This window comes from Oncorhynchus clarkii, chromosome 9, assembly GCF_045791955.1.
Source record: "Oncorhynchus clarkii lewisi isolate Uvic-CL-2024 chromosome 9, UVic_Ocla_1.0, whole genome shotgun sequence".
In the NCBI taxonomy this organism is placed as follows: domain Eukaryota; kingdom Metazoa; phylum Chordata; class Actinopteri; order Salmoniformes; family Salmonidae; genus Oncorhynchus; species Oncorhynchus clarkii.
The window spans coordinates 15,874,644-15,946,732 of record NC_092155.1 but is presented as its reverse complement, the minus strand read 5'-3'; the positions used below and the strand labels follow the sequence as shown (position 1 = coordinate 15,946,732).

General features: G+C 41.1%; 2 protein-coding genes across 2 annotated transcripts; one reads left to right on the top strand and one right to left on the bottom strand.

Moving 5' to 3' along the window:
• Positions 1-3,534: 3,534 nt before the first annotated feature.
• Positions 3,535-11,862, bottom strand: LOC139417113 (uncharacterized). Its single transcript, XM_071166356.1, has 5 exons — positions 11,584-11,862; positions 5,716-6,012; positions 5,333-5,578; positions 4,992-5,137; positions 3,535-4,142 (listed from the first exon to the last, which is right to left on the bottom strand). Exons 1-5 carry the CDS (start codon positions 11,648-11,650, stop codon positions 3,780-3,782), a joined length of 1,119 nt encoding a protein of 372 aa, XP_071022457.1. The 5' UTR covers positions 11,651-11,862; the 3' UTR covers positions 3,535-3,779.
• Positions 11,863-27,702: 15,840 nt separating this feature from the next.
• Positions 27,703-44,594, top strand: LOC139415974 (asialoglycoprotein receptor 1-like). The gene is made up of 9 exons (XM_071164179.1): positions 27,703-27,929; positions 29,554-29,640; positions 30,207-30,353; positions 35,398-35,466; positions 35,734-35,796; positions 37,544-37,627; positions 39,439-39,605; positions 40,356-40,489; positions 41,877-44,594. Exons 1-9 carry the CDS (start codon positions 27,842-27,844, stop codon positions 42,055-42,057), a joined length of 1,020 nt encoding a protein of 339 aa, XP_071020280.1. The 5' UTR covers positions 27,703-27,841; the 3' UTR covers positions 42,058-44,594.
• Positions 44,595-72,089: the final 27,495 nt, after the last annotated feature.

Sequence of the window (72,089 nt, the reverse complement as noted above, 5' to 3'; positions counted from 1 at the left end):
AGGTGTATTTAATGTTGGTTCAACTCTGATGAAAATAAGGCGTGTGGTGATTGGCCCCGCTTGCAGATAAGGGGAGATCGCGAACGTCAGATCTTCCCTGTATGAAAATGTGATGCAAGGGGTAGGTCACGTTCTGAATACTGTTTTCTATTTTCTATTTTACAATGTGTACAAGGTTCAGTACATTACTGATTTATACATGTGTGGGTATATGGTACCTGTTAGGGATTGAGGGGCTATCTGGGATGTGCTTTGGCAAATGATTGTATGATTGCTCTCTAGCAAACTTCAGACGGGCCTGGACATGTACTGGCTTAAGCAGGGGGACACGTCTGGCACTGCAGGATTTGAGTCCCTGGCAGCGTAGTGTGTTACTGATGGTAGGCTTTGTTACTTTGGTCCCAGCTCTCTGCAGGTCATTCACTAGGTCCCCCCGTGTGGTTCTGGGATTTTTGCTCACCGTTCTTGTGATCATTTTGACCCCACGGGGTGAGATCTTGCGAGCCCCAGATCGAGGGAGATTATCAGTGGTCTTGTATGTCTTCCATTTCCTAATAATTGCTCCCACAGTTGATTTCTTCAAACCAAGCTGCTTACCTATTGCAGATTCAGTCTTCCCAGCCTGGTGCAGGTCTACAATTTTGTTTCTGGTGTCCTTTGACAGCTCTTTGGTCTTGGCCATAGTGGAGTTTGGAGTGTGACTGTTTGAGGTTGTGGACAGGTGTCTTTTATACTGATAACAAGTTCAAACAGGTGCCATTAATACAGGTAACGAGTGGAGGACAGAGGAGCCTCTTAAAGAAGAAGTTACAGGTCTGTGAGAGCCAGAAATCTTGCTTGTTTGTAGGAGACCAAATACTTATTTTCCAACATAATTTGCAAATAAATTCATTCAAAATCCTACAATGTGATTTTCTGGATTTTTTTTCTCATTTTGTCTGTCATAGTTGAAGTGTACCTATGATGAAAATTACAGGCCTCTCTCATCTTTTTAAGTGGGAGAACTTGCACAATTGGTGGCTGACTAAATATTTTTTGGCCCCACTGTACATATAGCTTGGTACTGACACTGACCCTGTATATAGCTTACATATAGCTTGGTACTGACATGGACCCTGTATATAGCTTACATATAGCTTGGTACAGACACGGATCCTGTATATAGCTTACATATAGCTTGGTACTGACATGGACCCTGTATATAGCTTACATATAGCTTGGTACAGACACGGATCCTGTATATAGCTTACATATAGCTTGGTACTCACACGGACCCTGTATATAGCTTGCATATAGCTTGGTACTCACACAGACCCTGTATATAGCTTACACTCTCCTGTATTAATTTCTTATTTTTTCTTTCTTATTTCTCTTGTTTTTGTAAAAAAAAAATTGTTCTACTATTTTGATATTGAATAATGCATTGTTGGGAAGGGCTCGCAAGTTAAGCATTTTACTGTACTTGTGCATGTGAGAAATACATCTTGGGTTATTCTCCCAATTGGGTGTATTTTGAGTAGTGTTACTTGGTAATAAAAAATAAAAATAAAAAAAAGATTTCAGCTAATTTTAACATATCTGTATTTCCTGTCCTATGAAATTCATAGATTAGGGCCTAATGAGTTTATTTCAATTGGCTGATTTCATTCATATGAATTTTAACTGAGTAAAATCTTTGAAATTGTTGCATGTTGCGTTTTATATTTTTGTTCAGTAAACATATGAACCTACATATGTTAAATCACACCTACATGCAGACACACAATCACATTGACTGAAACATAAAGATGCATAGCACACTCACACACGCACACACAGGTACACACAAACCCATGAATGAACACAGGCACGCACACACAAACACGCAGCCACATGACTTTACACATTCATCTCCATGGTGTAAAGTACCATTTTATATCAAGTTAAAGTTATTTTAGTATTATTAACATACATCTCCAATACATATATTCCAATGTAAAAGGAAAAAAGCTAAACTAACACTAAGCAACTGGGTTGGTTTGTAATCCATTTAATTCCGTTCTGGACTAAGAAGCATATTCAAGGACGATTCTCCATTTAACATAGTTTATAGTCTGGGACTAGACTTAATCTATGTCCAGGAAAACTAACCCATAATGTATGATGTGGATGTTAACGCAGAGTACTAGCTATATTTCACTGTATTTGAGGACCACCGCTCTGGAAACCTCTTCTTAAAGCTACGGATCTGGATCACGTTCTGTTTTCACACACACACACATTATTTCTACGTAGCTGCTGTTCACACTCAACCTCCCTTCACGTTTCTCTCTTTACTCACCATCCTCTGAAACATGGAGATGTAGCCTAAGCCTAAGTCTCTGCCTCATTTAAAACGAACAGGTTACAACCTTCTCTGTCTGTTTTAAAGGCAATTGTAGTTGCACCGGTAGGATGCAGTCTCCACACATTGCATTGGAGCAAATAGAATCTGCGTTTTGTGTGATGATGTAGGCTAATCTTTGTAGTTGCTGCCATATCGCAGCCAGAGTTGCTGAAAAATAACACGACTACTTTGACTGCCTGTCTGCAAGACCTGTCAACCATGTCCGTTTTGTACAACATTTAGTTTGTAGGCTACACCCATAGACATAGTCAGAGAAAGCAACATTGTATCTATCCCATTATGGCGTCTGAGAGAGCATCTCCATTTTGAAGTAGTAAAGTTCTTCTTCTACTACTTTTATGAGTTGGTAAACAAAATGAATGTGTTATTTGAAGAGGTATAAACCCTGGTTGGCTTTTTACTGCCACCTGCAGTTATGGAATGTTTGCTCACAAGTATAATTCATTTTCTGATCACTCCTGATGACCTGGATGGAATTATGTGATCCTTCCTTAACCCATAGAAGTCCCACCCAGTTGACTTCTTCAAAATCGTGAAAGCCCTCAACGGCGCTGACCATGCTAAAATTATATTTTGGGCACTAAAGTTCTCTATCTCTCTATGGCTACACGAGCCAAAGGCGATCATCTCCAATCAAGGAGGGGAAGCGGCAGTGGAGCGCTGCGTCAAATCAGGATTTCAGAAAATCCAGAACTGCATCCACTCCGATATGTGAGCTTTTGTCCACAGGACAAACGCTTTTAGTCAGAATTGACTGACATATCTGTAGTTCCTCCACATAACCAGCTGGATGTGACAGATACCTTTTATAGTTATATTTGTAAATATGATTTCTCATCCTATAAAATAATTAGACATTATGTATAAAAAAAAAGAAACATTATTACATACTAGGTTGGTTGTTGCTTGATTAATTTATTCATTGAATGATTGGTTTATGTATTTATTTATTGATTGGTCAATTTGATTGATTGGATGGGTTTCCCATTTTCAATTCAGCTGTTTTGTGTATAAAAGTTATTTTAAAGCATGTATGGTGATACTGTAGTCATCTGCATGTTTTAGTTTTCATTTACAGAAATAAGACAGTATGCAGAACAATCTATCGTTAAAGGGGAAAACTGCAGTTCAAATAATAATAACACGGGTACCCTGCCACCAATTTAATTACAATTTTTACAAACAATGGAGTTAAACAAGCATATGTTGTATTCTGCAGGAATCAATAGTTATATACAATTCATGTAAAAGTACGTAGCAATCGCAGATTGCCACTTTGAATTTGGATGAATTTAGATAGAAACAAACAAATGTTTTTGTCAGAATTCTCTCTCTCCTTCATAATTTCCCCTGTGTTTGCATTCGGTACCTGAGTCTATGGGTTAAATCTTTATCAAAGTAACATCAGTGGGTCTCTGAGAAGGATGGAGGGGTAATATCCTATTGTGCAGTACACCGTGTCTGGTTTCTTTAGATTATTTCCTTTGCCCACTGGGTGGCGCTGTACTGCAGCTTGTATCTGTAGGGTGCTGTAGAATGTCTCTGCCTGTGGGGGGGACTGTGGTTCTATCCTCTCTTCTGGTGAAGTGTACTCCTTGTCCCCTGGATGCCCCTCTTCTCCTTCTGCTGATGCTGGTACTGCTCCTGGTCTGCCTGCAGTAACGTAGATAGATGTCACCTCAGATCCAGGGGTGTTCTGGGGTTCTGGTCTTCCTGGTATAGTGCTCACTGGGTTGTCAACTTCTGGAACAACGGCCTGTTAGGAGATAAGTAATCATAACATGCAAATGTTGAATACATTTCTCAAGAGTCTAAGACGTTGGGAGGTTGGGGAATTGCTTTACGATGGTCATACCATGGGTCATTTAGCTATTTGATTTTATAAATGTTTTGATAAAACATTGAATTTGGCCTTGACACATATTTAACACATTTTTGTTGGAGGCACAAGAATACCTCCATACTTTCATAATTTTTTTAAACCAGTACCGATAATTATTATTTGACCCTGCTGGTCATCTTTGAACATTTGAACATCTTGGCCATGTTCTGTTATAATCTCCACCCGGCACAGCCAGAAGAGGACTGGCCGCCCCTCAAAGCCTGGTTCCTCTTTAGGTTTCTTCCTAGGTTTTGGCCTTTCTAGGGAGTTTTTTTCTGTACAGCACTTTGTGACATCAGCTGATGTAAAAAGGGATTTATAAATACATTTGATTGATTGATACTGGCTACCTTCAAACAGGTCGTAGAGCAAAATGGAGAACAACAAAATCTCCCCTTTCCTCAGTGGGGTCACACTAGTTTGTACCCTAAACCGTTCAGACACTACAAACGTTTTCCTGAGACAACCAATTTTAGGAATGTATTTTGGTTTGACAAACACTGCTGTAGCATGGGCTGCATCTCAATCTACCACATCCGCCTATGGCGCCATTCCACATCTGCTGTTGATTGAGATGCAGCCCATGCAAAAAAAAAACTGATTCTCTAGCTTAACCTGACAGATTTATATGTGGATTTTATTATTATGTTACTTAAATGTATGCACCGGTGCATCAATAGCCTCTACGGTTGTTTAAACATAGATTCATCATAGAGAGGGTACCTTCAGTGGCAGTTTCTCTTTAGGGGATCGCCATCTTCTGGTTGATATGATGCATCCTACACCAACTAAGAATAATCCACCGGTAGCAATGCCCACAATGATGCCAACTAGTGATGCTGCAGCGATCCCCTTCTTCTCACCAATACCTGAGATGTCACACACACACACATAAACACATACACATTTACATGACATACACAAACACACATATACACACAAAAACAGCATGATCCACATTTTGGCTGGAGAAAAATATATCTGGAATGGTGTTAAAACTTTGTTGATTTTTTTATAATGATAGGCGAATGCACAGGAAGTGGAAGGGAGTTCATTAAACCTACATGTGTCCTTCATTCGTTGTGATTTGGTCTCTGCACTGACATGATTGTTGACGATACACTGGATGAATCCATTACCACTGGAAACAGTGATGTTGACCTCAGAGACTGACAGAGAATCCTGGTACAGTGGGCACTGACCTCCATCACAGACAGAAAACATCCAGCCTGAACAATTCACTGTGATGTTACAAAGTCCTGTACTTGAGTTGTAGTATGTCACCTGCATGGCTGGAATGGGAACAGCTTCTACAACAACCAACACAGTTCAGAAATATACATTTTACATGTATGACTGGTGAAGACACTTTAAAGGAGATTAGCTTTTTGAAACAAAGCAGAAACACATAGCAGGCTACCAAAACACATCAAATCACAAAACTCACCCAACACCTTAAGTTTGTGTGAAGACGTTGAATCTGTCCAATCTTTTTTCTTTGCATTTGCAATGTAAATTCCACTGTCTGTGTCTGTCAGATTCTTAATGCACAGAGTGTGGTTCACTGGGTTATAATCCACCTTCTCCTTGTATTTAGGAGAGATCTCTTTATCATCAACTATTACAGTACTATTGACCTTCCAGCTAAATCCTTTAATTTCCTCATGTGGTTTTGCAACAGCCAGACACACGAAACCTCCCTTCAAGCCATACTGGTCCTTTGGAGGGACATCAGCCCAGGTCCCTAAAGAGAGAGGAAGAGGTTCACTGGGCTCTGAGTTTGCACCTGTTTATTCAGATTGGGATAATCTTAATAAGTGTTCATCTAGAAATACATGTTTTTACTGAGTTACAGTTAATTTAAGGAAATCAGTCAATTGAAATACATTTTATTACAGTCAGAAATAGTCCTCAGCACCGGATGTGGAGGACTTGGGCTGCGGTTGTGAGGCCGTTTGGACGTGCAGCCAAATTCTCTAAAATTATATTTGAGGTGGCTTATGGTAGAGAAATGAACATTAAAGTATCTGGCAACAGCTTTGGTGGACATCCCTGCAGTCAGCATGCCAATTGCATGCTCCCTCAAAACGTAAGTCATCTGTGGCATTGTGTTGTGAGACAAAACTGCACATTTTAAAGTCACCTTTTATTACCCCCAGCACAAGGTGCACCTGTGTAATGATCATGCGGTTTAATCAGCTTCTTGATATGCCACACCTGTCAGGTGGATGGATTATGTTGGCAAAGGAGAAATGCTCACTAACAGGGATGTAAACAAATTTGTGCAGAACATTTGAGAGAAATAAGCTTTTTGTTCGCATGGAACATTTCTGGGATCTTTTATTTCAGGACCAACACTTTACATTTTGTAGTTCTATTTTTGATCAGTATAAAAGCTTTCCACAACGCAATTCTCACATTACTTTTAATATGATTGTCTTTTCTTTTCTTTTTCTTACTGTTACTGAATCCAACTACTCTTACTTAATGTCTCATAAGGATCAGTCCCTTTTTTTCAATTTTAGTCTAAAATGACAATCCCAAATCTAACTGCCTGTAGCTCAGGACCTGAAGCAAGGATATGCATATTCTTGATACCATTTGAAAGGAAACACTTAGAAGTTTGTGGAAATGTGAAAATAATGTAGGAGAATATAACATATTAGATCTGGTAGAAGATAATACAAAGAGAAAACAGTATTTCTTTGTATTTCTTTTGTGCCATCATCTTTGCAATGCTTAAAAGGTAGGTACAAAAGGCAGAAAGGCCATTTTAGGTTAAAATTTTAAAAAAGGGGCAGATCCTTATTATTTTATTTTTATTTTGCCTTTATTTAACCAGGTAGGCTAGTTGAGAACAAGTTCTCATTTACAACTGCGACCTGGCCAAGATAAAGCATAGCAGTGTGAACAGACAACACAGAGTTACACATGGAGTAAACAATTAACAAGTCAATAACACTGTAGAAAAAAAAGAGTCTATATACATTGTGTGCAAAAGGCATGAGGAGGTAGGCGAATAATTACAATTTTGCAGATTAACACTGGAGTGATACATGATCAGATGGTCATGTACAGGTAGAGATACTGGTGTGCAAAAGAGCAGAAAAGTAAATAAATATAAACAGTATGGCGATGAGGTAGGTAAATTGGGTGGGCTATTTACCGATAGACTATGTACAGCTGCAGCGATTGGTTAGCTGCTCAGATAGCAGATGTTTGAAGTTGGTGAGGGAGATAAGTCTCCAACTTCAGCGATTTTTGCAATTCGTTCCAGTCACAGGCAGCAGAGAACTGTAACGAAAGGCGGCCAAATGAGGTGTTAGCTTTAGGGATGATCGGTGAGAGACACCTGCTGGAGCGCGTGCCAGGGGTGGGTGTTGCCATCGTGACCAGTAAACTTAGATAAGGCGGAGCTTTACCTAGCATGGACTTGTAGATGACCTTCGTAACAAAACAAATGGCACTGTGATAAACTGCATCCAGTTTGCTGAGTAGAGTGTTGGAAGCTATTTTGTAGATGACATCGCCGAAGTCGAGGAATGGTAGGATAGTCAGTTTTACTAGGGTAAGTTTGGCGGCGTGAGTGAAGGAGGCTTTGTTGCGGAATAGAAAGCCTTCTCTAAATTTGATTTTAGATTGGAGATGTTTGATATGAGTCTGGAAGGAGAGTTTACAGTCTAGCCAGACACCTAGGTACTTATAGATGTCCACATATTCTAGGTCGGAACCATCCAGGGTGGTGATGCTAGTCGGGCGTGCGGGTGCAGGCAGCGAACAGTTGAAAAGCATGCATTTGGTTTTACTAGCGTTTAAGAGCAGTTGGAGGCCACAGAAGGAGTGTTGTATGGCATTGAAGCTCGTTTGGAGGTTAGATAGCACAGTGTCCAAGGAAGGGCCGGAAGTATACAGAATGTTGTCGTCTGCGTAGAGGTGGATCAGGGAATCGCCCGCAGCAAGAGCAACATCATTGATATATACAGAGAAAAGAGTCGGCCGAGAATTGTACCCTGTGGCACCCCCATAGAGACTGCCAGAGGACCTGACAACATGCCCTCCGATTTGACACACTGAACTCTGTCTGCAAAGTAGTTGGTGAACCAGGCAAGGCAGTCATTAGAAAAACCGAGGCTACTGAGTCTGCCGATAAGAATATGGTGATTGACAGAGTTGAAAGCCTTGGCCAGGTCGATGAAGACGGCTGCACAGTACTGTCTTTTATCGATGGCGGTTATGATATCTTTTAGTACCTTGAGAGTGGCTGAGTTGCACCCGTGACCGGCTCGGAAACCAGATTGCACAGTGGAGAAGGTACGGTGGGATTCGAGATGGTCAGTGACCTGTTTGTTGACTTGGCTTTCGAAGACCTTAGATAGGCAGGGCAGGATGGATATAGGTCTGTAACAGTTTGGGTCCATGGACTTTACAGTGTCCCAGAACTTTTGGGAGTTAGAGCTACAGGATGCAAATTTCTGCCTGAAAAAGCTGGCCTTTGCTTTCTTGACTGAATGCGTGTATTGGTTCCTGACTTCCCTGAACAGTTGCATATCGCGGGGACTATTCGATGCTATTGCAGATCCTTAAGAGATACTAAGTAAGAGCGGATCCTTAAGAACTCAATGTCAATAGTGAGATCTGTCATGAGATTATAGAATACATGAGATGTATACTAAACAATCATAAAATGAATGTTATGGTTGGATTACCTCAGAGGAGCTGGTGAAACATTCTAACACTTACACACCAAGTATACACATACTTGAACTATCTTTAAGATGTAGGATAGCAATACATATAAGAGAGCAATACGACAGCAGAGGACAGATTTGAAATCAAGCAATGATTATGAGGTTAACTTCCAGACTGTAAAGCTTTAATTTCAATGTATTTTCATCCACATCGTGTGAACCATTTAGAAATAACAACACTTTTTTTTGTGCATAGTCCCCCTATTTTAGGAGACCAAAAGTATTCAGACAAATTCACGTATGTGTATTAAAAAAGTACAAAGTTAATTGGTCCCATATTCATAGCATGCAATGACTACAACAAGTGTGTAACTCTACAAATCTGTTGGATGCATTTGCTATTCGTTTTGGTTGTGTTTCAGATTATTTTGTGCAAAACAGAAATTTATGGTATATAATGTATTGTGTTATTTTGGGGTCACTTTTATTGCAAATAAGAATACAATACGTTTCTAAACACGTCTACATTAATGAAGATGCTGCAATGATTATGGATAATCCTGAATGAATCGTGAATAATGATGAGTGAGAAATTTACAGACACACAAAAAGCTTACCCCCAGCTATTGAAAGGTTAAATTGTCTTGGGGGTATTTATTTAACTAGGCAAGTTAGTTAAGAACAAATTATTTATTTACAATGACAGCCTAGGAACTACATTGTTCAGGAGCAGAACGACTGATTTTTACCTTGTCAGCTCAGGGATTTGATCTAGCACTCTTTCGGTTGCTGGCCCAACGCTCTAACCACTAGGCTACCTGCTGCCCACAGTTCACTTATAACTATTCGCAATTCAACTTCCATGTAGTTCACATAATCTGTTGTAAACAAACCAGTTTAAAGTCTATAGGTTTACCAAACAGTTAAGTGATTATTAAATAAGTCTATCCTTTAAATCAACATTAACAACAAACTCAATGAGAGAATTAAATACTATCTTTGCCTCTCTTTAAAAGGTGTAAGACCATTCTCAAGAGCCAGGATCAAATTCTCAAGATGGCTAGCTTAGCTTCAAATGTCTGTCAAGAGATTAGTCTTGTGTAATTCTGACTTTGTGATGAGAATGCCATTTTAGAGGCACATTTTCAAAATCCTTACCGCTGAAGAGACGCTTTATAGCGCAATGGAAATGTCAAGGTTTCATCAGACCAGAGAATATTGTTTCTAATGGTCTGAGAGTCATTTAGCTACTTTTTGGCAAACTCCAACCGGGCTCTCATGTGCCTTTTACTGAGGAGTGGCTTCCATCTGGCCACTCTACCATAAAGGCCTGATTGGTGGAGTACTGCTAAGATGGTTGTCCTTCCAGAAGATTCTCCAATCTTCACATAGGAACTCTGGAGCTCTGTCAGAGTGACCATCGGGTTCTTGGTCACCTCCCCGACCAAGCCCTTCTCCCCCTATTGCTCAGTTTGGCTTGGCGACCCGCTCTAGGAAGAGTCTTGGTGGTTCCAAACTTCTTCCATTTCAGAAGGATGGACGCCACTGTGTTCTTGGGGACCTTCAATGCTGCAGATATGTTTTGGTACCCTTCCCCAGATCAGTGCCTCAACACACTCCTGTCTCGGAGGTATATAGACAATTCCTTCAACCTCATGGCTTGGTTTTTACTCTGACATGCACTGTCAACTGTGGGACCTTATATAGACAGGTGTGTGGTTTTCCAAAGCATGTCAAATCAATTGAATTTACCACAGGTGAACTCCAATCAAGTTGTAGAAACATCTCAAGGATGATCAATGGAAACAGGATGCACCTGAGTTCAATTTCGAGTCTCATAGCAAAGGGTCTGAAAACACATGTACATTAGGTATTTATGTTTTTTATAATAAGGCTGTAATGTAACAACATTTGGAAAAAGTCAAGGGGTCTGAATACTTTCCCAATGCACTGTATGTACACACATGGGAAATGGGGATTATTACATGGCAGTCTACAACCATATACTGTATTATAAATTGTTATTAATAAGATGCAGAAGGTTTGATTGGCCTGCAGGGGTAAGTTTACAATCATATATTGTTAAACTTTAGAAAGAAATAACTCTGTCATGAAGTAAGAAATAAAATATCTGTACTTGTCCTTGTCTTATTATTTACCTATTTTTTTTGTTGTTGTAAGTGACAACTTATAAACAATAATTGGATACAATCCAGTATCGCCTTAAATTAAACGAATCACATGCATCTAGCACAGGATCATAAGATCTTGCTGTCTGGAAGCACTACAAGAGCTGCTGACCCAACCACACCAATGACACTCGCATCAAATATATGTGAATGTGTTTCATTAAAAAAATACAGCATCAATATACGATATCACACACCACGAGAAAACGAACAAGAAGTTAGAGAAAGCTAACGGTATTCCTAACTTTATCATGCAAGTATCACTTTAACACACAATCACTGATGACTAGTCATACTACAGTACATTCAACACACCATGTAAAAACCAACAAAGAAGTTAATTGTTTAACTGTATTCCTAACATTATCATGCAAGCAAGCACATTTAATAGATACAAAACATGAGCAGGAGAAAGTAAATAATCCATACAAAACGTACCATAGTGGAGGATAGAGAGTAGGAGTATTCCCTGTTTGGAGAAGCAGGAGAGGGGACCACCAGACATCTCTGTTAGGAGTTGTAAGTCTGTTTTCTCTATGACTGACAAGTAGCTTGCTAGACTCACCAAAACACACAGAGAAGAGAGATTAGAGAAGATATTTATTTTGATGAGACAGGTAGCTAGTAGAAGGGGCCTTTGTCGTGTTAGTTGAAGGGGGGCTTTGTATGTTAGCTGAAAAGGAAGTCACACTCTATAGTCATTCTCTGAAAATCCCCTTTCACTCAGCTTGAGAGTTAGACCAAGAGGAGTGGGTGTGTTGTCGTGGTAATTTCCTGTATTACTAAACATTGAGAGAGCAAACCACACACAAGTCAGTGTTATATTATAAAGTCCATCTTTAATTATATGAGCTTCACCATGGCCCTGTTTGACTCTCAGATCAATTCAGTGTCTATAAATGAATTATCTGAGAGTGTTTACAAAATGGCAACTGAGATCTTTTATAGCAAAGATCCACCCCCTAGTCAACATGACAAACCACAGATAATAGGAACTTCACAAAGTGCCTTTTACTTGAAAGAGGAGTATCCCATAGCCAGATAGCATTAGCTATAAATTATCGTTCCGTTTGGTCTCCTAAACTAAGTTCTTATCTCGTTCTTGGTACAACATAATACCAAACCATTACCTCATCCAATGGCATATATCAATTGTCAATTCTAGATACTCCCATCTCAAATACACCTCCACCTGGACAAGATCAGAAATGACAGTGAGCCTCTTAGGTCATATACTAGGTCAAGATAAGGGCAACAGAGGGGACATACAATAGTTCCAGACACTGCCATACTCTTCCCCCAAATGGGAAAAGTAGGGAGTGACTAGCACACAGACATTGTGGAGCCAAGAGATAATTGATTCCCTCTCAAACATCCCTTCATGTGGTTTAAAAGATACATTCACATATGAAGACAAGCCTGACATCTTCCCTCTCTGGGGCCCAATGGACTTTTCCCACATAAGCATACTTATGAAAATTGATAAAACATCTTATTTATCAATGCTACCTAACTAATTCTGATTCAGCCACGACAGTGTTTGAGGTCTGTTACTGTGCTGATCAGGCTGATGGTATCAGAACTGTGTGTGTGTGAATTTTCATGTAGGTGTTGCATGCCTGCAGAAGAGTTTGCATGAGTTATCTTCGATGCTCATTGCTCAGTGTGGCTGAGGTACATGAAAAACCCGCCCACTTGTGCGTTTTCAGGAGGAAATGGGTCCTAACTTACTGACAAAGTCCCCCTTATTTTTAATACATTTGCAAACATTCTAAAAACCTAATTTTATTAATGAGGAAATTAATGAGGAAAAAAATATATTTAATCCATTTCAGAATAAGGCTGTAATTTAACAACGTGGAAAAAGGAATACCTTCCAAATCCACTGTATATATTTAGGCTATTAGAACAAGGCATATGCCATCATTGTAGGCCTTCTGCCTCTGCCCAGATGAATACTAGGCTTTGATGGCAATAGCTGTTAGAGCTCACTTTGCTGTGTATGAGCCCTGGTTAGAGCCCCTGTTGCAGCTTTAACTTTCTTCAGTTACTATGGTGGCAGCATTGGATCCACGTCCAGCTCACGTCTAGTTATGTGGTCTAGTGGTGGGAAGCATTATTTTGTTCCACTTTGAGTTGGGTGTAATTCCATTGATACTTCTAGTGAACAATGGATAAGCAACAATGAGCATGACAGACAGACTTAGTCACTCCAGCTGTGATCAAAGTTGCCTGAAGCTGAATGGAAAGTGCTAAGCGCTGACCAGTTATTCAGTAGAAAATCCTCTGTGACTGTCTCATTTAAATAAGTTGACTTACCAGTGTTGACCCAAAACAAACACATTCTACACATTTACAAACTACCTGTTTAAAGTGTTATTACAACCATGTTGTTAGCTTGTTACTGAAGCTTATATATCTAATAACCCGACAATATCCACATCATATGGATAGACAAATGATGGAAGTGTGTTATGAAGCAACAAACAAAAAAACTATCCTTTTTTTGGATGCAAACCAGAATTATGAGTCACTGTTGATCCATCCTGTTCTGATTTGATGTGATGGATTTAGGATTTTCTATGAAAGAAATGGTGTAACATACATGAAAAAGTGGAGACTTGTACTCAATGCATTTAAGAAAATTGTGTAATGTAAGCTCCACGGAATATGAAATGCGTTATGAAGAAAATCGCGTAGGCCGAATGTTGACTACAAAAGAAGGGCCTTCCTTACTACAAGTGCACCAGAATCCCAAAGTTAAGTGAAAACAACCATAGAAAACAGTATTGGCATTAATAAAATAAAAAATAACGCAAGGATACTATTATATTACAATTATATCGGTGTGTTAACACGTTTGTTTTTGTGGGACACAAAAAAAAGCAGTGTAGAACACCATTTCCCATCATGCATTGATCTAATAACTTTCAAAAGACTGTTCCGAAGTTTGCCCCCCAAACAAAAGTTTTTTCCTACGAATGAAGTTGCACGAAAATATGTGTCTTTTTCTACGAATTACAATACCACACAAAAACCTGACAAATACAGTTTTTTTTACTCCAATCTGGCAACCCTCATAAAATATTACGCGAAAACAAGCATAGAAAACAGTATTGATATTAATAATGAAACATTTAAAAACATAAGTCTACTATTATAAGTATTTTGGTGACAACCTGGTTGATTAACAATATTGGGTTGTTAACACATTTGTTTTTTAATATAAATTAATATGGGACACAAAAAAAGGCAGTGTAGAACATAATTTTCCAAAATGCATTGCTCCCAAAACTTTCGAAAGACTGTTCCGAAGATTGTCCCACAAAAAAATGTATTTTTCTATGAATCAAGTCGCACAAAATTTATTTTCACACGAATTGCGCCACACAAAAATGCACAAAAACACATCTGCTGAAATACTTTTAGTACATATTTGCACTAATTTAGTGTGCGATTGTGTTGGATATAAACACAGACACAGAAATCCCCTAACAGGAACAGTGGCCTTACCAACCATGAAGGGACACTGTCATTAATCACGGTGACCTCGTCTGTAGGATGATGAGGCTATTAGCAAGACCTGGTCAGGTAATTTATACATGGAATGTAACACAGTAATAATATTGATACTATTTCCATGTAGATACCACACCCAATCTTATGAGTCTGACCTTGCGTTTGTTGGTTCCACTTCTCTGGGCATCGTTATTTACTTAACAAATGAGGAATGTTCAAAATGTGCACTTATAAATCATAACAATTTCAATCAAAATACAGCTGTAGACAGAAGTCAAAGATCAAACATACAACTGATGTCTCTCCTGAGTTCTGCAAAATAGGAAAAGTCCAAGTTGCTTTTAATATGCTTGCAGTCAACCCCTAGTGATGTAACTGCCTACGTCAAAACATTCTACACATGAAACCAAGACCATGCATATACAGTTTTACAAACTTGCAGGAGAGAACAATAGTTCGTGTTTTCTAAGGACTCAGCAATAATCTTCCATTCTCCTAGTTGCTTTATAGTGGTATGTCTGACTAGTATTTTATCTCTTTCACTCCCCTGCAGGGTTCTGTGTCTATGAATCTCTTTTAGCCTTGAGGCGCTTTCTCACCCTGTTTTGACTGCAATAACTCACATCTCTCAGACTGGTTCTTAAAAGACGCAAAGACTATAAATGAACTGGGGAACAATATTAAACCTTATAATGAATATGTATATTGCTAATCTGTAGTCCAGGACCCTAGAAATGTAGTAAGGGAGGGGTCAAATAGCCCTTCCCCATCTATTAATACAACATAAGCATAATCAATTATTATAATACATCAAACATTTGGTGCAGCCCCTATCATGACCCCAAGTTGACCCCATCATGTTCTTGGAAGACCCCTTTGCAATCATAGGCGTGCATGTCCACATTTCAAAATTAAAAAACACAAGGCATTTGTGTGTGATGGTTTTTAGAACAACAGTAGTTTAATGTTAAAGTATAGTGTAAGGTCCTTTAATTGCCATGATGGCACCACTATAGCAGCCATGGATGATCGCGCCCATAATTTTTTATTTGTTTTATTTTTACATATAATCATATTTAGTTGTTTTTTAACGGTCCAATGTCACTGATTTTATCTTAATACCAAATAATTTATGGGTAACAATTAAGTACCTTATAGTTTCTTAGCAAAGAGTGATTTCCCAAGCAACAATGTTGCTAGGACTGACTGTTAGTCGTCTGAGTGGGGAGGGTGAAACTAAATTGGTGATGTCACCAGGTAGGCCATAACGTCATACCACCAAAACAGGCTCAAATATCAGGCAGTCCTTTCAAACATCTAACACTAAAAGGGTATTATCATTTTCACAATTTCACAGTATTAGTCCAACCTCATAGGGTGGATATACAGTAATAACACGTACTGTATATATAAATATTACAGGAAATCACGTTTTCGAGTGCGCTGGGCCTTCAAGTAATTTCGTATTGCAATTTTTCTATCAGCTTTTTGTTTTTTGATTGCTTTTTCAGAATCCGTGAATAATAATTTAATTTTAAGTTCGACTGTGCCAGTTTTTTGGCTTACTAGCTAGCTTGGAGACTTTTGAGTTGTATGGATTAGAAAGCCACAACACTGGTTTGGAGAGAAGCAGAAGAAGTGAGAGGACTGCATGAGGAGATGGCTGGGACTAGTGGATAAGCTACTCTGACTGCTAATGTTATTCTTCTAGTGCCTTTATGGCAGCAAAATAGCATCACCCAAGTGGGAGTTACATAGAGTTAGTGGAGAGGAGTGGCTAGTCAGCTAAGCTAACTAACACCAGCCCAGACCACGGAGGACATGAGGGGACAGCATGGTGCCCTGCTGAGGCTACAGACACTGACTGTCTTTCTATTCTGACCGGCTCCCTCCTCTGCTCATAGAATCATTAGACAATCAAATCTGCTTCCCTGATCATTCATCATCTCTTCCAGTTCCATTACTCTCACAATTTATAGATGTGTTGATGTTTTTTGTTTGTACTTCTATAAGCAACTCAGTTTTTAGCTGCTATTTATTGCAATAAAATATATAAATGAATCTAGGGCAACAGCTAGCCTCGTGGTTAGGAGCAACCAAAATGTTGCTGGTTTGAATCCCCAAACTGAATAAGTGAAGAAATGTGTCTGTACCTCAAGGCATGTAACCCTAATTGCTCGTGTAAATCCCTCAGGATAAGAGCATCTGCTAAATTACTCAAATTTAAAAAGCAACAAACACTTTAAATAGGTACAGCATACTTTGATATCAGAGCATTAGTTCCATAAGTTTAATACAGGTGTAGGATCTTAATTTGATCACACTGTATTAAAGAGGATTCTAGAATTTTAGACTTGATTTTCCCTAACTACCAATGTATCAAGCCCTACAAAAATGTCCATTATACACATTATACATTACACACACAATAGTTCAGATTTCCTTTTGCTGCAGGATTACTTTCCTTCTGTGATCAAATTGGTCAAATTAAGATCCTACACATGTACAACTGTCAATAGCATATGGCTATTAGTCTTACAGGGGGCTGTGTGTGGCTTCACCTTAGAATAGACTGAATCTACTTCTGGTGGGGTTGTTGTTTCTGTAGTCGGATAAACATCAGCATAATATAGTAGTCATATCCAGAATAATATCCATGTCACGTTCGTCGTATTGATGAGACCAAGGTGATATGAATACATACTTCTTTTAATAAAGAAAGAACAAAACGACCGTGACGCTATATAAACCGATTGCTGACAGGCAATTACACAGAGACAATAACCCACAAAACCAAAATGGAAAATGGCAACCTAAATAGGATCCCAATCAGAGACAACGATAAACAGCTGTCTGATTGGGAACCAATTCAGGCCACCATAGACCTATAAACCTAGACTAACAAACACCCCTAGATATACAAAAACCCTAGACAGGAAAAAAACACCTAGACAATATACAAATAAACCAACCACCCTCGTCACACCCTGCCCTAACCAAAATAATAAAGAAATCAAAAGATAACTACGGTCAGGGTATGACATTACCCCCCCACCCCCCCAAAAGGTGCGGATGCCTTTTATAGTTAAGAAAACAGTGCATGCTTAGTGGTGGGCTATGTTAAAAGATGGGAGAAGTGACATGCCTCAATGATAAGAACTCGCAGGAGGATGGTTAACTGGCGCTGCCTAGCAACCATCAAGGGGTTTACAGAAAGTAGTCATACCCCTTCACTTATTCCACATTTTGCTGTGTTATCTTCAAAATGGATTTGATTTATTTTTTCTCACCCATCTACACCCATCTCACCCATCTACAGTACCCCATAATGACAAAGTGAAAATATGTTTTTCGAAATGTTTACACAGTTAATGAAAAAGAAGTACAGAAATATCTCATTTACATAAATATTCGCACCCTTGAGGCAATTTTTTTTTTTGAATTACGTTTTACTTTCTAGGTAAATACCTAATAGTTTCCACACCTGGATTATGCACCTGGATTGTTGTTAGACAACCATTTGAAGGTCTTGCCATAGATTTCTAAGTAGATTTATGTAAAAACTGTTACTCGGCCACTCAGGAACATTCACTGTCTTCTTGGTAAGCAACTTAAGTGTAGATTAGCATTGTATTTTAGGTTATTGTCCTACTGAAAGGTGAATTAATCTCTGGAAAGCAGACTGAACCAGGTTTTCCTCTAGGATTTAGCCTGTGCTTAGCGCCATTCCGTTTCTTTTTTATCCTGAAAAACTCCCAGTCATTATTAACATGTTAAGGATACCCATAACATTTTTATTTCATTTTTTTATTTCACCTTTATTTAACCAGGTAGGCAAGTTGAGAACAAGTTTTCATTTGCAACTGCGACCTGGCCAAGATAAAGCAAAGCAGTTCCACACATACAACACAGTTACACATGGAATAAACAAACATATAATCAATAATACAGTAGAAAAATCGATATACAGCATGTGCTGTATAGGAGGTAGGAAAACATGATGCAGCCACCACTATGCTTGGAAATACGGAGAGTGGTACTCAGTAATGTGGACAAAAAGTCAATTGCTTTGCCACATGTTTTACAGTATTACTTTAGTGCCTTGTTGCAAATAGGATGCATGTTTTGGAATATTTGTTATTCCGTACAGGCTTTCTTCTTTTCACTTTGTCACTTAGGTTAGTATTGTGGAGTAACAACAATGTTGTTGATCCATCCTGAGTTTTCTCCTGTCACAGCCATTAAACTCTGTAACTGTTTTAAAGTCACCATTGGTCTCATGGTGAAATCGCTGAGCAGTTATCTTCCTGTATGGCAACTGAGACAGTAAGGAAGCTTGTGTCTTTGTAGTGACTGGGTGTATAGATACACCATCCAAAGTGTAGCTTCACCATGCTCAAAGGGATATTCAATGTCTGCTTTTTTTTACCCATCTACCAATAGGTACCCTTCTTTGCTAGGCATTGGAAAACCTCCCTTACAGATAATTGCATGTATCAGAACTCAGGATAAGACCGAGATGCAGACAGTTACAGTCACAGATGTTTATTGGCCATGAACAGGGGTTAGGCAAAAGACAGGTCAAAGGCAGGCAGAGGTCTGTAATCCAGGGCAGAATCAATAAGGTACAGAACAGCAGGCAGGCTCGGGGTCTGGACAGGCAGAGGTTGTTAAATGGGTTAGAGTCAGGCAGGTACAGAACAGCAGGCAGGCTCGGGGTCTGGACAGGCAGAGGTTGTTAAACGGGTCAGAGTCAGGCAGGTACAGAACGGCAGGCAGGCTCGGGGTCTGGACAGGCAGAGGTTGTTAAATGGGTCAGAGTCAGGCAGGTACAGAACGGCAGGCAGGCTCGGGGTCAGGGCAGGCAGAGGTTGTTAAATGGGTCAGAGTCAGGCAGGTACAGAACAGCAGGCAGGCTTGGGGTCTGGACAGGCAGAGGTTGTTAAATGGGTCAGAGTCAGGCAGGTACAGAACGGCAGGCAGGCTCGGGGTCTGGGCAGGCAGAATGGTCGTAACTGGGGAAACTAGGAAACAGAACTTGAGAAATCAGGTAGACGGGTAAACACGCTGGAAAGACCTGGCAAGTGAAGACGAACTGGCAACAGACAAACAGAGAAACATGGGGATAATGAGGAAGATGGGCAACACCTGGAGAGGGGTGGAGACAAGCACAAAGACAGGTGAAACAGATCAGGGCGTGACAGTATGTGTGGGTTACAGAGAGGAGGTAGACATTAAAAGTCATTGATAAGCACATTTACGCCATTGTTTATTTAGGCTTGCAATAAAAAAGGGGTTGAATACTTATTGGCATATATAAGACACTTATAAGACATTTCAGATTTCATTTTTATTAATTTGTAAATCTTTAGAAAAACGTAATTTCACTTTGGCATTTTAAGGATTGTGTGTAGGCCAATGACAAAAAATACCAATTGAATCCATTTTAAATTCAGGCTGTAACACAACAAAATGTGGAAAAAGTCAAGGGGTGTGAATATATTCTGATGGCACTGTATATTGTGTGCTCCCCCCAAAATTTGGAAATTGTTTTATAAATGATTGCTCAGAGAAGAGATTGTGTTTAGGCAACCGGTGAGACTGGAGGGAGCGCAATTCAAATAAATAATCATACAAATTATGGATATTAAGCATTTAGGAACATACAACTGTCTTATATTGGTTAAAAGCTTACATTATTGTTAATCCAACTGCATTGTCCAATTTACAATAGGCTTTACAGCGAAAGCTTTCCATGCGATTGTTTGAGGATGGAGCCCCACATTAAAATATTTTTCCATCAGCACAGGTTTCATAATTTCACAAATAGTGATTAAAATATTCACTTACTTTTTGAAAACCTTCCTCTGATTTGTCATCCAAAGGGTCCCAGCTACATCATGTAGTGTCGTTTTGTTAGATAAAATCCTTCTTTATATCCCAAAAAGTCAGTTTAGTTGGCGCCATTGATTTGAGTAATCCACTCATTCAAATGCAGAGAAAGGAATCTACCGCTAAACTTTGTTAAAACAAGTCAAAATATGTTTCTATTTAACCCTCAGGTATCCTAAAATGTAATTAAACTATAACATTTCATACGTCAAGAAGTATGTTCAATAGGAAAATAATATTAGCAGGTGCGCATCCTCTTCATCATGCGCGCACAGACTGATTTCCAAGTCTGTATCCCAGTACGAAAGCTCATCATTCCTCCTTGTTTGGGAAGAAACAAGACTGAAACCTTGAATAAAGACTACTGACATCCAGTGGAAACCATAGGAATTGCATACTGGGATCTAGATTATTTCTATTCCCTGTAATTTCTAATGAAAAAGCATGGGCTCTCAAAAAAAGGTTTGTTTTTCATTAGATTTTCTCCTACCATATCTACCATATCTATTGTGTTATACAGTGCCTTGCGAAAGTATTCGGCCCCCTTGAACTTTGTGACCTTTTGCCACAATTCAGGCTTCAAACATAAAGATATAAAACTGTATTTTTTTGTGAAGAATCAACAACAAGTGGGACACAATCATGAAATGGAACGACATTTATTGGATATTTCAAACTTTTTTAACAAATCAAAAACTGAAAAATTGGGCGTGCAAAATTATTCAGCCCCCTTAAGTTAATACTTTGTAGCGCCACCTTTTGCTGCGATTACAGCTGTAAGTCGCTTGGGGTATGTCTCTATCAGTTTTGCACATCGAGAGACTGACATTTTTCCCATTCCTCCTTGCAAAACAGCTCGAGCTCAGTGAGGTTGGAGAGCATTTGTGAACAGCAGTTTTCAGTTCTTTCCACAGATTCTCGATTAGATTCAGGTCTGGACTTTGACTTGGCCATTCTAACACCTGGATATGTTTACTTTTGAACCATTCCATTGTAGATTTTGCATAATGTTTTGGATCATTGTCTTGTTGGAAGACAAATCTCCGTCCCAGCCTCAGGTTTTCTTCCAGAATGGTCCTGTATTTGGCTCCATCCATCTTCCCATCAATTTTAACCATCTTCCCTGTCCCTGCTGAAGAAAAGCAGGCCCAAACCATGATGCTGCCACCACCATGTTTGACAGTGGGGATGGTGTGTTCAGCTGTGTTGCTTTTACGCCAAACATAACGTTTTGCATTGTTGCCAAAAAGTTCAATTTTGGTTTCATCTGACCAGAGCACCTTCTTCCACATGTTTGGTGTGTCTCCCAGGTGGCCTGTGGCAAACTTTAAACAACACTTTTTATGGATATCTTTAAGAAATGGCTTTCTTCTTGCCACTCTTCCATAAAGGCAAGATTTGTGCAATATACGACTGATTGTTGTCCTATGGACAGAGTCTCCCACCTCAGCTGTAGATCTCTGCAGTTCATCCAGAGTGATCATGGGCCTCTTGGCTGCATCTCTGATCAGTCTTCTCCTTGTATGAGCTGAAAGTTTAGAGGGACGGCCAGGTCTTGGTAGATTTGCAGTGGTCTGATACTCCTTCCATTTCAATATTATCGCTTGCACAGTGCTCCTTGGGATGTTTAAAGCTTGGGAAATCTTTTTGTATCCAAATCCGGCTTTAAACTTCTTCACAACAGTATCTCGGACCTGCCTGGTGTGTTCCTTGTTCTTCATGATGCTCTCTGCGCTTTTAACGGACCTCTGAGACTATCACAGTGCAGGTGCATTTATACGGAGACTTGATTACACACAGGTGGATTGTATTTATCATCATTAGTCATTTAGGTCAACATTGGATCATTCAGAGATCCTCACTGAACTTCTGGAGAGAGTTTGCTGCACTGAAAGTAAAGGGGCTGAATAATTTTGCACACCCAATTTTTCAGTTTTTGATTTGTTAAAAAAGTTTGAAATATCCAATGAATGTCGTTCCACTTCATGATTGTGTCCCACTTGTTGTTGATTCTTCACAAAAAAATACAGTTTTATATCTTTATGTTTGAAGCCTGAAATGTGGCAAAAGGTCGCAAAGTTCAAGGGGGCCGAATACTTTCGCAAGGCACTGTATCTTTTTCTTCACGTTCTTTTTTATATTTTTCCTAACCCTCAACTTCAAAATAATCTCCTGCAACCCGCCTCACCCAAAGTGATGTGGGTCTTTTTTTCCCTAAAGTATTTCTATTTACCTCCAAACTGGAATACCTCAACTGAAGCTAGCTAACTAGCTACCAGCTATCAGTCAGCTAACGACTGCTAGCGGTCATCAGCTAACCTATAGCTCGGAAAGCTCTCCCCAGTTTGTACAACACGTTTCAAACCAGAGCATAAGGGACCTATTTTCTCTCCATTTCCCCGAATTCCTACCACAAACTCTGAACCTTTTCATATGGATCATCACAGCTAGCTAACCGTAACCCGGGTTGACTACTCCTGGCTAACGTTTCCGTCCCGGAGCTAGCACCAATTAGCCTGGAGCTAGCCCATGCTAGACCCATCTCCCAGCTCACTCCTGGGCTACAATATCCGGACCCCTTCTACTTCCGGTACGGAGCACTGAACCCCGCCGATCCTCTACGACTGGAATACCGACAGGCCCTTAGGCGCAACGCCCGCTGAAGGCCCATTCTGCTAACCTGCTAGCTACTTAGAGCAACTTGGAACCTTACTAACTCCACGACTGGTCTAGCGACGTCACCGCACGAAGAGGAAAAAACAGACCTACCCCCATCGTGATGTCCCCCAAAGGCTAACTTGCTAGCCCCGGTCTACTAACTGCAAGCTTGCCTGCCCCAGTCTGCTAACTGCTAGCCCCTGGTAACTGCTTGCGTGCTAACCCGGTCTGCTAACTGCTAGCTTGTTTAGCCCCGGCCTACTAACTGTTAGCGTGTTAGCACTGACCGTCTGAATCGCCATGGACCCATATGTTCACTTGGCTAAGCATGTCTGTCTCTAATATCAATATGCCTCGTCCATTACTGTCCTGGTTAGTGATTACTGTCCTGGTTAGTGATTACTGTCTTATTTCACTGTAGAGCCTCTAGCCCTGCTCAATATGCCTTAACCAACCATGTTATCCCACCTCCTACATATGCGATGACATTACCTGGTTTAAACGTCTCTAGAGACTATATCTTTCTCATCATTACCCAATGCTTAGGTTTACCTCCAATGTACTCACATCCTACCTTACCTTTGTCTGTACACTATGCCTTGAATCTATGCTATCGTGCCCAGAAACCTGCTCCTTTTACTCTCTGTTCCGAACGTACTAGATGGCCAGTTCGTATAGTCTTTAGCCGTACCCTTATCCTACTTCTCCTCTGTTCCTCTGGTGATGTAGAGGTGAATCCAGGCCCTGCAGTGCCTAGCCCACTCCCACTCCCCAGCTGCTCTCATTTGTTGACTTCTGTAACCGTAAAAGCCTTAGTTTCATGTATGTTAACATTAGAAGCCAACCCCCTAAGTTTGTTTTACTCACTGCTTTAGCACACTCTGATAACCCGGATGTCTTAGCCGTGTCTGAATCGTGGCTTAGGAAAACCACCAAAAACCTTGAAAACTCCATTGCTAACTATAACATTTTCCGCCAAGATAGAACTGTCAAATGGGGGTGGTTTTGCGATCTACTGCAAAGATAGCCTGCAGAGTTCTGTATTACTATCCAAGTCTGTACCCAAACAATTCGAGCTTCTACTTCTAAAAATGCACCTTTCCAGAAACAAGTCTCTCACTGTTGCCGCTTGCTATAGACGTACTTCTGCCCACAGCTGTGCCCTCGATACCATATGTGAATTGATTGCCCCCATCTATCTTCTGAGCTCGTGCTACTAGGTGACCTAAACTGGGATATGCTTAACACCCCGGCCATCCTACAATCCAAGCTTGATGCCCTCAATCTCACACAAATTATCAATGAACCTACCAGGTACAATTTAAAATCCGTAAACACGGGCACCCTCAAAGATGTCATCCTAACTAACTTGCGCTCCAAATACACCTCTGCTGTTTTCAATCAAGATCTCAGTGATCACTGCCTCATTGCCTACATCCGTAATGGGTCTGCGACCAAACGACCATACCTCATCACTGTCAAACGCTCCCTAAAACACTTCTGCGAGCAGGCCTTTCTAATTGACCTGGCCGGTGTATCCTGGAATGACATTGACCTCATCCCTTCAGTAGATGATGCCTGGCTATTCTTTAAAAGTGCCTTCCTCACCATCTTAAATAAGCATGCCCCATTCAAAAAATGTAGAACTGGAATAGATATAGTCCTTGGTTCACTCCAGACCTGTCTGCCCTTGACCAGCACAAAAACATCCAAAAACAAACGTTCTGCATTAGCATCGAATAGCCCCTGTGATATGCATCTTTTCAGGGAAGTTAGGAACAAATATACAAAGGCAGTTAGGATAGCTAAGGCTGGCTTTTTCAAACAGAAATTGGCATCCTATAGTACTAACTCAAAAAAGTTCTGGGACACTGTAAAGTCCATGGAGAATAAGAGCACCTCCTCCCAGCTGCCCACTGCTCCGAGGCTAGGAAACACTGTCACCACCGATAAATCCACTATAATTGAGAATTTCAATAAGCATTTCTGTACGGCTGGCCATGCTTTCCACCTGGCTACTCCTACCCCGGTCAACTGCCCGGCACCCTCCACAGCAACCCGTCAAAGCCCCCACCATTTCTCCTTCACCCAAATCCAGATAGCTGATGTTCTGTAAGAGCTGCAAAATCTGGACCCCTACAAATCATCCGGGCTAGACAATCTGGACCCTGTCTTTCTAAAATTATCTGCCAAAATTCTTGCAGCCCCTATTACTTGCCTGTTCAACCTCTCTTTCGTATCGTCTGAGATTCCCAAAGATTGGAAAGCTGCCGCGGTCATCCTACTCTTCAAAGGGGGAGACACTCTAGATCCAAACTGCTACAGACCTATATCTACCCTACCCTGTCTTTCTAAGGTCTTCGAAAGCCAAGTTAACAAACAGATTACCGACCATTTCGAATCCCACCGTACCTTCTCCACTATGCAATCTGGTTTCAGAGCTGGTCATGGGTGCACCTCAGCCACGCTCAAGGTCCTAAACGACATCATAACCGCCATCAATATGAGACATTACTGTGCAGCCATATTCATCGACCTGGCCAAGGCTTTCGACTCTGTCAATCACCACATTCTTATTGGCAGACTCGACAGCCTTGGTTTCTCAAATGATTGCCTTGCCTGGTTTACCAACTACTTCTCTGATAGAAATCAGTGTGTCAAATCGGAGGGCCTGTTGTTCGGACCTCTGGCAGTCTCTATGGGGGTGCCACAGGGTTCAATCCTCGGGCCGACTCTCTTCTCTGTATACATCAATGATATTGCTCTTGCTGCTGGTGAGTCTCTAGTCTCCTCTACGCAGACAACACCATTCTGTATACTTCTGGCCCTTCTTTGGAAACTGTGTTAACAACCCTCCAGACGAGCTTCAATGCCATACAACTCTCTTTCCGTGGCCTCCAACTGCTCTTAAATGCAGGGAAAACTAAATGCATGCTATTCAACCGATCCCTGCCCACACCTGCTAACCCGTCCAGCATCACTACTCTGGACGGATTCTGACTTAGAATATGTGGACAACTACAAATACCTAGGTGTCTGGTTAGACTGTAAACTCTCCTTCCAGACTCACATTAAACATCTCCAATCCAAAAATAAATCTAGAATTGGCTTACTATATCGCAACAAAGCATCCTTCACTCAAGCTGCCATAACTCTATGTGAATGTGGTCGGGTTGCCCAAAAAGTTACATATTGCAGCTTTAAGGAGTGGCTCTCCCATAGACACCAATGTGATTGCAGCTGGGTCTGATCTGATCTGTATATGAAGCACAAAAAAGGAGCGAGTGAGATATCTCGCTTGTTCTTAAGTCTCTGCTTCTACCACTGTTGATGATGTACGTAATTATTGTAAATAATGGGACTGATGAGACACCTAGTGGAATGTAGGGGATTGGATGTACACTACAGTATACACAGACAGTATCATATCAGTGTAATGTGGACAACTGATGACAGTATATTTTCAGTTAGATGGTTCTAGAGCTCAACATGTCTTCTCCATGTAACACATCACAGTTCTTTCATCTGACAACAGTAACATGACATTGGTGCACTGACAGGCATCTCTCTTTTTGTTGAGTCATGCTAGAATAACACAGTGGGAAACAGTAATATTTGTAAAATATATTGTAGGACATGCTTGGTAGTAGTAGTAGTAGTGGTAGTGGTGGCGGTGGTGGTGGTATTGGTGGTAGTAGCAGTAGTAGTAGTAGAAGTAATTTCGTTTGTCAGACACATAGGTTCATAGTTGGTCATTTTAAAACCTTGAAAGAGTATCAAATGACATAATACCTCATCTGAATACACCTCACCACATCATTTACCTGCCTTGGACAACAGGCTGCAGAGACAGTATGTAAATATGAGAATAGTGTCACTGTCACCAGTTATACAAAAAGATTTACAGAAAACAACCGTTGTTTCCACAGCTGTCAGTATGGAGTTCCAAGAGAGCCCTCAAAAAGAGTCAAATTGAAAGGAGCTGTCATTATGAAATGATTATTGTAACACATAATTTGATGATATCTGATGTTCTATGATATATTAGGATTATAGAAATAATGTATTATCTGCTGGCTTTCTTTAACCATCTATCATGAATGATACTTATCTGAAAGATAACATTTTATATCGCTATATACTTACAGCTAGCTAGAATCCTACCTACAGTAAATTCTACAGGCCATGTTTGTATGAGTATGACAAGCCAACTGTCTTGGAACTGCCATTATAAATGATATCAGTAATACAGATCAATGACAGGGTTGCTAGTTTACAACATACTCAAATGACGTTTTAGTTTATCACATATTCAAATGAAGCCCAGCGGTAAATAGGAACTGAATATGAGTTTTTTACTGCACCTCCTTACCCCACTGCAGTTCCTCATCATTCCCCTGGGACGTGTGAGTGTGTGTGCGGGCATTCGTGCGTACATGTTTGTGTGTGTGTGTCTGAATGTTATTTGCATAACATCCTGTGTATTCCATAACAGTTGTTGTTGTGCACTGCCAGTGTGTGTGTGGTTTAGTGTGTGAGTGTTTGTGGGATTTAAATGAGTGAGTGTGTGTGATGAGGGCCTTCTTCCTCTTCTGGTCCCCACTCTGAAAGAGAACTTAGAGCTGTGATGATGTCTGGTGAAATCATCTACTCCGATGTTACATTCACTCGGCATCAGAACCAAGATACTGTAGCAGAAAGTGCAGTTTCTAATGGTGAGTTCTCTCTCATTTATATCGCTTTATTCGTTTTCAACATTTCATCACATTGGGGGGCGAGGGTGGAGATGTCATAATTCAACAAGGAGTTAGTAACAGAAGGCGGCTGTATAGACTGTTGTTAACTGGTTATAATTATAGTGATGATGATTTACTGTATGGTTGTGTCATGAACATTAACTGTGTAAACCCAGGGGCTATAGGAAAAAGACAGTATTTTGGTTGGGATCAACATGAACTTTTCTGAAGTGTTTTTGTAATTGTACTTATTAATATGAATTAGTACTATATGTTTAACATGTGGTAGTGTATGGGTCACTGCGCATCTCTTTTAGAATGTACTATAGCATAGTTATGTATAGTGCAATGTTTGTGTTTTATTTATGACTTTCAGACACGTTCATTTCCTTTTGAATACATTCCACACGGCCTCAACAATGGTTCTCCACAGACAATCCTATTTTGAAGGATATGTAAAGTATTAGTGCAATATAAAGGGCATGAGAATATGACAGTTCCATCTAAATGAGTTTTCACACTCTGGACGTATCTGTTGGATTTCAAACTGTCAACCATCTTCCAGACAGACAGACAGACAGACAGACAGACAGACAGACAGACAGACAGACAGACAGACAGACAGACAGAGTATCAACCTGTAACATTTGGTAACATTTGGTTTATGGCCTAAAGTGTTTCCTCATTTCTCATAACAATATGTCAGCTTTTCTTCAGATATGTTGAATTAGAATATTAGACATTGTATAGTTTGGTTAGTGACCCTAACAGTTAATAAAGTGATTTGCATGTTGGGACTGTCAAGGGACTGTAACTTAGTAGAGCTCAAAGGAAATAATGCGGAGATAGTGGGTTGTTAAAGAAGAACTAGAGTGATATCTTTCTAATATAATGTTGATATAGTGGATTGTAAGAGAGGTACTAGAATGGTATATTTCTAAAATAATATTGAGATAGCGGATTGTGAGAGCGGAATGAGTACGGTATCTTTCTAATAGAATGCTGAGATCGTTGACTGAGAGAGAGGAATGAGAACAGTTTAGAGTTGATTGTGAAAGGGGAAATAGAACACTGCATTTCTAATAGAATGTTGAAATAGTAAATTGTGAGAGAGGAACTAGAATGGTACAATTCTAATAGAATGTTGAGATAGTGGATTGTGAAAGAGGAACTAGAATGGCATATTTCTAATAGAATGTTGAGATAGTGGATTGTGAGAGAGGAACTAGAATGGTACAATTCTAATAGAATGTTGAGATAGTGGATTGTGAGAGAGGAACTAGAATGGTACAATTCTAATAGAATGTTGAGATAGTGGATTGTGAGAGAGGAGCTAGAATGGTACAATTCTAATAGAATGTTGAGATAGTGGATTGTGAGAGAGGAACTAGAATGGTACAATTCTAATAGAATGTTGAGGTAGTGGATTCATAGAGAGGAACTAGAATGGTACAATTCTAATAGGTGGTAATCACCATGGGGTTGGTTTTAGGGAAACAATATAATCACGCATGGGGTGCAATATGTATAATATGTATAAGAATGTGTATAAAATAAGTGAAAAAAATGATCGCTTTCTTCATCTCTCTCTCTGTAACCATAGGAGTAGCCGAACGTGAAGAGGATATCACATACTCTGAGGTTAAAAGACCGGGAGGTAGAGCTAGTGAGCAGAAGGATCCTGGGAAAGGTGAGATGTATTTGTGTTACAGTTAGCTAAGGGTTACATTAAGTACCCCTTAATTAACCTGTTAGGTTCTAATTTTCAGAGTAAATAACTCACAGACACCAGAGAAGCTTTAACCAAGTTTAATTCTTCCCAAAGGGTCGTTACAGCTGTAATTCAGACAAGTCACACAAGTATATATACTCCACTTTGGACACTCCTCCTTCTCTCCAATCCTTACATCTTATGGTTCCACGGGAAGAGGGTACTAGGATAATAAACCCTTATTACTTCCTTCAGGGGATCTGACCTGACCTCCTGACCTCAACTCCTCCTTCGCCTAATACACATATGTCCATCCGCTTCCCCTATAGCAATCCAGTGGTCTCCTCCCGTCCACCCAACACATTCCAAAGCCTTCTGTCTTTCTGCAGAGACCCACCACCTCCTGACATAAAACCCAGTCTCTTCCATTTCGTATTCACTATGCGTCTGATCTATCATGTCTTTAATGTCTCAATGTTCAATGTTTACCCCGAATATAACAAACCTTATGACTTTTTAATCTCTGACACCCACTCCTTTTACAGGAAGGGACCATGGCAATAGTGACCCCACTCCCCCAGTGGGGTCAAAGGCTACAATCCCTGAGGGAGGGTATGGGAGAGTTCCCGTGGTGACCCTGATGTGTCTCTGTGTTCTACTGCTGGGCCTGGCGATCACTCTGGGAATCCTCTGTGAGTATATAACCATTATACGGAACCCTGACCCTTTTACACTACTGAACCCTTTTACACTACTGAACCCTTTTACACTACTGAACCTTTTATACTGCTGAACCCTTTTACACTACTGAACCCTTTTATTCTACTGAACCATTTTACACTACTGAACCCTTTAACACTACTGAGCCCTTTTACACTACTGAACCCTTTTATTCTACTGAACCCTTTTACACTACTGAACCCTTTTACACTACTGAACCCTTTTACACTACTGAACCTTTTATACTGCTGAACCCTTTTACACTACTGAACCCTTTTATTCTACTGAACCATTTTACACTACTGAACCCCTTTACACTACTGAACCCTTTCACACTTCTGAACCCTTGTACACTACTGAACCCTTTTACACTACTGAACCATTTTACACTAGTGAACCCTTTTACACTACTGAACCCTTTTACACTACTGAAACCTTTTACACTGCTGAACCCTTTTACACCACTGAACCCTTTTACACTACTGAACCCTTTAACACTACTGAGCCCTTTTACACTACTGAACCATTTTACACTACTGAACCCTTTTACACTACTGAACCCTTTTACACTACTGAACCCTTTTACACTACTGAACCCTTTTACACTACTGAACCCTTTTACACTACTGAACCCTTTTACACTGCTGAGCCCTTTTACACTACTGAACCCTTTTACACTACTGAACCCTTTTACACTACTGAACCCTTTTACACTGCTGAACCATTTTACAATACTGAACCCTTTTACACTGCTGAACCCTTTTACACTGCTGAACCCTTTTACACTACTGAACCCTTTTACACCACTGAACCCCTTAACACTACTGAGCCCTTTTACACTACTGAACCCTTTTACACTACTGAACCCTTTAACGCTACTGAGCCCTTTTACACTACTGAACCCTTTTACACTACTGAACCCTTTTACACTGCTGAACCATTTTACACTACTGAACCCTTTTACACTACTGAACCCTTTTACACTGCTGAACCCTTTTAGACTACTGAACCCTTTTACACTACTGAGCCCTTTTACACAACGGAACCCTTTTACACTACTGAGCCCTTTTACACAACTGAACCCTTTTACACTACTGAGCCCTTTTACACAACTGAACCCTTTTACACTACTGAGCCCTTTTACACAACTGAACCCTTTTATACTACTGAACCCTTTTACACTACTGAACCCTTTTACACTACTGAACCCTTTTACACTACTGAACCCTTTTACACTACTGAACCCTTTTACACTGCTGAGCCCTTTTACACTACTGAACCCTTTTACACTACTGAACCATTTTACACTGCTGAACCATTTTACACTACTGAACCCTTTTACACTACTGAACCCTTTTACACTGCTGAACCCTTTTAGACTACTGAACCCTTTTACACTACTGAGCCCTTTTACACAACGGAACCCTTTTACACTACTGAGCCCTTTTACACAACTGAACCCTTTTACACTACTGAGCCCTTTTACACAACTGAACCCTTTTACACTACTGAGCCCTTTTACACAACTGAACCCTTTTATACTACTGAACCCTTTTACACTACTGAACCCTTTTACACTACTGAACCCTTTTACACTACTGAACCCTTTTACACTACTGAACCCTTTTACACTGCTGAGCCCTTTTACACTACTGAACCCTTTTACACTACTGAACCCTTTTACACTACTGAACCCTTTTACACTGCTGAACCATTTTACACTACTGAACCCTTTTACACTACTGAACCCTTTTACACTGCTGAACCCTTTTACACTACTGAACCCTTTTACACCACTGAACCCCTTAACACACATATGTCAGAGTCAAGGCCCGCGGGCCACATCCGGCCCGCAAGAAGGTTTTTTACGGCCCCTGGGATGATCTTGATTTATTATTAGAACCGGCCCGCAGCAAGCCGGCAGCCCGCAGATCTTTTACACGCACCAATACTACATTTCCCACAATGCAAAGGTGACGCACCGAGCAGTAGGCTGCTTCATTTCAATATTTATTGGCACAGCAGTCGTCAGCATCACAGTAAAATTAACTTTCAGATACCCATCAAAAATGGCAAAACGGAAGGTGGATACTGAGAACCGGGGGTTTCAAACAAGGTGGGAGTCGGAGTATATGTTCACGAAGGTAGCTGGAAAACCTGTGTGTCTTCTGTGTGGAGAAAGTGTGGCGGTACTGAAAGAGTATAATCTGAGACGACATTATGAAACGAAACACGCGGACAAAAACAAGAATATGGACATGGAACAAAGGCTACAAAAGGCAGAGGAATTAAAACGAGGCCTCAAATCTCGACAGGCTCTGTTCAAAAAAGCCAAATCACAAGGCCAGGCTGCTGTCAAGGCCAGTTTTATTTTGGCAGAAGAGATCGCTAAATCAGCCCGGCCATTTACGGAGGGGGATTTCATCAAAAACTGCATGATTAAAGTTTGTGACGAAGTTTGCCCAGAAAAAAGGCAACTTTTTTTAAATGTGAGTCTGAGCAGAAACACCATTGCCGAGAGAGTAGACCAGTTGTCCATCAATCTAAAAGAGCAGCTTGTGAAAAAGGGAAAAGATTTTATTGCATATTCCTTGGCTGTGGATGAGAGCACCGACATTTCTGACATTGCCCAGTTGTCAATTTTCATCCGCGGAGTGGACTCCAACCTAAGCGTGACAGAGGAGTTTTTGGCTTTACGTCCTATGCATGGCACAACTACGGGGCATGATTTGTATGAAGAGGTGTCAAGATGTGTAAATGAGATGGAGCTGCCTTGGGAAAAACTCGTGGGTTTGACAACCGACGGAGCACCTGCGATGTGTGGACACAGGAGCGGACTGGTGGCGAAGATACGGGAAAAGATGCAAGAGGAAAACGCGACAGGTGAGCTGACAGCTTATCATTGTATCATACACCAGGAAGCGTTGTGCGGTAAAGCCTTGAAAATGGAGCATGTAATGAGCATCATCACGCGCACAGTTAACTTTATCAGAGCCAAAGGTTTGAATCACCGCCAGTTCAAGGCATTTCTGACGGAGTTAGAAACGGAGCATGGTGATTTGCCTTATCACACAGAGGTGCGATGGCTAAGCCAGGGAAAGGTGCTTCAAAGATGTTTCGAGCTTCGTGAGGAGATTTGTCTGTTCTTGGACAGCAAAGGGAAAGACACAACACAACTCCGAGACGAAATGTTTCTGTGTGAAATGGCTTTTCTGTGTGACATTACGAGTCATCTGAATGCAATAAACTTGCAGCTGCAGGGTCGGGATCGTGTCATCTCTGATATGTACAGTACAGTGAAGGCATTTAAAACCAAACTGACTCTGTGGGAGACGCAGATGCGGAAAGAAAATTTGAGCCACTTTCCCAGCTGCCAGACCATGAAAGAGAAGCTCTCTACCAGTGCGTTCCCGAGCACACAGTTGGCTGATAAAATAGGTATGCTTGCCGCTGACTTTCGACGCCGATTTGCTGACTTTGAAGCACAAAAAAGCAGGTTGGAACTGCTCGGTAACCCATTTGCTGTTGACGTGGAAAGCTCACCACCAAACCTCCAAATGGAGTTGATTGACCTCCAATGCAATGATGCACTGAGGGCAAAATATGCGGCAGTGGGTGCTGCGGAGTTCGCCCGTTTCCTCCCCGGCACAATGCCCCAGCTGCGCATCCAGGCTGCTCAAACGTTGTCTATGTTTGGCAGCACATACCTGTGTGAACAACTGTTTTCTTTGATGAACCTGAACAAAACATCACACAGAAGTCGACTTACTGCTGAACACCTCCACTCAATTCTGAGGATTTCTTCAGCTCAGAGCCTTACCCCGAACATTGATGAACTTGTGGAAAAGATGGGACACCACCAAGTATCACCCTCAACCTCAAACAAGTGAACATTACTGTGCAATCACATATTTAGAGTTTTTACTCAGTTCAAGTTTAAAAGTTAAAATTTAATATTTGTTTTCACTGCATGTTACTTCTCCTTAAACAAAGTGTTGTTTTTGATTAATAGATTTTTGCACTTTATTTTTTTGTATTTCAATCCAATTATATTTTAAAAATATTTCAGTTGAGTGGATGATAGAAAATTGCTATTATTGTTTTTTCTTTGAAGTAAATTTAGCCCACTTTTGCTAAAATAGAAAATATAGTCTACTGATGGTGCCTTGAATACCGGTTTCTTTCATTTAATGTTCATGTTATGGGGATATTTATATAAAGGAAATTTGTCTTTTGTGTCTGTTGAAAATTAAAGATTACTGACAGAGCCATAAGAAAATATTGCTTTATTTATCTGATCATATTGTAATATATTTGTTAGGTTTTCAGTAGGTTCAATTAGGTTCACTAGACTATATGCGTCATTTAAAAATTTTTCAATGAACATTCGAACAGTCCGGCCCTCGTCTTGTAGCTGATTTTTTTATTTGGCCCTCCGTCCATTTGACTTTGACACCCCTGCCTTAACACTACTGAGCCCTTTTACACTACTGAACCCTTTTACACTACTGAACCCTTTAACACTACTGAGCCCTTTTACACTACTGAACCCTTTTACACTACTGAACCCTTTTACACTACTGAGCCCTTTTACACAACTGAACCCTTTTACACTACTGAACCCTTTTACACAACTGAACCCTTTTACACTACTGAGCCCTTTTACACTACTGAACCCTTTTACACTACTGAACCCTTTTACACTACTGAACCCTTTTACACTACTGAACCCTTTTACACTACTGAGCCCTTTTACACTACTGAGCCCTTTTACACAACTGAACCCTTTTACACTACTGAGCCCTTTTACACAACTGAACCCTTTTACACTACTGAGCTGAGCTGGACTGGTTATGCATCCACCATAGTTGCTGGCCTGGAACTCTGCTGAAAATGACAATGTGCAAAGAAAATATCCAAGCCAACCCAGACCAGTACATTTCAGGTTGGTAAAATAGTGACAAACACAAGAGAAAAACCACAACCCTCCATCTTGTCTTATTGTCTCTGTTCCAGATGCTTCCAACATGACTAGTCTTCAAGCTGAGGGGGCTCGCTTTGCCCAGATTAAAGAGAATCTAACAGGTGATTCCCATGATCAACCCCTTATATAAATGTTTGAGAGAATCCTTCATATAAATCATTAAGATGCAGTTTGTCAATGGGGGACTGGCTCAGATTAAAATACCGCCATTTCACTGTAATATATAAAGAAAATATTGTTTCACTTGAATACGTCTATTGTTAGATAATAGGTCATTCTTGTTTGTACAAGGTTTACTTTCTTACTTTATGGTTAGATATGTAAATAAATTCATGTTATTCCTCCACACGATGTGCTTTTAATAACAGGGAAACTGCATGAACTGCAAGACAGCTATAAGAGACTACAGAATGAGACCCACAACGTAACAGGTAGGTAGTCTAGAACAGGACTCAACTGACCTGCCACAACACAATTCATATCATATATTCATTCAGTATTCATGTGAAGTTTAAAAGTGGAAGTTGAACCCAATTTAACTCAAGCTTCTCATTTCAGTACAAAGTTCCATGTTATCAAGGTCAGGATTACATTTACAGCAGTATTGCTTCCCAAAAACATGTTATTTGAATATTGTATATGCTACAATTGTAATGTATATTAGGAAGCAGAGGCCCTAATGGAAACCTAGTCATATCAGTGTGGTGAAGTGCTACCATTGTAATGTATATGAGGAAGCAGAGGCCCTAATGGAAACCTAGTCATATCAGTGTGGGGAAGTGTATTGGAAAGTCATTTTGTGTAAGGACCGACGCTGGAGACGAGAAGCAGGTACGGGAAGTTGACATTTAATTAGGAACAGACAAAGAGCAAGACAGAAACAGCAACAAATGACAATCAATGCAGCAGCGGGGGAACAGAGATGGGGAACTGACAAATATAGGGGAGGTAATAAACAGGTGATTGAGTCCAGGTGAGTCCAATAATACGTTGATGCGCGTAATGGGGAAAGGCAGGTGTGCGTACTGATGGTGGCAGGAGTGCGTAATGCTGGGGAGCCTGGCGCCTTCGAGCGCCAGGGTGGGGGAGCGGGAGCAGGCGTGACAATTTCGTACTTCAAATGTTTTGTTCGTCAAATATATACCTTTGTATTACGGCCTTATTTCAACAGTTATTTTATAATGAAGTTAAATAGGTGTAAAAAATACATGTATATATTTTGATTTGATTAACACTTTTTTGTTACGACATGATTTCATATGTGTTTTTTCATAGTTTTAATTTCTTTACTATTATTCTACAATGTAGAAAATTATAAAAATGAAAGATAAACCCTTGAATGAGTAGGTGTGTCCAAACTTTTGACTGGTACTGTACATATTTTAAATAATATATACACTACCGTTCAAACATTTGGCGTTACTTAGAAAAAAATGTGTCTATTATTAACATAACCTCAAATTGATCAGAAATACAGTGTAGACATTGTTAATGTTGTAAATGACTATTGTAGCTGGAAACTACAGATTTTTTTATGGAATATCTACATTGGCGTACAGAGGCCCATTATCAGCAACCATCACTCCTGTGTTCCAATGGCACGTTGTGTTAGATAGTCCAAGTTTACCATTTTATAAGGATAATTGATCATTAGAAAACCCTTTTGCAATTATGTTAGCACAGCTGAAAACTGTTCAACTGGAGCATCGGCCTTTGTGGGTTCGATTACAGGCTCAAAATGGCCAGAAACAAAACCCTTTCCTCTGAAACTCGTCAGTCTATTCTTGTTCAGAGAAATGAAGGCCATGCGAGAAATTGCCAAGAAACGGAAGATCTCTTACAACGCTGTGTATTACTCCCTTCACAGAACAGCGCAAACTGACTCTAACCAGAATAGAAAGAGGAGTGGGAGGCCCCGGTGCCCAACTGAGCACCAGGACAAGTACATTAGAGTGTCTAGTTTGAGAAACAGACACCACACAAGTCCTCAACTGGCAGCTTCAATAAATAGTACCCTCAAACACCAGTCTCAAGGTCAACAGTGAAGAGGCGACTCCGGGATGCTGGCCTTCTAGGCAGAGTTGCAAAGAAAAAGCCATATCTCAGACTGGCCAATAAAAACAAAAGATTAAGATAGGAAAAATCTTCTAATAAGATATCAATCTATTCTGTTCTCAGTCCAGAGAGACCTGTTATCCTCAGAGCTACAAGACTGTAATGCCAACCTTACTAGGGTCAAAGATCTCCTGGCAACCATCCAAGGTTAGTTCTATCCTCCTCCCATGCATGAGAGTACTAAAGTGGATGCCTCACGAACAGTTATAATATACTGCCATATAGTACTACCATATATTGTAGTTTTGAATATTATACTGTATTATATTGTAATTATATTATTATGCTGTATTTACTGTATATACATATAAGTATAGGACATACTATAGTACTGAATATTATACTGTATTATACTGTATATCCTGGATATACAGTGCCTTGCGAAAGTATTCGGCCCCCTTGAACTTTGCGACCTTTCGCCACATTTCAGGCTTCAAACATAAAGATATAAAACTGTATTTTTTTGTGAAGAATCAACAACAAGTGGGACACAATCATGAAGTGGAAAGACATTTATTGGATATTTCAAACTTTTTTAACAAATCAAAAACTGAAAAATTGGGCGTGCAAAATTATTCAGCCCCCTTAAGTTAATACTTTGTAGCGCCACCTTTTGCTGCGATTACAGCTGTAAGTCGCTTGGGGTATGTCTCTATCAGTTTTGCACATCGAGAGACTAACATTTTTTCCCATTCCTCCTTGCAAAACAGCTCGAGCTCAGTGAGGTTGGATGGAGAGCATTTGTGAACAGCAGTTTTCAGTTCTTTCCACAGATTCTCGATTGGATTCAGGTCTGGACTTTGACTTGGCCATTCTAACACCTGGATATGTTTATTTTTGAACCATTCCATTGTAGATTTTGCTTTATGTTTTGGATCATTGTCTTGTTGGAAGACAAATCTCCGTCCCAGTCTCAGGTCTTTTGCAGACTCCATCAGGTTTTCTTCCAGAATGGTCCTGTATTTGGCTTCATCCATCTTCCCATCAATTTTAACCATCTTCCCTGTCCCTGCTGAAGAAAAGCAGGCCCAAACCATGATGCTGCCACCACCATGTTTGACAGTGGGGATGGTGTGTTCAGGGTGATGAGCTGTGTTGCTTTTACGCCAAACATAACGTTTTGCATTGTTGCCAAAAAGTTCAATTTTGTTTGGTGTGTCTCCCAGTTGGCTTGTGGCAAACTTTAAACAACACTTTTTATGGATATCTTTAAGAAATGGCTTTCTTCTTGCCACTCTTCCATAAAGGCCAGATTTGTGCAATATACGACTGATTGTTGTCTAATGGACAGAGTCTCCCACCTCAGCTGTAGATCTCTGCAGTTCATCCAGAGTGATCATGGGCCTCTTGGCTGCATCTCTGATCAGTCTTCTCCTTGTATGAGCTGAAAGTTAGAGGGACGGCCAGGTCTTGGTAGATTTGCAGTGGTCTGATACTCCTTCCATTTCAATATTATCGCTTGCACAGTGCTCCTTGGGATGTTTAAAGCTTGGGAAATCTTTTTGTATCCAAATCCGGCTTTAAACTTCTTCACAACAGTATCTCGGACCTGCCTGGTGTGTTCCTTGTTCTTCATGATGCTCTCTGCGCTTTTGACGGACCTCTGAGACTATCACAGTGCAGGTGCATTTATACGGAGACTTGATTACACACAGGTGGATTGTATTTATCATCATTAGTCATTTAGGTCAACATTGGATCATTCAGAGATCAGTTTTTGATTTGTTAAAAAAGTTTGAAATATCCAATAAATGTACAGTTTTATATCTTTATGTTTGAAGTCTGAAATGTGGCAAAAGGTCGCAAAGTTCAAGGGGGCCGAATACTTTCGCAAGGCACTGTACATATAAATATAGTATATACTGTAGTACTGTAAGTCATCAAATACAAATCGCATCTCAATGTCTCTTGTCTCCTTGTCTTCTTGTGTGTTCTTGTCTCTCCTCTCTCTTTTACAGGGAATCAGAAGAGATGTAATACCAGTCAGCTGTGTTCTCCTGGCTGGGAGTTCTACAATGGATCATGTTACTACTTCTCTAAAGAAAGAATGACCTGGGAACAGAGTCAGTACGCCTGCATCCACGATGGAGGACACCTGGTCATCATAGAGAGTCACCAGGAGCAGGTAAGATTGGAGGTGTAGTACACTATATATACAAAAGTACATGGACACCCCTTCAAGTTAGTCAATATGTCTATTTCAGCCACACCCGTTGCTGACAGGTGTATAAAATCGATTACACAGCCATGCAACCTCCATAGACAAACATTGGCAGTTGAATGGCCTTACTGAAGAGCTCAGACTTTCAATGTGGCACCTTCATAGGATGCCACCTTTCCAACAAGTCAGTTCCATTTTTGCCCCATCGAACACCCCATCGAACACCTTTGGGATGAATTGGAATGTCGACTGCGAGCCAGGCCTAATCGCCCAACATAAGTGCCTGACCTCATTAAGGCTCTTGTGGCTTAATGGAAGTAAGTCCCCACAGCAATGTTCCAACATCTAGTGGAAAGCCTTCCCAGAAGAGTGGAGGCTGTTATAGAAGCAAAGGGAGGACCAAGTAAGTCCATATTAATGCCCATGATTTTGGAATGAGATGTTTGACGAGCAGGTGTCCACATACTTTTGGTCATTTAGTGTAATTAACTGCTACTTGACTCTCATATAAAGGGCAGACTTCAAGTTAGGATATGGCATTCTTTAAGTGTCTCTCTGTGTTTTGCATGTCTGTCTCCATTGGTTGACTTGAGTGGAAAGCAGACAGGGTTCTTGCTCTTCAAGTTAAAAACATACTTTATTTAGAATAGTATGAGAACATCAGGATGAGAACCTTGGGTCCATTGGTTGACTAACATGTGGTTTTCTCCATAGGAATTTATAAAACAGAGAGTGGTAGCACTGGGAATTGATCCTTATGAACACAGCCCCTGGATTGGACTGACAAATGAGAAGCAAGAGAAATTGTGGGTCTGGATGGACAATACAACTCTTAATGAGAACATCAGGTAAGGATGTTTCTAAGGCATAAATTCACACACACACACACACACACACACACACACACACACACACACACACACACACAGACACACACACACACACACACACACACACACACACACACTCACACACACACACACACACACACACACACACACACACACACACACACACACACTCAAAGACAAATCAGCTGTACACTCAAAAGCACAACACAGTAAACATAGTTTTGTAAGCCTTGTACAGTTGAAGGCAAATATATTGGCACCCTTCCACTTTTATTAAATCATTCCATATTTCTTCACAAATAAGTTGAAATAGAAAAAATGCCTTTAATATCCGCACCTTGTTATTGGATTTTCATGGCATCGACAATGTGCTTGGAGCTAGTACTTGATTGTGAAGTCTTTGGCCAACATAACTGAAGACAAATGCTTCTTGTAGCCACAAATGAGCTTGCTGCAGCTTTCTACTGGCAATTTGGCCCAGTATTTAGCAGCAAACCACTCTAATTATTCAATGCTTGATGGGTGCCCTCAACCAACTGCTTTTTTTGGCCGGCAGGTAGCCTAGTGAATAGAGCTAAACCGAAAGGTTGCCGATTTGAATACCCGAGCCGACAAGGTGAAACAATCTGTTGATGTGCCTTTGAGCTTCATTTCCAGCGTACTACTATAGCTGACCCTGTATAACAACATTGCTGGCCACTTTAGAACAGTCCAGCGTTTCTTCTTGAACCATTTCTGGGTGCTTTTGATGTGTGTTTGGGGTTGTTGTCCTGCTGGAAGACCCACAACCTTCAATGGAGACCCAGTTTTGGACACACGATTTAACATTGGACTTCAAAACTCCTTGATAATCTGCTGATTTCATGATGCCTTGCACATGTTCAAGACCCCCAGGACGAGATGCAAACCTCCCCCATGTTTGATTGTAGGGAGGGTGTTATTTTCATTGAATGCTTAATTTTGTCATCGGTAAACACAGTGCTGATCTGTAACTCAAATGTAGTTTTGTTTGTGGCCAAAGAAGAGTCCAGATCTAAATCCCATACATAACCTATGGCGAGAGCAGAAAACAGCAATTGGTGGGGGGCACCCCTCAAATTGAAGAATTAGAGCAGTTTGTTGCTATATACTGGGCCAAATTGCCAGTCGAAAGGTGCAGCAGATTATTGATGGCTTCAAGAAGCATTTGTCTTGAGTGATCTTGGCCAAAGGCTATGCAACCAAGTACTAGCTCCGGGGTGCCAATCATTTTGTCCATGCCATTTGTCTTTATTTTCTAAATTAAAATTGTAAAAATCCATGGTGCCAATATATTTGGTCGCAAATATTTATTTATTCTGGGACGTACTGTATGGAGTAATGGGTTCTCTTCTCCCTTTTCTAGGTACTGGGACTTTGGCGAACCAAATAACCGTGGGCCTAAAGGTGAAGGTGAAAACTGTGTCCGAATTGGTCAAAATTGCCACAAACAAAAAAAATGTTGGTTTGACTTTCCATGTGCCGAACCATCTAAGAGAATCTGTGAGAGTCGTGCAGTCTGTGAAAGTCGGGCAGGCACTCCATAGTGAAGCCAAATGTAGTGTATTGAATGAGTAACCAGCACAAGGCACCGTATTGTTGGGAAGTATTTAGGGCCCATTTTCTAGACACAGACCAAACCTACACTCTTAGAAGAAAAGGTTCCAAAAGGGGTTTTCGGGTGTCCCCATAGGAGAACGATTTTTGACTCCAAGTAGAAGCCTTTTTGACTCAAGGTAGAACACTATTGGGTTCCGTGTAGATGAAGATCTCTGTTGAAAGGGTTCTACCTGGAACCAAAAGCACTACTTCAAATGGTTCTCCTATGGGGACAGACAATATATAGCCACTTTTTTTCTAAGAATGTATTGCTGGACTGAGCTTGTCATATGTCATTTTGATTAATGCAGAGTATTACCTTCATTTGAGCTTGTGTCCACACAACAAATACTTCTGCTTTTAGCTATAATTGAATGTCATACCTGTGTAGTTCCTCCACATAGCCAGCTGGATCTGACAGATCCTACTGATATGAATGTAACTTTTTTATTTCTATTGGTAAATATGCTTTCCATTGTAAAATTTGATATTTTAGTCAATTAACAAACAGTCTTGTCCACAGTGACCTACAATTAGTGCATTTTAGTGAATAATTAGATATACAGATCAATGCAGTAGTATTAGAAAGCCTGCATGGTTTAGCCTGCATGGGTTAGCCTGTAAGGTTTAGACTGTCATCTCAACCTTCTATTCAGGAAAATGTATCTAGGTTGTATTTCTAACAATAGGATTACATTTTTTTATTCAGTTGATTTACAGATGTATTTGTAACAATGCGATTCATTAATTCAGCTGTTTTTACAGATTTATTTGTAACAATGGGATTCATTAATTCAGTTGTTTTTACAGATTTATTTGTAACAATGGGATTCATTTATTCAGCTGTTTTTACAGATTTATTTGTAACAATGGGATTAATTAATTCAGCTGTTTTTACATATTTATTTGTAACAATGGGATTCATTAATTCAGTTGTTTTTACAGATTTATTTGTAACAATGGGATTCATTAATTCAGCTGTTTTTACAGATTTATTTGTAACAATGGGATTCATTAATTCAGTTGTTTTTACAGATTTATTCGTAACAATGGGATTCATTAATTCAGTTGTTTTTACAGATTTATTCGTAACAATGGGATTCATTAATTCAGCTGTTTTTACATATTTGTTTGTAACAATGGGATTCATTAATTCAGTTGTTTTTACAGGTGTATTTGTAACAATGGTATTCATTAATTCAGCTGTTTTTACAGATTTATTTGTAACAATGGGATTCAATAATTCAGCTGTTTTTACAGATTTATTTGTAACATTGGGATTCATTAATTGAGTTGTTTTTACAGATTTATTCGTAACAATGGGATTCATTAATTCAGCTGTTTTTACAGATTTGTTGGTAACAATGGGATTCATTAATTCAGCGGTTTTTACATATTTGTTTGTAACAATGGGATTCATTAATTCAGCTGTTTTTACAGGTGTATTTGTAACAATGGTATTCATTAATTCAGCTGTTTTTACAGATTTATTTGTAACAATGGGATTCATTAATTCAGCTGTTTTTACAGATTTATTTGTAACAATGGGATTCATTCATTCAGCTGTTTTTATATATGTATTTCTATGTGCAGGTCTAATAGATGGAATTAGACATGAAGTAATACATAAATAAAAATTGAATGACCAAAATGTTCAAAATTTGCTGTGTTTGACGCAGACTCGGTCTCAACCTTTAAGTCTTTACTGAAGACTCATCTCTTCAGTGGGTCATATGATTGAGTGTAGTCTGGCCCAGGAGTGTGAAGGTGAACGGAAAGGCTCTGGAGCAACGAACCGCCCTTGCTGTCTTTGCCTGGCCGGTTCCCCTCTCTCCACTGGGATTCTCTGCCTCTAACCCTATTACAGGGGCTGGCTTACTGGTGCTCTTCCACTGGTGCTCTTCCCTTCCATAGGAGGGGTGCGTCACTTGAGTGGGTTGAGTCACTGACGTGATCTTCCTGTCTCCCTTCCTTTTCAACTCTCTAGAGACAGCAGGAGCGTTAGAGATACTCTGAATGATCGGCTATGAAAAGCCAACTGACATTTACTCCTGAGGTGTTGACTTGTTGCACCCTTGACAACTACTGTGATTATTATTTATTTTATTTATTTTTATTTCAACTTTATTTAACCAGGTAGGCTAGTTGAGAACAAGTTCTCATTTGCAACTGCAACCTGGCCAAGATAAAGCATAGCAGTGTGAACAGTATTTGACCATACTGGTCATTAATAAACATTTGAACATCTTGGCCATGTTCTGTTATGATCTCCACGCGGCACAGCCAGAAGAGGACTGGCCACCCCTCATAGCCTGGTTCCTCTCTAGGTTTCTTCCTAGGTTTTGGCCTTTCTAGGGAGTTTTTCCTAGCCACTGTGCTTCTACACCTGCATTGCTTGCTGTTTGGGGTTTTCGGCTGGGTTTCTGTAGAGCACTTTGAGATATCAGCTGATGTAAGAAGAGCTGTATAAATACATTTGATTTGATAATTGACTGTCTTACTTCTGTAGTTCTTCATACAACCAGCTGGATGTGACAGAAGTTAATAGATTTGTAAATATGTCTTCTCGTCTTATTAATAATTAGACATACAGTACAGTATATATCAGAACAATTGTTACAGAAAAAACATGATATACTCAGATGACTGATTGGTTGCTTAATTGGTTACCTGATTGATTGATTGTGTGCTGTGATATTTTACCAATTTTTATATTGCTATTGTATGGTTTAGCCTTAACATATTTTTTCGTATTTTTCAGCTCTCTTCTTCACAATTTTCCCATGTGTAAAAAAAAAAAAAAAAGTTGTACAATAAAATAACTATATACAGGGGGTACCGGTACCAAGTTGTGCAGGTTAGTCGAGGTAATTTCAGGCTGTATCACAACCGGCCGTGATAGGCCGACGCACAATTGGCCCAGCGTTGTCTGGGTTTGGCCGGTGTAGGCCATCATTGTAGGTAAGAATTTGTTCTTAACTGACTGACCTTAGTTAAGTAAAGGTTAAACAAAATATATTAACAAAATTGGTAGTATGTACATTTAGGTAGGGGTAAAGTGACTATGCATAGATAATAAACAGTGAGTAGCAGCTGTGTAAAAATATGTCCGTATAAATAAATTAAGCATGGTTCAATGTGCCAATAAATCAGCACAATCTACTTTTTCAAATTGCCAGCATCTTGAAGCAAAAATTGGGATCATGTTTACTGTGCTAATCAACACACAAACAAATTGAGTTTGTTTGAGTCGCACGTTCCATTGGATGGTGCTCTTGTACCGCTGGTTGCTGGGGGGGGACTGTGATTGAGTCTTCTATTTTGGTGAAGTGCTCACTTTGTCCACTGGGTGGTGGACTTCCACTGCTGCTGCTGGTCTCCCAGCACTAACGTAGATAGATGTCACCTCAGATCCAGGGGTGTTCTGTGATTCTGGTCTTTCTGGTATAGTGCTCACTGGGTTGTCAACTTCTGGATCTGATGACCTGTTCAGAGATGAGAAATCATAGCAACGTATAAATTATAATTCTTTAAAAATGTATTTAATCAAAATAAGTGGTTGACAGAGACCTACCTACCTGTTGTTCAGAATGTTACTGGAGAACAATAGAACTGCATTGATGTTAAAACACAGAAAGTGGAAGCTCGTAAATTAGACTTACATATGTCCTCCATGCGTTGTGAGCTGGTCTCTGCACCGAAGTGATTTCCCAGGAAGCAATGAGGAATTGGCCCAGAAGCGGCCCTTCAACTGATTGAATCGGCCCGGAAGCGGGTGTCGGACTCGGCCCAGAATCAAAATGAAGGACTGCCCAGAATTGGCCCAAGTACATCAGGCCGCATCCGTCTACCAGAATTCAGCCGACTTTGCCGGCATCCTACCAGAATCCCCCCAGAAGCGGCCCGATGCAAATATAAATAAATGTCTACAAAATAACCTGATTTGGTAATTCAAAATATTACTATTATACATTTTGTACATTCAAATTATACCCATCCACAAAAAAAAATCACAATTGTTTTTATTTCTTCTTATGTCCCATCGCTGCAACTCCTGTACGGCCTTGGGAGAGGCAAAGATCGATAGCCAACCATGCCGGCGTGCCTGCGCATGGCATGCCACAGGAGTGGCGCAATGGGACAAGGACATCCCGGCTGGCCAAACCCTCCCCTAACCCAGACGACGCTGGGACAATTGTGCACTGCCTCACATGGGTCTCCCGGTCACGGCTATCACAGGTATCAAACCAGCATCTGCAGCATTGTGCATTGTCTTAGACCACTGCACCACCTAGAGGACCCATCCACCAAGTTTTTAATGATTATCAATTTGCACAAAGTATCAAAATTCTAAATACTACTTAAACAGGACTCTGAAAGAATTGAATGTAAATGTTAATTACATTTTTTGATCACAGAAACAATGACAAAATATGGAAAAATAATAATATGAAATGTAATAATAATAATAATAATAATGTAAAATAATAATAATGAAATGTTAATTATATAAAGCATCCAGTGTAATCATCTGCCAGAGAGTAGCCCCAATCGACTCAAGCGCAAAGTAATACATTAGGGCCAGATAACTCACAACGAAATCGGCCCGAGCTCAATCCTCACATCCTAGCCATAAGTACTACTGCCGACGTCGGCTGAGTTCCCCAACTCTCAGCCGAAATCGGCCCAGATCCACTGTACTAGCTGGGTTCTGCCACTGCCACTGGAGATGGTGATGTTGACTCTGGTGTGGACAGAGACTGCTGTGACAGTGTGCACTGACCTCCATCACAGACAGACAACACCCACACACCTGTAGCTGTAACTGAACAGTTCACTGTGACGTCCAGCAGTAGAGTTGAGTAGAGAGACACCACCTCCATGACTGGTCTGGAAACAACTTCTATAAGAACCAGTGGAGTTGGGAAAGAATGTTGCATGACTTTAGACATTATGAGATATTACATGTAAGCAGAAACATGCAGCAGATTGTACCAGAAATAAAACTGCACAAAACTCACCCTGCACTGTTAATCTGTACATAATAGTTGACTCCTACCAATTTATCTCATAGGTGGCAATGTGTGGTTCACTGGATTATAATCCACCTTCTACTTGTATTTAGGAGAGAGCTCTTTATCATCAACTGTTACAGTACTATTGACCTTCCATCTAAGTTCTTCAGGTGGTTCTGCTACAGTCAGACACACTGAACCTCCCTTCCACCCATTTTTTAAATTTAACTAGGCAAGTCAATTAAGAACAAATTCTTATTTTCAATGGCGGCCTAGAAACAGTGGGTTAACTGCCTTGTTCAGGGGCAGTACGACAGATTTTTACCATGTCAGTTCCGGATTCATTCTTGCAACCTTCCGGTTACTAGTCCAAAGCTCTAACCACTAGGCCACCTCCCACCCCATACTGGTCCTTTGGAGGGACTTCAGCCCAGGTATCTAAAGAGAGGAAGAGGTTGCACCTGTTTTTCAGCGAGGGATAAAACACCAAAAACAAACCAGGCTAAAACATGAAACCGTGTTCATTTACAATTTACTTTTTAAAGTATTTATCCTTTATGTTCCTGGCCACAGATTATCCCATCCCTATGCAGTGTACTCATGAGTACCACATTTTTGCCTTTCTTTAGCACATAGGACACTAGGGACGTGTCGGCCGTCAACACAAACTTAGAGGAATTGATAGGCCTGTTCCCTGTATTCACCAGCTGAGGAGAGAGCTCTGACTTTGTTTTTGTACTGTTCCCACCATCATCAGCTTCCTCCTGAGGAGCTCCTGTCCCAGCTTGTGAGAAGTAAAAATCATCAGAGTCCCTGTGTCATGTCCAGGATAACCTGTATTCCTTGGTTCTTCTCAGGGGCTCCTCCATCTGAATCCCCTGTACACACTTGCAAGTTCCACGCAAATGAGGATGTAGCATCACAGGCAGTCTAGATCTTGATTCCATATTTTAGGGGTTTTGACGGTATGTACTGCCTGAAGGGGCAGTGGACCCTTAATGGCATAAGCTGCTCATCAACAGTAGTGTTGGGCCCAGGGTTGTTGAACAGGGGAAGGCGGTCCACCCAGATGTCCCACACTGACCTGATTGCAGCTAGCTTGTCTCTCTGCCGGTCTGGTGTCTCAAAGTGGATAATCCTGAAAATAATGTGGAAGTTTTCCAGGGACATTGTTATTCTCTGCCAGCTTCTGCATCCCGCAGGGATTCTGTGGGTTCCCCATTGGATCTGAAAACACCAGCAAGGATAAGAAGCCCAAAGTATGCATGTCTCCAAAAACACACCTTCCCTACAAATTAGCGCAGTCCAGAGTGATTTTCTGGATGGTGTCTGGGATGAACAGTTCAAAAGAAGACTTTATGTCCTGAACATAAGTAACCGCCATCCGATCCTGGTTGCATCTTTATCACATTGGCAGCCATGTTGGGTGGCTCATTCCTTAGGCAAGAAGACCATTACATTTCACAATTTGTTGACATCCATATTTCTCCTCCTGCAGGCTGCTGATGAGCTGGTTTCTGACATGCTGGTCCTCAGGCTGGCTGCTGATGTGCTGGTCCTGGGGCTGGCTGAGGGTCAGTTTCATCCTCTTCTTCCAACTCAACATCAGACTCCGAAGACGCTCCATCCACACTATCTTTACTCTTATTTCTAAGGCCCTCTGAGCAGAGATTATGTTTGCAATTCTGATTGACTGTGGTAAGGAGCCACACATGCAAAGCTATTTATTTGTTGTGTTCCTCCCCCAATATGCACCTGGGTGGGTAGAGTGTGGGAAAATGAGTCAATTGGAGGTGTACCTGTGGATGTATTTCAAGGCCTACCTTCAAACTCAGTGCCTCTTTGCTTGCCATCCTGGGAAAATCAAAAGAAATCAGCCAAGACCTCAGAAGTACAATTGTAAATCCAAGCATACTTCCAAAGTTGTGGCAAAATGGCTTAAAGACAACAAAGTCAAGGTTTTGGAGTGGCCATCACAAAGCCCTGACCTCAATCCTATAGAAAATGTGTTGGCAGAACTGAAAAAGCTTGTTCGAGCAAGGAGGCCTACCCACCTGACTCAGTTACACCAGCTCTGTCAGGAGGAATTGACCCAAATTATTGAGGCAAGCTTGTGGAAGGCTACCCAAAATGTTTGACCCAAATTAAACCATTTAAAGGCAAATACTACCAAATACTAATTGAGTGCATGTCAACTTCTGACCCACTGTGAATGTGATGAAAGAAAGAAAGTATATGTACAGCACATTCTCTCACTCTCATGGGGTGGCAGGTAGCCTAGTGGTTAGAGAGTTGGACTAGCAACCGAACGGTTGCCAAATCGAATCCCCGAGCTGACAAGGTAAAAATCTGTCGTTCTGCCCCTGAACAAGGCAGTTAAGGCACTGTTCTCAGGCTGTCATTGAAAATAAGAATTTGTAGTTTGTTCTTATATTTAATGACATTTTTATCTAGTTTGGAAAGGCTTATCCCACATTTCCAAACGTTTTAGGCGATCATGTCAACAACTTCCTTGTTCTGTTTTTATACTTTGAGATTACTCAGTCAATAAAAAATAGAAAATAGGAATTCTACTCTTTAAGATGTCCCCTTTTACTGATGACCTAAACAGATCAATTTTACCCCCATAAAAGAGCATCCATTGGATGTCTCAGTCAACCAAGAAAAGACCCAGACAGAAGCCCTGAAGACATCTAAAGAGACTCCTTGAATCCTTTCTTCCTCATGGAGCAAGGTGAGTTGAATTTCCAATATGAATAAGGCTTTTATATCGATGTCACATATCGATGTAAGCATCTTTATTTTTCGTGCTTATAACTTATCAAAAAGCATTTTTATGACCAAATTCACATTCTTTAGTGTCGACAATAAAAACAATTATGAGTGTTTGTGATTTGGCCCCTGATTGGTCAAAAACTCTTCAAATATAATTATGTTTGAAGCACAAAATATTTTGCAGGTAGGCCATCTCTCTCTTTCTCTCTCATCATGTCACAAGCTGACAGGCTCCCAGAGGCAGGGCCTCAAAAGTCCCTAGCTCACTCAACTGCCACTCCCCTCTCCAACAGCCATCAGCCCAGAATGTCCTGAAGTCAGAACATCTAAAAGATCATCTGGGAATCCTTTCTTCCTCATGGAGCTTTTTGAAGATTATTTGGATATTCAATGTGATGTTTGGATATAGATATATATTATACAAGACATTTGTATTCATTGTTTTTGTTGACATATTATTTTTATATGAAGGCTATTTATCTATTCAGTAGTAGCCGTTGTTTGTATTCATACTGTTTGTAGACAATAGCTTCTGCCCTCTTGGGTTCTATTTGACTCTCTTATCGTGTCAAAACTACTCTGACTAGAAACTATGATTGGAAACTATGATTAGAAACTATGACAAACTATGATCAAACGATGATAAGAAACTATGACCAACATTGAAGCCATGTCTGTGGGTGTGGTGATCTATTATGTCATTGTGTAATACTACTGTCTCGCTCTCTCTTTCGACTACCTCCTTCAATGTATACCAAAGTAAAAAATAGACAATGACATCAAATTCATATAATGTGTTATATAGTGTGCATCTGCGATAACTGTATGTAATAGATTTTCTCTCTCTCTCTCTCTCTGCCTCAATTCAATTCAATTCAATGGGCTTTATTGGCATGGGAAACATATGTTAACATTGCCTTAGCAAGTGAAGTAGATGTGTTGGAACATCTTGAATAACAATAAGGGGCACATGTTCTCTTAAATGTGCACCCAGCACAGCTCTCGGAGCATTGTTCCCCTCTATGTTTAATCCTAGTTCATGATTTATAGGGAGTGTTTACTAGATGCTGTGCTTCAGCATATTCATTGATTAGTCTTAGGTTTTTAGGCTGGATATGGCTGGATATGGCTGGATATGTGTAAAACACTTTGTGACAAATGCCGATGCAAAAAAAGGGTTTTAAGAAACACATTTGGGTGATTGACAGATGTATTATTATAAAAATATAACATTATTATTTTTATTATCATGATTATTGTTATTTGTTACAGGTGAGACATACCCAGAAATGTCAAGGTTTCACAAACATAAAACAACTATCTAGTTCATGTTTCTCAGACTTACACACTGTTGAGTTTCCTATTTACTAAAGAACAATCATTAAGATAAAACACAAAACGTTGTAATATAATCGGTATACATGTCATTCTGTACTGAAAACAGGTACATTCTGAAAGATTTTTATTCACATCTCAATTTGGGATAATAGTGTTAATTTTTATTTTACTTAAATTCTATTATTTATGTTGTCTAATACCATGGTAATACACTCCCAAGCAATGCAAGCAGATGTGGAATTAAACCCCAAACAGTCTTTTTGGATTTTTTAAAATCTTTATTTAACTAGGCAAGTCAGTTAAGAACAAATTCTTATTTTCAGTGATGGCCTAGGTACAGTGGGTTAACTGCCTGTTCAGGGGCAGAACGACAGATTTGTACGACAGATTTAAACGTACATTTACAATTATTCAAAGTTTACTATGCAATAAAAAACTATTCAACTAAAGCGTTTTGTTTTCTAAACCTTTATAGCAGGTGTATCTCACTGATCATCCCTAAAGCCAACACCTCATTTGGCCGCCTTTCGTTCCAGTTCTCTGCTGCCTGTGACTGGAACGAATTGCAAAAATCGCTGAAGTTGGAGACTTATATCTCCCTCACCAACTTCAAACATCTGCTATCTGAGCAGCTAACCGATCGCTGCAGCTGTACATAGTCTATCGGTAAATAGCCCACCCAATTTACCTACCTCATCCCCATACTGTTTATATTTATTTACTTTTCTGCTCTTTTGCACAACAGTATCTCTACCTGTACATGACCATCTAATCATTTATCACTCCAGTGTTAATCTGCTAAATTGTAATTATTCGCCTACCTCCTTATGCCTTTTGCACACAATGTATATAGACTCTCTTTTTTTCTACTGTGTTATTGACTTGTTAATTGTTTACTCCATGTGTAACTCTGTGTTGTCTGTTCACACTGCTATGATTTATCTTGGCCAGGTCGCAGTTGTAAATGAGAAATGGTTCTCAACTAGCCTACCTGGTTAAATAAAGGTGAAATAAATCAAATAAATAAATATAAATCCTACATATTATTATTACACAATACAACACTGTAATGCTCAATAAATGTTTATATGTGTAATTATTGTTTTTGTCGAGACAGAGGGACAATACAATTTTCTTTCAAACCTTTTATTTTCTTCAAAAACTTTACTGCATTAATTTAAGCATAGTACACAAACGATTAACGTTATACTATACAATATAAAATATGAAACTATAACACTGATGTTCATTGCTAAACCTTAATATGGATCAGAACTGTTATTGTTACACACAATACATGTTTTCTTTTGTTGTAAACACGTGAGAAAATCTCCCATTTTGGGGCTGGAATAGGATGTTGAGGCAGCTGTGTGTGAAAATCTCCCATTTTGGGGCTGGAATAGGATGTTGAGGCAGCTGTGTGTGAAAATCTTCACCGTTGAATCGTCCGGTTGGAAAATGTAACCCATATGGCCCTCACTCATATCAATCCCACCATTAAAACAAACATGAAGGACACAATTCACCTAGAATAGGTCTAGCAGACATTTTTCTGTAGTTTTCTGTGGTTTATCTCTCATGAGGTTTCTTCTCGCTCGTAGTGTTCACAGGACAAGTCTAAGACTTACTAATACTCAGGCAGACCTACGCGGAAATTACTTTTTTCAAACACATTTTCTTTAAGTTCAACAAGGTCACTACGCGACACATCAATCACCAGGCCATCACTTATTATTTCAAGCATGTGCTTCACTTCAAAGAAACAGCTGCACTATCAAGTTACATAAGCACACACTCAATATTGTGAGAACATTAACAAGTCAAACACAGGAGACAGAAAAAAATGTTCAATCACTTTTTGACATCAACCATCTATTATATTCTCTCTAATGTGCTTAGAGTTTTGAAACAACTGCCTTTTTTATTTTCTCTTTGGAGTTTTGTACTAAGCACATACTTGTGAAAATTGAAGACACACACTTGTTTTTTTTTATCCTTGTGGGGACCTAACATTAACCTTAAACCCTAAACCTAACCCTTCATCCTAATTTTAACCCTAAACTTAACCCCTAAACCTAACCCTTCATCCTAATTGTAACCCTAAACTTAACCCCTAAACCTAACCCTTCATCCTAATTGTAAACCTAATCTTAACCCCTAATCTTAAATTGTCTTTGCCCTTGTGGGGATGTGAGAAATGTCCCCACGAGGGAGAGTTGTCCTTGTTTTACTATCCTTGTGGGGACTTTTGGGGATTGCATGTCTCCACGAGGATAGATGAACAAAAACCACACAGACAACAAACTGTCAGAACACTTGAAAACTTTGCAACTATCTGTAATGTGAACCTCAGCCTGAAGAGAAGGAGAAGGAGGTAGAAACCACACAATGTTCAATTTAGAAGTGTGGGAGATTAAATCTGGTATCTTACCCTGATCTGACAACTTTGAATGACTCAAATACTAAATAAACAACGGTAGCATTTACTCACCTCACTACTTCCTCCGTCCTCTTTGAAGTTGTTTATGACTCAATGGGGGACTTCTGTGTTGTGCAAAGTTGACTTCCTTATGACACACTTTGCTGAAGTAAAGTGTCAAATTAATTGATAATGCCAGATAATAATGAGGTTGACAGTATTTTTTCACAGATTTGTGCTCTACAGTCTTGTTGCTGGTGCTGAGCAATTAGTGCTTTTTGAGATCTGTTCGGGTTTTGGTTCGATTGTTAAAAAATAATCACGGATTTCAGTTGTGATTATTTGGGTTGAACGCTGTAAAAATAAAAAGACAATTAATAAATAAACAATTAATATAGGTCCCATGATGGTAGTGGCTGTCCATTACTGCTTATCATTTATTCACATGACTTTACTTTAATAATATGTCAGTTGTTGTGTGTAAATGACGTGTTTTATTTGATTGCTTTATTACTTCATTCCATTTCATCTAATCTCTATAGCTGCTGCCTATGCTGTCTGACTAAATTGCTATTTTGTAGTTCTTTAATAGGGCATACTTTTATGATCATGTATTTTCAGGTACAGACAGCTCGCAAAGCATCAGCTGCTCTCTATGTCCCCTCACGGTCATGCATTCTTCTGTCTCTTCTGTAGCAGGCATAAAAGAAACACAACTGGACAAGTAGATGCGCAATGGATTATGGTCACTGTAGTTAATTGCCACGTTTTATGCACTAAACTATGTAGAATTTTGTCCTGTTGGAAACTACAACTTCCTACTTCATCGCACAGTTCAGGCTGTCTCTGATTTATCTATAGAGAAACTTGCAGAAAAAAACAGAACAAAATGGAATTCAAATAAATTAACAAACATCAGTCAATTAGTTGTTTAAAAAATGGAACCCCCACTCTCAGCACCAATTTTTGCTATCGTAAACGTAGAAATATCCAACATCTTAAAGCTACTTCCAGAATATGTATTTATGGTGCTTCAACAGCCACAGCTGTAGGAAGTAGAGGTGCTGAGGGTCCTGCAGCAGCCACAGCTGTAGGAAGTAGAGGTGCTGAGGGTGCTGCAGCAGCCACAGCTGTAGGAAGTAGAGGTGCTGAGGGTGCTGCAGTAGCCACAGCTGTAGGAAGTAGAGGTGCTGAGGGTGCTGCAGCAGCCACAGCTGTAGGAAGTAGAGGTGCTGAGGGTGCTGCAGCATCCTCTGAAAAATCTGAATAAAAATATATATACAGTACCAGTCAAATGTTTGGACAAACCTACTAATTCCAGGGTTTTTCTTTATTTTTACTATTTTCTTGCAAAAGTTTGTATTATCTTTTACCAGATCTAATGTGTTATATTCTCCTACATTAATTTCCCATTTACACAAACTTCAAAGTGTTTCTTTCAAATGGTATCAAGTGTCACGGCTTTCTTCCTTGGAAGGAGAGGCAGACCAAAACGCAGCGTGGTTCTAGTTCATGGTTTTTTAATAAGAAAACTCAAAACATGAACAAACTACAAAAACAATAAACGTGAAAACCGCAACAGTCCTAACTGGTGCATAAAACACAAAGACAGGAAACAATCACCCACAAAATACCCAAAGAATATGGCTGTCTAAATATGGTTCCCAATCAGAGACAACGATAAACACCTGCTTCTGATTGAGAACCACTCTAGGCAACCACAGACTTACATAGACAACTAAACTGAACACAACCCCATTAATCTAATAAACCCCTAGACAAGACGAACACAATAAATCACCCATGTCACACCCTGGCCTAACCAAAATAATAAAGAAAACAAAGATAACTAAGGCCAGGGCGTGACAGTCTCCCATCTGGTTTGCGCTTAGTAGGACTATCATTTGTTTTTCAATAGGACAATGACCCAACACACCTCCAGGCTGTGTACGTGCTATTTGACCAAGAAGGAGAGTGATGGAGTGCTGCATCAGATGACCTGGCCGCTAAAATCACAGGACCTCAACCCAAATGAGAAGGTTTGGGATGAGCTGGACCACAGAGTGAAGGAAAAGCAGCCAACAAGTGCTCAGCATATTTGGCAACTCCTTCAACTTGTTGGAGGAAAAGCATTCCAGGTGAAGCAGGTTGAGAGAATGCCAAGAGTATGCAAAAATGTAATCAAGGCAAAGCGTGGCTACTTTTAAGAATTGAACATCTAAAATATATTTAGATTGTTTAATTAAAACCTTTTTGGTTACTACATGATTCCATATGTGTTATTGCATAGTTCTGATGTCTTCACTATTATTCTATAATGTAGAAAATGCTAAAAATAAAGAAAAACCCTTGAATGAGTTGTTGTGTCCAAACTTTGAGTGGTAGTGTACATTGAGTTGCTTAAATTAGCTATTCCTATCAACATTAATAAGAATTTCAATGACAGTGTGAAAAACTATCTTTGCCTGTCTATAGGTATAAGGCTATTCTCATGAGCCATAATCTAGCTCAGCTTTAAATGTCTGACTTTGTTATGGGAATGAGATATTGGCTATTTCTAACACATTTTGTAAGTGCTGAAATTAGACACAATGACTAAACATTATAGACAGGTGTGTCTAAACATTTTTCATGACTTTGAGAGGTAAACATATATGGTTAGGGTCAGGGGGTGTAGCTCCCTTTTAAAGTGTGAGTGACTGTGACAAGAAACTGAAAACCACTTCCTGTTGACTGGGTTCTGTGCTGAGAAGAGCTGTTTAAAGTTCTCAGGTGTGAAGGTGCTCTGTTGAAGTTCTCTGTGTGTGAATCACTGTATTTCCATGCCAAGAAAGAATCAACTTTATCAGGCCCACATTTCATATAACAACATGGAAATGGAACTGAATCACTTCCTGGGTCCTATTGATTCATACAGTTGAAGTCGGAAGTTTACATACACTTACATACACTCGTTGTTCAACCATTCCACAAATTTCTTGTTAACAAACTATAGTTTGGGCATTTTTTTGTGCATGACACAAGTAATTTTTCCAACAATTGTTTACAGACAGATTATTTCACTTATAATTCACTGTATCACAATTCCAGTGGGACAGAAGTTTATATACACTAAGTTGATAGTCCCCTTAAACAGCTTGTAAAATTGCAGGAAATTATGTCATGGCTTTAGAAGGTTCTGATAGGCTAATTGACATAATTTGAGTCAACTGAAGGTGTACCTGTGGATGTATTTCAAGGCCTACATTCAAACTCAGTGCCTCTTTGCTTGACATCATGGGAAAATCAAAAGAAATCAGCCAAGACCTCAGAAAAAAATGGTAGACCTCCACAAGTCTGGTTCAACCTTGGGAGCAATTTCCAAATGCCTGAAGGTACCACGTTCATCTGTGCAAACAATAGAACGCAAGTATGAACACCATTGGACCAAGCAGCCATCAAACGGCTCAGGAAGGAGACGTGTTCTGTCTCTTAGAGATGAACGTACTTTGGTGCGAAAAGTGCCAATCAATCCCTTAACAACAGCAAAGGACCTTGTAAAGATGCTGGAGGAAACGGTACAAAAGTATCTATATCCACAGTAAAACGAGTCCTATATCAACAACCTGAAAGGCCGCTCAGAAAGAAAGAAGCCACTGCTCCAAAACCGCCATAAAAAATCCAGACTACGCTTTGCAACTGCACATGGGGACAAAGGTCGTACTTTTTTGAGAAATATCCTCTGGTCTGATGAAACAAAAATAGAACTGTTTGGCCATAATGACCATTGTTATGTTTGGAGGAAAAAGGGAGGCTTGCAGGCCGAAGAACACCATCCCAACCGTGAAGCACGGGGGTGGCAGCGTCATGTTGTGGGGGTGCTTTGCTGCAGGAGGTATGGTCCACTTCACAAAATAGATGTCATCATGAGAAGCTAAATGATGTGGATATATTGAAGCAACATCTCAAGACATCAATCAGGAAGTTAAAGCTTGGTCACAAATGGGTCTTCCAAATGGACAATGACTTCATACATACTTCCAAAGTTGTGGCAAAATGGCTTAAGGACAACAAAGTCAAGGTATTGGAGTGGCCATCACAAAGCCCTGACCTCAATCCCATCGAAAATGTGTGGGCAGAACTGAAAAAGCTTGTGCGAGCAAGGAGGCCTACAAACCTGACTCAGTTACACCAGCTCTGTCAGGAGGAATGGGCCAAAATTTACCCAACTTATTGTGGGAAGCTTGTAGAAGGCTACTCCAAAAGTTTTACCAAAGTTAAACAATTTAAAGGCAATGCTACCAAATACTAACAGAGTGTATGTAAACGTCAGTCCCACTGGGAAAGTGATGAAAGAAATAAAATATGAAATAAATCATTCTCTCTATTATTATTCTGACATGTCACATTCTTAAAATAAAGTGGTGATCCTAACTGACGGACTTTTTACTAGGATTAAATGTCAGGAATTGTTAAAAACTTTGTTTAAATGTATTTGGCTAAGGTGTAAGTCAAGTTATTTCCGGTCACAACTTGCAGACTTGTTTACGAGTTGCTGTGCGTTTTGTTGCCAACCTATTTTTCTACCTGACAACTTTACGGTTTTTACTTTTTAATTACCGTTTATATTTTTGTTTTTTTTCCTCAACTTTTTCACTCCGGGCGCTTTATCTGGACACGGTTCGTCAGGACCTCCAACAGCCGAAGCTAAGTAGTAACATTAACATGATGCCTTCTAATTGCAGTCGCTGTACTCATAATATACAGGAGAACGATCGCCTTACGGCGAGGATAGCTGTGCTACAAGCCCAGCTTCAGACGCAATCGTTAGGCAAGGGTAATTTCAGTGTAGGAAAGGATGAAACAGCGTCTGTGCCACCAGTAAGTACAGATAGTAGTATAAATCCCCTGGCACAGTCCCTGCAGCCGGACAACTTTCTTACGGTTTCTGGAAGGAAATGCTGTAGGAACGCTCAACCGGTGTCGCTCATTCAGCCGACAGAAACTTTCAACCGGTTTTCCCCATTAAGCAGCGAGTCGGAGTCAGAGGCCGAGTCTTCTCTGGTCTCTACTCCTCCCGTTACGGGGTCTGAGACGCCGAAGCTTCCCACCATTAGCTCTGACAAATTGAAAACTCTAGTCGTTGGCGACTCCATTACCCGCAGTATTAGACTTAAAAAGAATCATCCAGCGATCATACACTGTTTACCAGGGGGCAGGGCTACCGACGTTAAGGCTAATCTGAAGATGGTGCCGGCTAAAGCTAAAACTGGCGAGTGTAGAGAGTATAGAGATATTGTTATCCACGTCGGCACCAACGATGTTAGGATGAAACAGTCAGAGATCACCAAGCGCAACATAGCTTCTGCGTGTAAATCAGCTAAAAAGATGTGTCGGCATGGAGTAATTGTCTCTGGCCCCCTCCCAGTTAGGGAGAGTGATGAGCTCTACAGCAGAGTCTCACAACTCAATCGCTGGTTGAAAACTGTTTTCTGCCCCTCCCAAAAGATAATTGGCCCTCTTTCTGGGACTCACCCACAAACAGGACCAAGCCTGACCTGCTGAGGAGTGACGGACTCCATCCTAGCTGGAAGGGTGCTCTCATCTTATCTACCAACATAGACAGGGCTCTGACTCCTCTAGCTCCACAATGAAATAGGGTGCAGGCCAGGCAGCAGGCTGTTAGCTAGCCGGCCAGCATAGTGGAGTCTGCCACTAGCAAAGTCAGTGTAGTCAGCTCAGCTATCACCATTGAGACCGTGTCTGTGCCTCGACCTAGGTTGGGCAAAACTAAACATGGCGGTGTTCGCCTTAGCAATCTCACTAGGATAAAGACCACCTCCATTCCTGTCATTATTGAAAGAGATCATGATACCTCACATCTCAAAATAGGGCTACTTATTGTTAGATCCCTTACTTCAAAGGCAATTATAGTCAATGAACTAATCACTGATCATAATCTTGATGTGATTGGCCTGACTGAAACATGGCTTAAGACTGATGAATTTACTGTGTTAAATGAGGCCTCACCTCCTGGCTACACTAGTGACCATATCCCCCGTGCATCCCGGAAAGGCGGAGGTGTTGCTAACATTTACGATAGCAAATTTCAATTTACAAAAAAAAAAATGACGTTTTCGTCTTTTGAGCTTCTAGTCATGAAATCTATGCAGCCTACTCAATCACTTTTTATAGCTACTATTTACAGGCCTCCTGGGCCATATACAGAGTTCCTCATTGAGTTCCCTGAATTCCTATCGGACCTTGTAGTCATAGCAGATAATATTCTAATCTTTGGTGACTTTAATATTCACATGGAAAAGTCCACAGACCCACTCCAAAAGGCTTTCGGAGCCATCATCGACTCAGTGGGTTTTGTCCAACATGTCTCTGGACCCACTCACTGTCACAGTCATACTCTGGACCTAGTTTTGTCCCATGGAATAAATGTTGTGGATCTTAATGTTTTTCCTCATAATCCTGGACTATCGGACCATTTTATTACGTTTGCAATTGCAACAAATAATCTGCTCAGACCCCAACCAAGGAAAATCAAAAGTCGTGCTATAAATTCACAGACAACACAAAGATTCCTTGATGTCCTTCCAGATTCCCTCTGTCTACCCAAGGACGCCAGAGGACAAAAATCAGTTAACCACCTAACTGAGGAACTCAATTTAACCTTGCGCAATACCCTAGATGCAGTTGCACCCCTAAAAACTAAAAACATTTGTCATAAGAAACTAGCTCCCTGGTACACAGAAAATACCCGAGCTCTGAAGCAAGCTTCCAGAAAATTGGAACGGAAATGGCGCCACACCAAACTGGAAGTCTTCCGACTAGCTTGGAAAGACAGTACCGTGCAGTACCGGAGAGCCCTTACTGCTGCTCGATCATCCTATTTTTCTAACTTAATTGAGGAAAATAAGAACAATCCGAAATTCCTTTTTGATACTGTCGCAAAGCTAACTAAAAAGCAGCATTCCCCAAGAGAGGATGACTTTCACTTTAGCAGTGATAAATTCATGAACTTCTTTGAGGGAAAGATTATGATTATTAAAAAGCAAATTACGGACTCCTCTTTAAATCTGCGTATTCCTTCAAAGCTCAGTTGTCCTGAGTCTGCACAACTCTGCCAGGACCTAGGATCAAGAGAGACGCTCAAGTGTTTTAGTACTATATCTCTTGACACAATGATGAAAAAAGTCATGGCCTCTATAAACCATCAAGCTGCATACTGGACCCTATTCCAACTAAACTACTGAAAGAGCTGCTTCCTGTGCTTGGCCCTCCTATGTTGAATATAATAAACAGCTCTCTATCCACCGAATGTGTACCAAACTCACTAAAAGTGGCAGTAATAAAGCCTCTCTTGAAAAAGCCAAACCTTGACCCAGAAAATATCAAAAACTATCGGCCTATAGCGAATCTTCCATTCCTCTCAAACATTTTTGAAAAGGCTGTTGCGCAGCAACTCACTGCCTTCCTGAAGACAAACAATGTATACGAAATGCTTCAGTCTGGTTTTAGACCCTATCATAGCACTGAGACTGCACTTGGGAAGGTGGTAAATTACATTTTAATGGCATCGGACCGAGGCTCTGCATCTGTCCTGGTGCTCCTAGACCTTAGTGCTGCTTTTGATACCATTGATCACCACATTCTTTTGGAGTGATTGGAAACCCAAATTGGTCTACACAGACAAGTTCTGGCCTGGTTTAGATCTTATCTGTCGGAAAGATATTAGTTTGTCTCTGTGAATGGTTTGTCCTCTGACAAATCAACTGTAAATTTCGGTGTTCCTCAAGGTTCCGTTTTAGGACAACTATTGTTTTCACTATATATTTTACCTCTTGGGGATGTTATTCGAAAACATAATGTTAACTTTCACTGCTATGCGGATGACACACAGCTGTACATTTCAATGAAACATGGTGAAGCCCCAAAATTGCCCTTGCTAGAAGCATCTGTTTCAGGCATAAGGAAGTGGATGGCTGCAAACTTTCTACTTTTAAATTCGGACAAAACAGAGATGCTTGTTCTAGGTCCCAAGAAACAAAGAGATCTTCTGTTGAATCTGACAATTAATCTTAATGGTTGTACAGTCATCTCAAATAAAACTGTGAAGGACCTCGGCGTTACTCTGGACCCTGATCTCTCGTTTGAAGAACATATCAAGACCATTTCAAGGACAGCTTTTTTCCATCTACGTAACATTGCAAAAATCTGAAACTTGCTCTCCAAAAATGATGCAGAAAAATTAATCCATGTTTTTGTCACTTCTAGGTTAGACTACTGCAATGCTCTACTTTCCGGCTACCCGGTTAAAGCACTAAATAAACTTAAGTTAGTGCTAAATACGGCTGCTAGAATCCTGACTAGAACCAAAAAATTTGATCATATTACTCCAGTGCTAGCCTCCCTACACTGGCTTCCTGTCAAAGCAAGGGCTGATTTCAAGGTTTTACTGCTAACCTACAAAGCATTACATGGGCTTGCTCCTACATATCTCTCTGATTTGGTCCTGCCGTACATACCTACACGTACGCTACGGTCACAAGACGCAGGCCTCCTAATAGTCCCTAGAATTTCTAACCAATCAGTTGGAGGCAGGGCTTTCTCCTCTAGAGCTCAATTTTTATGGAACGGTCTGCCTACCCATGTCAGAGACGCAAACTCGGTCTCAATCTTTAAGTCTTTACTGTAGACTCATCTTGTTATGGTGAGTGAATGAGGACCCAAAAGCGAACTAACTTAAACAGAGCTTCTTTAATAACCAAACATAGGTAGGCTCAGATAGACCGGCAGATTCCGACAGGACAGGACAAGGTTACAGCAAACATGACGATAGTCTGGCTCAGGCATGAAACACAACAAACAAGAATCCGACAAGGACAGGAACAGAAACAGAGAGAGATATAGGGACCTAATCAGAGGGAAAAAGGGAACAGGTGGGAAACGGGGTGAATGGGTAGTTAGAGGAGACAAGGAACAGCTGGGGGAAAGCGGGGGAGAAAAGGTAACCTAACAACGACCAGCAGAGGGAGACAGGGTGAAGGGAAAGGACAGAGACAAGACACAACATGACAGTACATGACAGTACCCCCCCACTCACCGAGCGCCTCCTGGCGCACTCGAGGAGGAAACCTGGCGGCAACGGAGGAAATCCTCGATCAGCGCACGGTCCAGCACGTCCCGAGAGGGAACCCAACTCCTCTCCTCAGGACCGTACCCCTCCCAATCTACGAGGTACTGGTGACCACGGCCCCGAGGACGCATGTCCAAAATTCTACGGACCCTGTAGATGGGTGCGCCCTCGACAAGGATGGGGGGGGGGGGGGGGAAGACGAGCGGGGGCGCGAAGGACGGGCTTGATGCAGGAGACATGGAAGACCGGGTGGACGCGACGAAGGTATCGCGGAAGAAGAAGTCGAACTGCGACAGGATTAATGACCCGAGAAATACGGAACGGACCAATGAACCGCGGGGTCAACTTGCGAGAAGCCGTCTTAAGGGGAAGGTTCTGAGTGGAGAGCCAAACTCTCTGACCGCGACAATATCTAGGACTCTTAGTTCTACGCTTATTAGCAGCCCTCACAGTCTGCGTCCTATAACGGCAAAGTGCAGACCTGACCCTCTTCCAGGTGCGCTCGCAACGTTGGACAAAAGCCTGAGCGGAGGGGACGCTGGACTCGGCGAACTGAGATGAGAACAGCGGAGGCTGGTACCCGAGGCTACTCTGAAAAGGAGATAGCCCGGTCGCAGACGAAGGAAGCGAGTTGTGGGCGTATTCTGCCCAGGGGAGCTGTTCTGACCAAGACGCAGGGTTACGAAAAGAAAGACTGCGTAAGATGCGACCAATAGTCTGATTGGCCCGTTCTGCTTGACCGTTAGACTGGGGGTGAAAGCCGGAAGAGAGACTGACGGAAGCCCCAATCAAACGGCAAAACTCCCTCCAAAATTGAGACGTGAATTGCGGACCTCTGTCCGAAACGACGTCTGACGGAAGGCCATGAATTCTGAAAACATTCTCGATGATGATTTGTGCCGTCTCTTTAGCAGAAGGAAGCTTAGCAAGGGGAATGAAATGAGCCGCCTTAGAGAACCTATCGACAACCGTAAGAATAACAGTCTTCCCCGCTGACGAAGGCAGTCCGGTGACAAAATCTAAGGCGATGTGAGACCACGGTCGAGAGGGAATAGGAAGCGGCCTGAGACGGCCGGCAGGAGGAGAGTTACCAGACTTAGTCTGCGCGCAGACCGAACAAGCAGCCACGAAACGACGCGTGTCATGCTCCCGGGTGGGCCACCAAAAACGCTGGCGAATGGAAGCAAGCGTACCCCGAACGCCAGGGTGGCCGGCTAACTTGGCAGAGTGAGCCCACTGAAGAACGGCCAGACGAGTAGGAACGGGAACGAAAAGAAGGTTCCTAGGACAAGCGCGCGGCGACGGAGTGTGAGTGAGCGCTTGTTTTACCTGCCTCTCAATTCCCCAGACAGTCAACCCGACAACACGCCCCTCAGGGAGAATCCCCTCGGGGTCAGTGGAGGCTACTGAAGAACTGAAGAGACGAGACAAAGCATCAGGCTTGGTGTTCTTAGAGCCCGGACGATAAGAAATCACGAACTCGAAACGAGCGAAAAACAGCGCCCAACGCGCCTGACGCGCATTAAGTCGTTTGGCAGAACGGATGTACTCAAGGTTCCTATGGTCAGTCCAAACGACAAAAGGAACGGTCGCCCCCTCCAACCACTGTCGCCATTCGCCTAGGGCTAACCGGATGGCGAGCAGTTCGCGGTTACCCACATCATAGTTACGTTCCGACGGCGACAGGCGATGAGAAAAATACGCGCATGGGTGGACCTTGTCGTCAGAGAGGGAGCGCTGAGAAAGGATGGCTCCCACGCCCACCTCTGACGCGTCAACCTCGACAACGAACTGTCTAGAGACGTCAGGTGTAACAAGGATAGGAGCGGATGTAAAACGATTCTTGAGGAGATCAAAAGCTCCCTGGGCGGAAACGGACCACTTAAAGCACGTCTTGACAGAAGTAAGGGCTGTGAGAGGAGCTGCCACCTGACCGAAATTACGGATGAAACGACGATAGAAGTTCGCGAAGCCGAGAAAGCGCTGCAGCTCGACGCGTGACTTAGGGACGGGCCAATCAATGACAGCTTGGACCTTAGCGGGATCCATCTTAATGCCTTCAGCGGAAATAACAGAACCGAGAAATGTGACGGAGGAGGCATGAAAAGTGCACTTCTCAGCCTTCACAAAAAGACAATTCTCTAAAAGGCGCTGGAGGACACGTCGAACGTGCTGAACATGAATCTGGAGTGACGGTGAAAAAATCAGGATATCGTCAAGGTAAACGAAAACAAAGATGTTCAGCATGTCTCTCAGGACATCATTGACTAATGCCTGAAAGACAGCTGGAGCGTTAGCGAGGCCGAAAGGAAGAACCCGGTATTCAAAGTGCCCTAACGGAGTGTTAAACGCCGTCTTCCACTCGTCCCCCTCCCTGATGCGCACGAGATGGTAAGCGTTACGAAGGTCCAACTTAGTGAAAAACCTGGCTCCCTGCAGGATCTCGAAGGCTGAAGACATAAGAGGAAGCGGATAACGATTCTTCACTGTTATGTCATTCAGCCCTCGATAATCTATGCAGGGGCGCAGAGACCCGTCCTTCTTCTTGACAAAAAAAAACCCCGCTCCGGCGGGAGAGGAGGAGGGGACTATGGTACCGGCGTCAAGAGCTACAGACAAATAATCTTCGAGAGCCTTACGTTCGGGAGCCGACAGAGAGTATAGTCTACCCCGGGGGGGGGTGGTTCCCGGAAGGAGATCAATACTACAATCATACGACCGGTGTGGAGGAAGAGAGGTGGCCCTGGACCGACTGAACACCGTGCGCAGATCGTGATATTCCTCCGGCACCCCTGTCAAATCACCAGGCTCCTCCTGTGAAGAAGAGACAGAGGAAACAGGAGGGATAGCAGACATTAAACATTTCACATGACAAGAGACGTTCCAGGAGAGGATAGAATTACTAGACCAATTAATGGAAGGATTATGACAAACTAGCCAGGGATGGCCCAAAACAACAGGTGTAAAAGGTGAACGAAAAATTAAAAAAGAAATGGTTTCACTATGATTACCAGAAACCGTGAGGGTTAAAGGTAGCGTCTCACGCTGAATCCTGGGGAGAGGACTACCATCCAGGGCGAACAAGGCCGTGGGCTCCTTTAACTGTCTGAGAGGAATGTCATGTTCCCGAGCCCAGGTCTCGTCCATAAAACAGCCCTCCGCCCCAGAGTCTATTAAGGCACTGCAGGAAGCTGACGAACCGGTCCAGCGTAGATGGACCGACAAGGTAGTGCAGGATCTTGAAGGAGAGACAGGAGTAGTAGCGCTCACCAGTAGCCCTCCGCTTACTGACGAGCTCTGGCCTTTTACTGGACATGAAGTGACAAAATGACCAGCGGAACCGCAATAGAGACAGAGGCGGTTGGTGATTCTCCGTTCCCTCTCCTTAGTCGAGATGCGGATACCTCCCAGCTGCATGGGCTCAGCACCCGAGCCGGCAGAGGAAGATGGTAGTGATGCGGAGAGGGAGGCGACGGAGAGCGCGAGCTCCTTTCCACGAGCTCGGTGATGAAGATCAACCCGTCGCTCAATGCGAATAGCGAGTTCAATCAAGGAATCCACGCTGGAAGGAACCTCCCGGGAGAGAATCTCATCCTTTACCTCTGCGCGGAAACCCTCCAGAAGACGAGCGAGCAAGGCCGGCTCGTTCCAGCCACTGGAGACAGCAAGAGTGCGAAACTCAATAGAGTAGTCTGTTATGGATCGATTGCCTTGACATAGGGAAGACAGGGCCCTGGAAGCCTCCTCCCCAAAAACAGATCGATCAAAAACCCGTATCATCTCCTCCTTAAAGTCTTGATACTGGTTAGTACACTCAGCCCTTGCCTCCCAGATTGCCGTGCCCCACTCACGAGCCCGTCCAATAAGGAGAGATATGACGTAGGCGACACGAGCAGTGCTCCTGGAGTAAGTGTTGGGCTGGAGAGAAAACACAATATCACACTGGGTGAGGAACGAGCGGCATTCAGTGGGCTCCCCAGAGTAACACGGCGGGTTATTGATTCTGGGCTCCGGAGATTCGAAAGCCCTGGAAGTGGCCGGTGGATCGAGGCGGAGATGGTGAACCTGTTCTGTGAGGTTGGAGACTTGGGTGGCCAGGGTCTCAACGGCATGTCGAGCAGCAGACACTTCCTGCTCGTGTCTGCCTAGCATCGCTCCCTGGATCCCGACGGCTGAGTGGAGAGGATCCGAAGTCGCTGGGTCCATTCTTGGTCGGATTCTTCTGTTATGGTGAGTGAATGAGGACCCAAAAGCGAACTAACTTAAACAGAGCTTCTTTAATAACCAAACATAGGTAGGCTCAGATAGACCGGCAGATTCCGACAGGACAGGACAAGGTTACAGCAAACATGACGATAGTCTGGCTCAGGCATGAAACACAACAAACAAGAATCCGACAAGGACAGGAACAGAAACAGAGAGAGATATAGGGACCTAATCAGAGGGAAAAAGGGAACAGGTGGGAAACGGGGTGAATGGGTAGTTAGAGGAGACAAGGAACAGCTGGGGGAAAGCGGGGGAGAAAAGGTAACCTAACAACGACCAGCAGAGGGAGACAGGGTGAAGGGAAAGGACAGAGACAAGACACAACATGACAGTACATGACACATCTCTTCAGTGTGTCATATGATTGAGTGTAGTCTGGCCCAGGAGTGGGAGGGTGAACGGAAAGGCTCTGGAGCAACGAATTGAGAACCATACCGGATGTGTGGTCTTACCTACACTGCTGCTAAATTGATTATCACAGTAGCATACCATTAGGCTACTGTTCCTTGATTATTGATTGCCATTATCAGTATTTTGCACTGTTGGGAAGGGCTCGCAAGTTAAGCATTTCACAGTGCATGTGACAAATACACTTGAACTTGAAAATAAATTTGCTGTTGCAGTCGTTCCACCATTTGGGTGCCTTTTGATTGTATCTCATTTTAACATTCTGTCATAAAGAACCCATGTTCTGGTACTGGTACTCCCTGTATATAGCCTCACATTGATCTGGTACTGGTACTCCCTGTATACAGCCTCACATTGATCTGGTACTGGTACTCCCTGTATATTGGCTCACATTGTACTGGTACTCCCTGTATATAGCCTCACATTGATCTGGTACTGGTACTCCTTGTATATAGCCTCACATTTATCTGGTACTGGTACTCCCTGTATATAGCCTCACATTGTACTGGTACTCCCTGTATATAGCCTCACATTGATCTGGTACTGGTACTCCCTGTATATAGCCTCACATTGATCTGGTACTGGTACTCCCTGTATATAGCTCCATTCTTGGGTATTTTATTTTAGTCCTCTTGTGTAGTTACTATTAATTTATTATTATCATTTTTTAACACTGCATAGTTGAGATAGGTTAGTGAGAAAGCATTTCACTGTAAAGTCTACACCCAATGTATTTGGCGCATGTAATCAATACATTTTTATTTTATTTATTCTTTACTTAAAAAAAAAAACCTTTCCCCATCTCAAGAGATTAAAAAAACAATTACTATTGTAAGTGCCTATTAAGTGCCAAATTAAGTGACAGGGTTGACTGTAACAGGGTTGACGATTTCATCATACAGTTTTTTTCAATTGCTTTGTTGCTATTTTCACAAGTATATGGTGAATTTTCTAAATTCTTAGCTCAAAACTCCAAACTAGTAAAACTTGTAACGCAGCAAGTGGTATATTCAAAACCTGCTGATCGCGCACCATGTCTGTGAGTTTGTAATGTGTTGGCTAGGTCAGGGCACATCTCTAATACTGGAACCTCATCATGCTTATAGCTAATATACTATGAAGTGTTCGCTTTAATAAATGTGAAGATTTACAACACTCACGCCAGACTTGACCATCAGTCCAGTGGCGTCCTCCAGTCCGGGGTCGGCGGTGAGGGTTCCCGCTCTACATGCATTACCGAAGTGGGCCGAGTCAGAAGTGGAGCGGGATAATGCCACCGCGGAATAATGCCCACCCAGACCCTCCCCTATAGGTTCAGGTTTTGCGGCCGGAGTCCGCACCTTTGGGGGGTCACTGTCACACCCTGATCGTAGATTGCTTTGTATGTTTCTATTGTTTGGTCAGGGTGTAATTTGGGAGGGCCTTGTATGTTTGTATGTCTAAGTTTTTGTATTTCTATGTTTCAACCGGGTATGCTTCTCAATCAGTGACAGCTGTCAATCGTTGTCTCTGATTGGGAATCATACTTAGGTAGCCTGTTTTTCCACCTTTGGTTGTGGGTAGTTGTATTTCTGTTTAGTGTTTGTTTCACCTTGCAGGACTGTTTCGGGTTTTCCTTTTGTTATTTTTGTATTCAATGTTCAGTCAGTTAAAATAAAGATGAACACGTACCACGCTGCACCTTGGTCCTCCACTCCTTACAACAGCCGTTACAGTTGGCCCAGGTAATATTTACAACTTCTCTGGGATATGTGGGACGCTAGCGTCCTACCTCGCCAACAGCCAGTGAAATTGCAGGGCGCCAAATTCAAAACAACAGAAATCCCATGAATTAAAATTCCTCAAACATACAAGTATTATACACCATTTTAAAGAGAAAGGTCTTGTAAATCCAGACACAGTGGCCGATTTCAAATAGGCTTTACGGCGAAAACACACCAAAAGATTATGTTAGGTCAGCACCTAGTCACAGGAAACCAGCCAAGGAGAGGGCTCACAAATGTCAGAAATAGCGATTAAATTAATCACTAACCTTTGATGATCTTCATCAGATGGCACTCACAGGACTTCATGTTACACAATAAATGTTTGTTTTGTTCGATAAAGTTAATCTTTATGTCTAAAAAATCTAATTTGAAATTGTGTGTTATGTTCAGAAATCCATTGTCTCAAACAAACATCCGGTGAAAGTGCAGAGAGCCACATCAAATTACAGAAATAGTCATAATAAACATTGATAAAAGATACACGTGTTATGCATGGAATTATAGATAAACTTCTCCTTAATGCAACCGCTGTGTCAGATATCAAAAGGGCTTTACGGCAAAAGCACACCTTGCGATTATGTTAGGTCAGCACCTAGCCATAGAAAAACATACAGCCATTTTCCAAAGAAAGAGAGGTGTCACAAAAGTCAGAAATAGCGTTATAAATATTCACTTACCTTTGATGATCTTGATCGGAATGCACTCCCAGGTATCCCAGTTCCACAATAAATGTTTGTTTTGTTCGATAAAGTCCATTTATGTCCAACTACCTGCTTTTTGTTCACGCGTTTAGCCCAGTAATCCAAATGCTCAATGCGCAATCACTTAGTTCAGACGAAAAGTCAAAAAAGTTATATTATAGTTCGTAGAAACATGTCAAACGATGTATAGAATCAATCTTTAGGATGTTTTTATCATAAATCTTCAATAATGTTTCAACCGGACAATTCCTTTGCCTTTAGAAATGAAAAGGAACGCAGCTACCTCTCACGACCATGCGCATGATTTAGCTCATGGCATTCTGCCAGACCCCTGACTCAAACAGCTCTCATTCGCTCCCCCTTCACAGTAGAAGCCTGAAACAAGGTTCTAAAGACTGTTGACATCTAGTGGAAGCCTTAGGAAGTGCATTATGACCCCATAGACACTGTGTATTCGATAGGCAATGACTTGAAAAACTACAAACCTCAGATTTCCCACTTCCTGGTTGGATTTTTTTCTCAGGTTTTTGCCTGCCATATGAGTTCTGATATACTCACAGACATCATTCAAACAGTTTTAGAAACTTCAGAGTGTTTTCTATCCAAATCTACTAATGATATGCATATTCTACCTTTTGGGCCTGAGTAGCAGGTAATTTACTCTGGGCATCTTATTATCCAAGCTACTCAATACTGAATCCCAGTCCCAAATACGTTTTAAGAGTGACTGGCCCAGTTCTCCAGTGGCCTTGAGAGATGTGGAGGGTTAACACCTTTAGTTGGCTTTCCCTGTTTGGTTTCTAGAAATGTCTTCCCTGTTTTTTTGTTTTGCTCAACTTATTGGTTTGTTTCCTGTCTATAAGTTTGCTGTGGGTTTTTCTTTTGTATGTCTCTTAGTGGGAAATTTGTGTGGGCGCTCATGGTGGGTGTCTTTTAGGTCCCAGTTGTTGTTGCTAGTCAACTTTCAGTGGACACCATGGGTGTCTTTCAGATACCCTCCTAAAACCACACCTGTTTCCTTTTGGTTGTCAGTGACTCATTGTTAGTTCGACCTACAATTTTTGGTATTGTTGATGGGGAACGTAACAGTGTGGGTGTAAGTGTGTGACGTCGGTCATGTTGGTTTGAGAATACAATCATATCAAAGGTAATGTGAGCATTGCATTGTGAAAAGCTATTACTTTATATGCAATGTGAAACAAGTATTTCTAGATGAAATACTGACTTAACTTGGTGGAAAAAGTGGCTGGATCATTGTGTGCTGTACTTAGTCAATTGAAACGTTTTGAAACTGACTTTATTTTCTCTTTAGTGTTTTGTAATAAACACATACTTGTGCAAATTGAAGACACACACTTGTTTTTCTATCCTTGTGGGGACCTGAATTCAATTCAAAATCCTATTTTCCCTAACCTTAACCCCTATACCAAACCCTTAATCGTAAAATAGTCTTTGTCCTTGTGGGAAATGTATTGTATTTGTTTTACTTGTATTTTTTTTATTTGTGGGGACTTTAGCTGATTTCAGCTCCCCACAAGGATAAAAGAACAAAACCACAAACACATGAAACCTTTCCAACAATCTTAAAGGAAACTGTAAAGTGAACCTCAGCCAGACAAGAAGGAGAAGGAGGTAGAAACCACAGAATGTTCATTTTAGAAGTGAGAGATGAAGTCTGGTATACTTCTGATCTGTCGACTCTGAGTGACTCAAAGACTAAATAAAACAACAGTAGCATTTTCTCACCTCACTACTTCCTCTGTCCTCTTTAAGGTTGATCATAACTCAATGGGGGACCTCTGTGTGGTGCAACGTTGATCTCCTTATGACACACTTTGTTGAAGTTAAGCATCAAATTAAGTCATAAAGCCAGATAATGAACACTGTAACACAGAATTTTTTTTTTTTATAAAAGTCCCATGATGGTAATGACTGTCCATTACTGCTTATCACTTATTAATGTCACGTCTATAGTCGTGGCCAAAAGTTTGGAGAATGACACAAATATTAATTTTCACAAAGTCTGCTGCCTGTTTGTATGATGGCAATTTGCATATACTCCAGAATGTTATGAAGAGTGATCCGATAAATTGCAATTAATTGCAAGTCCCTCTTTGCCATGCAAATGAACTGAATCCCCAAAAAACATTTCCACTGCATTACAG

Excerpts from the sequence above, each read along its gene's own strand:
- LOC139417113 (XM_071166356.1), bottom strand. The coding sequence starts at position 11,650 with ATGTCTGGTGGTCCCCTCTCCTGCTTCTCCAAACAGGGAATACTCCTA. Across the intron at positions 5,579-5,715 it reads ACACAAACTTAAGGTGTTGG|AAGCTGTTCCCATTCCAGCC; the intron begins GTGAGTTTTGTG and ends TGGTTGTTGTAG. Across the intron at positions 5,138-5,332 it reads ACAACGAATGAAGGACACAT|GTATTGGTGAGAAGAAGGGG; the intron begins GTAGGTTTAATG and ends GTGACATCTCAG.
- LOC139415974 (XM_071164179.1), top strand. The coding sequence starts at position 27,842 with ATGATGTCTGGTGAAATCATCTACTCCGATGTTACATTCACTCGGCAT. Across the intron at positions 35,797-37,543 it reads TGAGACCCACAACGTAACAG|TCCAGAGAGACCTGTTATCC; the intron begins GTAGGTAGTCTA and ends TTCTGTTCTCAG. Across the intron at positions 40,490-41,876 it reads ACTCTTAATGAGAACATCAG|GTACTGGGACTTTGGCGAAC; the intron begins GTAAGGATGTTT and ends TCCCTTTTCTAG.